Source organism: Lampetra planeri, chromosome 70, assembly GCF_965212315.1.
Source record: "Lampetra planeri chromosome 70, kcLamPlan1.2.h2, whole genome shotgun sequence".
In the NCBI taxonomy this organism is placed as follows: domain Eukaryota; kingdom Metazoa; phylum Chordata; class Hyperoartia; order Petromyzontiformes; family Petromyzontidae; genus Lampetra; species Lampetra planeri.
In genome coordinates, this window is record NC_136175.1 from 104,800 (window position 1) to 176,888 (window position 72,089).

Consider the following 72,089-nt stretch of genomic DNA (forward strand, 5'->3'; position numbering starts at 1 on the left):
GCACCCCGAATGGAGGGTCGAACACGTCCGCCATCTCCTTGTTGACACCCTGCAGGGTTCCTCTTTTTGCAGCCAAAATCCGGTCGAACACCACCAGCGCGGGGTCGTCCAACACAGTGGGCAGCATCGTCAAGGCTTGCTCCTCCATCCACCTCATTGCCCGGGCGGCCGTCTCGAACTGGCGGACAAAAGTGCGCCATTCTCCCGATCTGGACGCAAACTTCTGTATCGCGCCCAGCTGGCGGCTCCATCCTGGTCCTTCCTCCGCAGGCTGCCTCGGCTGAGGTTCCGGCTTACTCTCGCCTCCGGTTGCCGCTGCTGTCAGAGGATCTCGGGAGGACAGACTTGAGTGTTCCGGCTGGATCTCGCCCCCAGTTGCCACTGCTGTCGGAGGATCTCGGGAGGACAGACTTGAGTGTTCTCCCAGGTCCCGCGCGGGACGCACGGTCGGCGGCGTCGCTGATGCTGCTCCATCCCCAGAGAGATGCTGCAGAGTGCCTGGTCAGGAAGGCTGACCATGGTCCCAGTCTCCTCACTGGGGAGGTGTTGCGGCTGAGGTTCCCCCCGCTCGTTCGAGCTCAGAACCCAGCCGGCTAAGCAGCTTGGTGACTGCCTCCAGCAGCAGATCCATACTCCGATCCCTCGAGAATTATCTGCGGCGGCGGCGGTGCTGTGTCTGCAACGCCGGGTTGGTGGAAGAAGGTGGCCACACGGGATGAGCAGCTGCAACGGATCTTGTCGATGAGCCGGGAGACGAATCCCGACTCGTCGGTTCCGTTTCGGAGCAAATCTCGTCCTGGGCACCTAGAGTGTATTCTTGCTGTGTTTTCCCCCTTGGGTTTTTGGTTGGTTGAGGCGAGACATCCCATCGCTGCCACCAGATGAAGAGGAGTCAGAGAATGGTTAAAGTACTTCTTTAATTCACCAACGCACAGCAACAACGGTTCCAAGACCAACCTCGAACACGTCCCACAACCCCTTTTAACCCCTCTATCTCCGCCCTCGCTCCCAATACACATGCACGGTGGGCGCACCTGGTCCGGGTGACGTCACTGCCCTTTAACCCCTGACCCCCGTCTCGCGCATTCACGAGCGTGTGATTGGTGCGTGTTATCGTGAGAGCGGAGATGTCGTGTCTGCGTGGTGCGTGTGCGTAAGGGTGGCTCGCAGATCCCTTACACTTGTGTAATGTTCTTGAAGGAGACTTCTTAGAGGCCACACGCTTTTATTCAACAGTTACCACCTCTTAACACACTGGGGAATGGCCAGTTACCCACAGCCTAGGGAGGTACAGCCTCCGGGCTATTCTAACCACACTCCCTACTTAAGCCCTCTGGCTCTTTAGCCTAGGGGAGGCTAACCCACCGCTGGCACCCCACTCAGCCCCGGTCTGTCGACTGGCATCGGCGGCTTGGGGTCCAGGGTCTTCGGGCGGCTTCTTGCTTCAGCTTGAGATGGACTAACTCCCGCTCTCTGGGAGCCATCTTGTATAGTCCCTCTCTGAGGGGTGGGGGTTCTGGGGGCCCCAACTCTCGCCAGCCCCCTCCCCTCAGAGCGGTTCCAACCGCCTTTTGCCCGACCGGTTCGGACCGGTTCAGACCGGTACCTACCCCTCCCTTAGGTTGTGGCGCGTGTGTCAATCCTGACCACCACACTTGTACCGAAAATACCTCAGGTTCCTAAGGAGGGCCGCTGGGACGGCTGTTGTTGTTTATTGAACCCACGGCACTTATGCCAGCGCCAATACTCTTTCTATTTAAAGCTTTCGTGACTGCAGGGATTCATCTTCTTGATTATTTCGATAAAGTCACGTAGAAGGGAAGTAATAAAATAATAAAAATAAAACATAATAAAATAATTCTCACGACGTTTCGGCCACAACGCAAGCAGCCGTCCTCAAGTGAAGAACAGGTCTGTCAAAAAGACAGCGTCTGAATGAACACCACCAGGCTTGGCAGCGTATATTTAAGCTGGGTTGGAATGGGAAGAGCACACCCGACAAAGGAATTCGCATATCAAGAGGAATCTAGCATACCCATGGGAAATGCAGGTATGCGACCAGTACCACTTATGCCCGTGCATTATGCAGGAATAGCAGCATCAAAGGGAGGGGATATGGGAAATGCAGGTATGTGATTAGTACTACTTATGCCCGTGCATTATGCAGGATTAGCAGCATCAAAGGGAGGGAATATGGGAAATGTAGGTATGTGATTAGTACTACTTTTGCCCGTACATTATGCAGGATTAGCAGCATCAAAGGGAGGGGATAGGGGTACCATTAATAAAGGGAAGGAGTGTTAATAGTGTAGTGGTGATAACTACTCGCTGTTCACAAGCTGTGAGAGAGCAGTTAGTTAATAAACAAGGTGTTCCCGCTCAATCAAACGGTTAGGGTCAAATGGGGTGAGGTAGGATCCAAACGCCAGCTTGGGAAGGACCAATCGGAGGGGTCCACGAGGTGGCTGGGGATTGGTCAACCCGGCCACGAACAGGTATAAAAGCCGGAGCACTGAGAGCTCTTGGTTGGTTCTGCTACACGAAGACCCAAGTCAGCTGAAGACAGCTAGGACCCTGGACCAAGCCTTCCAGCCCTTGTCAGGGCTGGGGCTCAGTGTAACCAGTGGTCAGGGGAGATAGGTCCTGGATAGGACCCTGGCTCCCAGCCTTCCCGCCCTTGTGAGGGTGAAGGTTTTGAGCGACCAGAGGTCGGGGACCCGCCGGGCCAGCGGCGGGTCAGTGTGCCTTCCCTAGGTCCCAGCCGGAGGACGCTAGGCTAATGGGGAGATCAGATAGCCGACAAGTCTGGAGGCTGTAGCTCCTTAGAATAGGAGCGAAGTGTGAGTGTGAGCTGTGCAGGGTCGGAGGCTATACCTCCTCAGGTTAATGGGTAAGGGGACCGTATACCCCTTGTGTGTTAGGGACTGTGTAATTAAGACAATAAACTGTGTGGGCCATAAAGAAGTTATTAGTCCGTCCTTTACAACACTACAACTGGCGTCAGAAGATGGAAACAAGACGAACGAACCGCACGCGAAGTCCCGACAACGCAAGCTCCGACTCACCTGTGGGGGCTGAGGGCGGCGCTGAAGACGTTGGCGTGCCGACAGCCGCCCCACCACCAGCGGTTCAGCCAATCACCGCGAGCAGGGGCATCCAGGCTGCTCACGCCCATCTCGCCCAGCTACTGCATGCTGCAGCAGCCATCCTTGAAGAAATTACCTTGGGGGCTGCGGGCGGAGTGGAGCGGCCGACGGCGGACATTCCCGCCATCACAAACCCGGAAGAAGTCGACTTTCCTGCCGATGGGTCACGTGGTTCCGCCGGAAGCAGAAGCCACGTGCATGCTGGGAACTCCGGCGACCAATCACGGCACACCGCGTCATCAGAGCGCGAAGCTGCCTCTGCAGGACGCTCCAGCAATGCACGTCATCACGGCTGAGACGCCGTACAGTAAATATCGTGGATCAAGTGATCGCCGCGTTCGGGACCGAGTCCGACCTGGACGAAGAGGACGACACAGCTGCTCTACTGCAACGCCTGCCCGTCTCCCGGGAATTCTCGTCCACAGGGGGCGACTGGGCGGCATTTGAGCGTCGCTTCCTCAGCCACCAGGAGATGGTGGGCTGGTCAGATGCACAGGCTCTTCGTGCACTACCAGCCACCTTGGACAACGGCTCTCTCGCTGCTCTTATCTCCATTCCCAAGCGACAAAGAGCAACACTACAAGCGGCACTTCGGCGGCTGTACTATGTCTACGGACCTCCCTCTACCACATGCCACCAGTTTTACGAGAGACGGTGCAAGCCAAGAGAATCGCCATTGGCGTTCCGCACCACGCTACTCGCCATGGCAAGAGCGGCTTACCCCCGCATGGACGATGAGGCCATCGACGCTCTCGTCCTACAGAAACTGGTGGAGATGGCACGGGGACTGCGCTTTGTCATCCAAGCCGTGGATGATGAAGATATGTGCTCGCTGCGAGCTGCCCGGAGCATCCATGCCCACTTGATGCTCGATCAGGACGAGCCCATCACCGCTTCGGCTACGACATCGGGGCCTGCCAGCAGGGACGACGATCGCTCTCCAGATCGGGTCTTCTCCACGTCCAGGGCGACAGGCCGGTGATCACCGGATCGCACCAGACGCCGCGACGACCAGGAGCGGGGACAGGCCTTCCCCCACAACGATGTGACGTGCTTCAACTGTGACCGCCGAGGCCACGTCTCTTCCGAATGCCGTGCACCTCGTCGGCGCTCCTCCGGATCCCGAGAACGGGACCACAGGGCTCCCAGCGCACCGCGGCATAAACAGGCGAGTCGCGGCACCCCTCACGCTCGGCCCTCACTCACACCTTACACACCACAACACACCGTTGACTTCGCTCGGAATTCGGCATATGACGAGCGGTGTTCAGTCAACTCTTCACGGTCACTCTGACTTGGGCAGTGGTCGGAGCTGGCCCATAGAGTGGTCGCAGCAACAGCGGATTCCTCCGTGGTTGTTGGTTCCATCGAGGGTATAGAGATTCGTGTGCTTGTCGATACCGGTGCATCTGCCACTATCATTTCCGATTTGATTTATAACATACTGCCGGTGTGATGTCGACCATTTCAAAAGGTCTCTGTTCCGTGTTTTGCCGCAAATGGAAGTTCTCTGGGAATTATAGGGCAAATTCGGGCGCAAATTACAATTGGTGATATTAAATTGGCGGGTTCTGTTTTGGTCTCTTCTTTCCTCGTGGTGCCGTGCCTCCTGGGAACTGATTTTCTTGCCAAAATGCCCATTAAAATCCTTATCGACCAGGGATGTATTGAACTACCGTCGGGCCGCCGGATGGCATTTTTGCCCACAACAACGCATTCACGGACGGCCAATGCCTCCGTGCAGGCTTTTGCGGCCTGCGCTGTATGCATTCCGGCAGGGGCACAAATGCTTGCACCCTTGCAGTTAAAGAAACCGCTCACTTCCACCACCTCGGGAAACGGTATTTTGTTGGGGCCCTCCAACACAGCAGTTAAGGGCCTATCATTGGTGGCCGCACAGACTCTCGTAGCGGCCGACAGGGAGCCATTTCTGCAGGTTTTGAATGTTGGTCTGTCCGAAACCGTCGTTCCACAGGGGACAGTGCTCGCTCATGCAACGGTGGCGCCCCTGGGGACCGGGGTTGTGGGACACATATCTAACAGTCAGCAGCCTCGCCCTCCTCCTGAGTTAGATGAGGGATGGATAGACGCTCTCTGCGCTGACGCCGGTGATTTATCCGGGTCACAGCAGATTAAATTGCGGGCTCTTTTGCGGGAATTCTCGGATGTGTTCAGCAAATCAAAATTTTATATTGGCTGCACCAAGCTGCTGCATCACCACATTGATACTGGTGACGCTGCCCCTATCCGTGAAAACCCATTTCGGTTCAGCCCGGCGGAGAAACAGCATGTCAAATGGGCAGTTGACGACATGCTGGCGGCTGATATAATTTCTCCTTCAACCAGCCCCTCGGGTGCTCCGATAGTGCTGGTCAAAAAGCACAATGGCAGTCTTCGATTCTGTGTCGATTTTCAGCGCCTAAATAAAATTTCTGTGGCTGATGCCTATCCTCTTCCACGTATGGATGAGTCATTGGATGTTCTGGCAGGGGTGTGTTATTTTTCCACGTTAGACCTTCTGTCGGGGTTTTGGCAACTTCCCCTCGACGAAGTGTCAAAACAAAAGACTGCTTTTCGGACACCACAGGGCCTTTTCGAGTTTAATAGGTTGCCCATGGTTCTCCACTCGGCCCCAGCGACGTTCCAGAGGCTCATGGAGCTGGTCCTCGCTGGGCTTCAGTGGGACTCATGTCTCATCTATATTGACGACGTCATCGTCTTTGGCCGCACGTTCAACGAACACATTCAACGGTTGCGTGCTGTTTTCGAAAAGATGCGAGCTGCTAACCTGACATTCAAGCCGCAGAAATGCCACCTTCTGCGTGAGTCTGTGTGCTATCTGGGCCACATAGTCAGCCGCTCGGGAATTTCCACAGACCCTGAAAAGACAAAATGTGTCAGCCAATGGCCTACCCCCACCTCTGCAGGGGATGTTCGCAGCTTTATCGGGTTCGCGTCGTATTACCGACGGTTTGTGGCTGGTTTCGCTACAATCGCCAAGCCACTGCATGCTCTTACGGCAAAAGGGGTCAAATTTCATTGGGGAGACGCTGAACAGGCCGCATTTGACTCCTTGCGGAACGCTCTCATAAGCAGCACCGCCCCTGGCTTACCCCGATTTTGCGAAACCATTTATTCTGGACACCGATGCCAGCAACACCGGAATCGGCGGGGTACTATCCCAAACCATAAATGGCGTTGAGAGGGTCCTTGCCTATGGGAGCAGGGTCTTATCCCCTGCAGAGCAACGCTATTGCGTGACCCAACACGAGCTGCTGGCCATTGTTTATTTCATATAGCAATACAGGCCATACCTGTACGGTCAACGGTTTACCGTTCGCTCCGATCACTCTGCGTTGCAATACGCTTTGCGCATTGACCAACCATCTGGCCAGCTCTCCCGATGGCTTGAAGTCCTCCAGGATTACAATTGTATGGTCATTTACCGCAAGGGTACACAGCACAATAATGTTGACGCGCTGTCTCGTCTTCCGCCAGAAAAAAAATGCGCGTGCTTTACGGGTTCTGGGCGGTGCAAGCCGCAAATGGCACAGCCAGTTGCACCTCCTAAAACATTTTCTGCCGCGTTTCCCTCCGATTCTGTGCCGGAGGCGGACCACGAAAGTCCGCCAGCAAGTGACGACTTGCTGGGGATAACGCTGGACGAATGGTGTCAGCACCAAATGAACGACGCGTCATTGTTGTCTCTGCGTCGTCGCGCATGTGATACGGCCTCACGTTCTGGTAAATTGAACTCTTTCGTTCTGTGGCGGGGTCTGCTCATGCATTGGGACGCGGATTCCTGCCATTACATAATTGTAGTGCCTTCGGCTTTGCGATGTACAGCCGTGTGCGCGGCACACGAGCGATTGTCGCACCTGGGTGTGCACAAGACCATGGGTTTGCTAAGATTGCAATTTTACTGGCCAGGCATGCTTCGCGACGTGACTGATATTTTAATGGGCTGCACCCAATGTGCGCAACGAAAACCGCCAGCGAAGCCGGCATGCCCACCACAGCAGCCCATCTCGGTATCCCGTGTAAACGAGCTGGTTGCTCTTGACATTTTGGGGCCTTTTCCTATTATGCCTCGTGGTAACAAGTACCTTCAGGTTGGGGTTGAGTATTTTACACGGTGGCCTATGGCCTGGTCGCTCCAGAATGGCTGCTGACCGATCAGGGAAGACATTTTTCGAGTACCCTGTTGAGCGAGGTATGCCGCCTGTTGGGTACTAAGAAGGTGCGCACTTTGCCCTATCACCCCCAAACAGATGGCATGGTAGAGCTGCTGCATAGAACCCTCACCTCTATGCTATGCCATCAGGTTGATGAATCCCACATAGACTGGGACTTGCAGATCCCAGGGGTCCTCGCTGCTTACTGCATGGCGCCACATGCAGCAACAGGGTTCTCCCCGTTTTTTCTAATGTATGGCAGGGAGGCCATTCCCCCCGCTGACGTTCGGCTTGGGATAGAGCTGCTTCCACGGTCATCGAAGCTCGCTGATCATTTACACTTCAATCTCCGGAAGCTGTCTGAGGCACGTGATGCGGCGATTGAAAATTCCGCCTCCCGCCAGTGGGCCAATTCGAGGTTGCAAGCCCCTCGCACGTCCGTGCATCAGTGGGCTCCAGGTGATAAGGCATGGCTTCATTGCCCCCAGGTGCCGGTGTCTACATCGGCAAAGCTCCTTAAACCATGGCGAGGTCCGGTTGAGGTGGTCTAGATTGTGCGACCACAATTTATCAAAATCCGTTGGGGACGGCGTCGCTGGTTTGTACACCCTTCTCGCCTGAAGCCATTTGTTGCTCCACGCGGCTCTGCGTCAAACTCACAACACGAGGGCCGAGCGTGTGTTGTGTCCGACGAGCCGGATGTCGCCCCGTTGATACCTAATCCACGGCGCAGACGTGTCATTCCTCCCGCAGATGACGCGGGACTGATAGAGTCGTGCGAGCCACGTTCTGCCGCTGGGAACCAGGGGGCGCCACGAGTCTCTGCAGAGAGGCCTCTGGGCCCACCCAACATTTTTGTCAGGATGCCTGACCCGCCCGACATTTTTGCCAGGCTGCCTCACCCGCCTGCGCCTAGTCTCCGCAAAGAGACCTCCTAACCCACCCAACATGTTTGCCAGGCTGCCTGACCCGTCTGCACCAAGAGGCTCCGCAGAGAGGCCTCCTGACCCACCCAACATGTTTGCCAGGCTGCCTGACCCGTCTGCACCAAGAGTCTCCGCAGAGAGGCCTCCTGTCCCTACCGACATTTTTGCCAGGCTGCCTGACCAGCCTGCAACCCGGATGAGGACACCCGTCCCCTACGATGGGCCCGCGAAAAATACGCGGGCTAAATCGCGTCGGTTTTCATGATTGGCCATCGTTTTTTTCTGCAGCGGAACGCTGCATGGTTTGTTGCGTCGCGAATGTGGTTATTGGTGATTGTCTCTCACCGTGTACATATGTTGCGTTATTGGGGGGGGGGTATTTATATTGGGTGTTCTTGTTCTTGTTGTTCTTGTAGTTCTTGTTGTTTTTGGCACACACATCGGTTCATTGATGGGGTGTTTTTCTGTTTGTAACAGCCGAGACGGCTGAGGCTTCCGAAAGGGGGGAGGTGATGTAGTGGTGATAACTACTTGCTGTTCGCAAGCTGGAAGAGAGTAGTTAGTAAACAAGGTTTTCCCGCTCAATCAAACGGTTAGGGTCAAATGGGGTGAGGTAGGATCCAAACGCCAGATTGGGAAGGACCAATCGGAGGGGTCCACGAGGTGGCCGGGGATTGGTCAACCTGGCCACGAACAGGTATAAAAGCTGGAGCGCTGAGAGCTCTAGGTTAGTTCTGCTACACGAACACCCAAGTCAGCTGAAGACAGCTAGGACCCTGGACCAAGCCTTCCAGCCCTTGTCAGGGCTGGGGCTCAGTGTAACCAGTGGTCAGGGGAGATAGGTCCTGGGTAGGACCCTGGCTCCCAGCCTTCCCGCCCTTGTGAGGGTGAAGGTCTTGAGCGACCAGAGGTCGGGGACCCGACTTACCAGCGGCGGGTCAGCGTGCCTCCCCTAGGTCCCAGCCGGAAGACGCTAGGCTAAAGGGGAGATCAGATAGCCGGCTAGTCCGGAGGCTGTAGCTCCTTAGAATAGGAGCGAAGTGTGAGTGTGAGCTGTGCAGGGTCGGAGGCTTTCCCTCATCACGTTAACGGGTAAGGGGACCGTATACCCCTTGTGTGTTAGGGACTGTGTAATTAAGACAATAAACTGTGTGGGCCATAAAGAAGTTATTAGTCCGTCCTTTACAACACTACAATAGTATGTAGCTGCAGTAACTAAAACCACCACGTAAACAACTAAAGTATACACTACATAGTATAAGAGCCAAGCTAGTTCTAGACAGAATTCGTTTAGCATTAGAAGAAGTTACAGCAGCAGATGTTAGTGTAAATGCGTTTGGTATTACCTTAGAGTCGCGGCATTTCTTCAGAAACGTGAGATACTCGATTAGCTGAGCCTTCTTATCCCGGGGAGGGATTCCACATAACTTTGAGATCCTTCAACAAGCTTTCAATTGCCCCTAATTTATTCCAGTTTTACAATTTTAATTCTGCAGCAATTAACCTGCGGGGGGGGGGGGGATTCCTTTGGCCTTTTCTTGAAGTCAGTTTGGAATGTCCCGCAGCCGCAGAATTTCATTAGCTCCCCCTTTGCACTGGGTTTTTTTTATATTACATTTTTATGACCTCCTCCAGCTGTCCCTTGTGTGCTGAGGCGAGAGGCAGCGGGGTGTGAGGGGTGAGGTGATAACCCCCTCCGCACCCCAGCGCTACACCTAGATCAGACTTATTTTAAAAAAATTATCAGAATCATTCTTAATATAAATTTTGAAGAAGGCATATATACAACAGATGGTAACACAACAATACACCTCATGTTCTTATTAGTCCATAACCTGTACAAGGTGCAGTTAAATGGCGAGTGAGTGTAAAGTTCCGTCTTCTTTCTTCCAGAAAAAAGATCTCCAGGCCCATCACAATGTGTAAAAAACGACAGGCTTGGTTCACAGCTGGAGTGCGCTTGTGGTCACGCTGCTCACTGCTCGTTTGCAGTATTATCTATGCATCATGCTCGATCCACAGATGAAGTGCGCTCTTGGCCACGCTGCTCACTGCTCATTTGTGTTGTTGTCTGTGCATCATGTGTGGTTTGCACAAAACGAAATGCTGCTTAAACCAGAAAAATCAGAGGTTCTGTTGGTTGGCACTTGGGCTCAGGCAAAACATATTGTGGGAGGATCGGGTACTGTAAACCCAGACTCTATGATTCAGTTTTCTACTCATCTAAAGAGTATTGGCACCATACTCGACTAAATAAAATATTTAAAAATACTTCTTAAAAAAACACGCTTTAATGAAACGTACCGTCCGAGCTGCCCCTCCCCTTGCCCCCTTCCCCCATCGCTCCTCCCCTCCTTCCACATCCCCCGAGGCTTGCCGTAACGTAAGGGACCGTGGTGATTTACAGCCAACGTGACTTGAGCGTCGACAATTAGACCCGTAAAAATAGTTTCAAAATATGTATTTTTAATGTTTAATGATAGAATAGTATTGTCATCAGTATGACATACCTATACCAAGTTTGCAGTCGATACGACATTGGGAAGACGGTTAAAATTGAGTTACAAGATTTGAGGATACAACAGACAAAGTGAGTTAAATAAAAGCGTGTAATTAAAATGTCGTTTGCTCACCACGTGCAAAATAAGTCAGGTCTTGCAATTTACATATCAGGGCTCTACAACACATTCGACCACTATTGAGTCGTGACATAGCCAACATGGTGGCGTGCAGCATATCGACAAGGCTAGATTATTGCAACTCACGTCTCTACAGGACATCTGCCAAAAATATTACCAAGCTCTAGTATTTACTAAATTCTTTGGCACGTGTCTTGAAGGGTACTGCAAAATTCGACAATGAACGTCCCGTGCTTACAGAGCTGCATTGACTGAACTGCTGAACGAATACATTATAAAGGTTGCACCAATTACACGCAAAGTGCTTGTCACAAATAAACCACAATACCTTGCTGATCTCGTTAAGGAACATAAACCATCATGTGAACTCCAGACATCCTCGCAGCGGCTTTTAGCTAGTTATTGAACGGTCACTATATCACGCACTTCCAGATGCGCTTCTGCGACCATCTGGATTGCTCTTTCTTCTGATATTAGAAAGCTACTGGAGCGATGCACTTTTAAATCTAGATTGAAAACGAATTTGTTTAACACGTAGGCGTTCGCGACCAATATCCAGAACAGGGTTTTTGGGTTAGATCGCATATATGTCGTTAAACCCGCCACCACCTGACAAAGCCAATTCGTAAGATTTGTCATGTAAACAAAACATGCCAATTCGTTATTAGTACAGCACACCGGTGTGTTGGAGAGCCAAGTCACAACATTTACAATCGGAGTACGACGTTTCTCCAGTAATTACAACTAGCTTCATCAGGCGACAGCTAGATTTGGAAAATACCACCTGTTTCGTTCCTGAAATAGAAGCGTGGATGTGATGACAACACTTGTGCACTCTTCTTGCGTGAAATGGGGGCGGGGGATTACTGAATCAACGTTGCATTATGCATGCGCATTATGCGTATTATGGGTATTATGGATAAACAATTATTTCTTTAAAACTTATTTTTGTCTTCTTGGTTCTTTCGGTAAAGTCACGTAGAAGGAAAATAATAATAAAATAATAAAAATAAAACAATCAAATAATTCTCACGACGTTTCGGCGACAACGCAAGCAGCCATCCTCAGGTGAAGAATGAAACACCACCAAGCTTGGAGCGTATATTTAAGCTGGGTTGGAGGGGGAAGAAGAGCACCTTGACAAAATAATTTGCATATCAAGAGGGATTTAGCATATTTATGAGAAATGCGTAGGAGGTGGGCGGGAGGTTTCAAAGTCATATTATGCCCATGCATTATGCAGGATTAGCAGCATCAAAGGGGGGGGGGGTAGCATTAACAAAGGGAGGGAATGTTAATAGTATATAGAAGCAACGAAACATATCTATGGGAGAGCGGTGACAGGAGACCCGCAGAGGAGCAAATAATCCATTCCCTGTGAAGAACACGAGATACACAGTCAATACCAGTGAGTGGACTACGGTCTGAAAGTCACCGTAAACGTGAACACAATCAGTTAAGATCCGAAATGGTTTATTACGTCCTTCCAATGATTGCTGAGCCAGAATCCATCTTCTCGGTTGAAATTGTCTCTGTGTTTGTATATATGGATCGCCTCATGAACAAATCTCTCATGGTAGCCAGATGGCTTGTGGTTTCCTTATTCACCAAAGTTCCTGTACCTGACACCGTCGCAATCATTGAAGACTTGGTTCATCAAGGACTGAATACTGGGGTACCCCTCCTGGTGAGACACTGCTTAACCAATACATACTTCAATGAGCCACTCTGTCTACAAGAAAGCCACCCATACGGATGCTTACCTAAAACCGGATTCCCACCACCATCCATCCCAGAAGAACTCCCTCATCAAGACTCTATAACATAGAGCCCAATGCATCTCCGACCAGGAACACATTGCCAGTGAACTCAAACACGTACGCCAAGCTCTTAAGGCTAATGGTTACGCCGACTACACAATCCGCAAAGCCATCACTCCAACCATCAAGAAGGATCCTGTTGATGAGCCTTTCAAAACCATCACCTTACCCTACATTGCTGGGGTCACAAAAAATATCTCCAAAATCCTAATTAAACACAAGATCCAGGTCCGATTCAACACAGTACATAAAATCCGTGATCTGGTCCCGTCTGTAAAAGATGTGGTTCCAGACATACAGTACCCTGGCGTCTATAAACTAAGTTGCCTCTGTGGTAGCAGTTACATTGGAGAAACCAAACGACATGTCTCGGACCGCATCCGTGAACATAAAGCAGACCTGAAACACGGTAGGACAAACACCTCAGCCGTGGCAGATCACTGTTACAATTCAGTGGGCTCACATGACATTGACTTCTCCAAGACAGATGTTCTCTGCAAGCCATGTGGCTATGTTGTGTATATGCCCCCCTTTTTAATATTTAAAATTAAATTTTTTTAAGAATTATTCTGCCAACATAGATAATATCATTTTTTTTAATAGACGCGGCAACGTGGGAACGAACACGCCCCCACACTCCCACAGAGGCCCCCACACACTAACACAGATGTGCGCACACCTCATTTCAAAGGAAAGAGGGCATGAAAGAAGGGTAATCAAGATCATAAAAACTCCCCGAATTTCACACAGGAGGAACAAGGGAGGGGAGAATGGCAGGCGGGGGGACACCCTCTCGGAAACAGCCTTGCAGGGCCGGGCACCACGGAGGAATATATAATTATATTCTTAACAAAGGAAATTAACACGCTCTCGGAAATAAATAAATGAGCGCATGCGCCGGGTGCTTCCACCGTGGAAACAACCGTCTTTGTCTTCCCACAACACGGACAGCAAAAATTGCACACGCAAGGAATAACATCTCCATGAGAGATCGGGTCACGATGAAACATCGGGAACACGGTTTCGGCATAACTGGGGCATAATGGAATAAGTCGCATTTCAACTTCCAAACCAAAACAACTTAAGCTGTGTGAGACAAAAGATATGATCCCCGAGCGAGGGCGGAAATAATTAAGCTCGCTTAACGCGTAGGTTGTCGCGACAAATATTATTCAGTAACAAAAACATGGATTCGAATATCTCTTTTATATATATAGAACTCGACGCGAATCATCGGTCTGGTTAATGGATATCTTCGTTGGCGCCGTCACGAGCCCCCCCCCCTTTCAGAACGACACACAGCTGTGTCTTCAAAGCTAATAAACACACGGACAAACACGCACGCGAAACACACGGACGGACACACACACACACACGGATGCAGATGGCCCCACCCACAAGAAGGTTTTATGACAGACTTTGAACAACTCGGGAAACTGAGTGGATATTCTCGATAGAAGCCAAAAAAAAATCCATTCAGAACAGATCGTCAGGGCCTCTGGCCCCAATACAGATCGTCAGGGCCTCTGGCCCCATCACACATCGTCAGGGCCTCTGGCCCCATCACTTCGTCCGGGCCACGGGCCCCACCAAACAGATCCTCACCGGGGCTCCGGCCTCCATCTCTCTCACCGGGGCTCAGGCCCCCCATCTCATCTCGTCGCCAACAACGAAGGAGCTCTCCCGTCATCCAGAATGACGATGTTCGCGGGGTAGCGACGTGCAGTGACAAGCTGAGGTCTGCACCACCTAAGAAGAATTACTACACTGAGCCGCCGAGCTGCGAGTGAAACGGACGGAGATTCCAGCTATCACTCTCGAGCCAACAACTTCAACCCAACGTCAATACCAGCAACGAACGAAAGCATCGTTCATCGCCAGAGCGACAACCAACGAGAACCGACTCGTCATCCAGCAGTGGAGAGAAAGAGCGAGCCACCGGGCCGTCAGCTACAAGAGCGCGCCACCGCGCCGTCAGCTACCGAGATCGCGCCACCGCACCGTCAGCTACAAGAGCGTGCCACTGCGCCGTCAGCTACCGATAGCGCGCCACCGCGCCGTCAGCTACGAGAGCGCGCCACCGCGCCGTCAGCTACCGAGAGCGCGCCACCGCGCCGTCAGCTACAAGAGCGCGCCACCGCGCCATCAGCTACCGAGATCGCGCAACCGCACCGTCAGCTACAAGAGCGTGCCACCGCGCCGTCAGCTACCAGGAGCGTGCCACCGCGCCGTCAGCTACCGAGATCGCGCAACCGCACCGTCAGCTACAAGAGCGTGCCACTGCGCCGTCAGCTACCGATAGCGCGCCACCGCGCCGTCAGCTACGAGAGCGCGCCACCGCGCCGTCAGCTACAAGAGCGTGCCACCGCGCCGTCAGCTACCGATAGCGCGCCACCGCGCCGTCAGCTACGAGAGCGCGCCACCGCGCCGTCAGCTACCGAGAGCGCGCCACCGCGCCGTCAGCTACAAGAGCGCGCCACCGCGCCGTCAGCTACCGAGAGCGCGACACCGCGCCGTCAGCTACCGAGAGCGCGACACCGCGCCGTCAGCTACAAAGAACGCGCCACCGCGCCGTCAGCTACCGAGGGCCGCCAAGCGCCGCCAAGCGCCGCCGCTCACCTCCCTGCGGAGAAAGTCGCGGCTGCAACCCGCACGGGCGAGAGGAATCTGCGAACCAGGGTCGTATCACCTCCCCCACTCACAACCTCCAGGAAGCACATACACACACACGCACACACCTACTTCCCGCGGGGCATGCAAGAATTTATCCAAGAGACAATCCACCTCTCTCACAATGGGACCAACCCTAGACAATCATCAGAAGACTAATTATAAAGTTTGAACACCAGCTGGCCGTAAGGAATCGTGGCCCTCTGAGTAATTAAGAATCCGTCGGTTATAAGAGGGTGAAGTTTTTGTTTTTTTTGTTTCTCTTATCGCATAAACGACCAATAGATTCGTCGATGCAAACTAAAACCCTCGAAATCCTCATTGCGAATCGACCGTGCACAAAGAGAGAAAATCTTGTCAAACCAGTTTTCTTTGTCTTAGAGTCTCGCGGAAGAATTAATTAAAACCGAGCCAAATTCGCTCTCCCGCAACACGCCTCACCCACCATTGACTCCAACCTTCCGTTAAAAGGATTTCACACTTGCCGATGAATCTATTGACATATACTTTCGCCTCTTGGGTATAATAAGTGATTTTTATTACCGCAAAATGAAGTGTGTCATGCTTGGTTTCAAACTCGGCCAGTCGCCGATTGTGATCGATACCAAAATGAACTAATGAGATGCCTGGTTGTTAGGAGGGTTTTTAGTCATTCAGTTCGTTAAATGCATAAGAGTTTTGAGTTGTTCTCGCAAATGCATAAGTGTTTATTCATTCATTTTAGTCAAATGCATAGTCTCGTAATTGCATAAGGATTTTAGTTATTCATATTAATCGAACGCATGATATCGCAAATGCATAAGAGTTTGGTTATTCATGAATTATTGACGCATGTTCGACCTGCATGATAGAATGTCACATGCTTGTTAGAATAAAATTGCTTAACACCAACTGTTCGAGTGCTTCTTTCCAAGTCCATGCAAAACCATCTTATTCTTGATAACTGTATCCTGTGATGAGATATGAAAATGGAGACCTAAATATCATAACACACGCTAGGATAATCGGTAAACGTTTAATCATTGATCATCGTGTTATCCTGATTGACATAACTCTGGATAAACGAAGCTGAGCCTAATTACCACAACTGCTCACATTAACATCATCGCAAGCATCCGCATAAATTACTACGATTATCTCCGCGATTATCATAATTTATGCATACAATTACTCACACCATCATAATTTATGCATATCATTACACGCATCATCATAATGTATGCATGTTAATACACACATTAACATAATTAATGCGATTTGCGCATTTTTCGGAAAATTATTAATTTTTATTATTTTCATCAAAATTTCATAACTCCGACACATACAACATAATGGGTGGCGTCGTCCGGGATCTCTCACAGACAGTGTTTTGCATGGATGAAGGAATGAATCACTTCGTGTTAACCAGAATATCGTGACCAAACATTGCATTGTGATTGTAAACGGGCGTAAAACAAAAAAAACGCCCTCTAAGGTTAAAACCCAGAATAGCAGGTTGAAACAGAGACAGTGGAATTAAGATAATATCGTATCAAACCGATTGCATCCTGTGATAAATGGTGTTAGAGGTACGCACTCTGAATCGGAAAATAACAATAGCTCGAGTCAAACTGACTACACTCTGTGAGATAATTGTTTTATATGCACTCTAAAAGGAATTGTCAAAGTAACTCTTGCCATACCTAAGATGCTAGGATTAAGAATAATTTTTGAATGGGTTACGGGATACGGGGAGCTCGTATTAAAACGTACCGACCAATCTGTTACAAAGCAGTACAGTCAGAGAGACATATGGGAAGGGAGCTGTATCGATAACACGAACACACCTCGGGGGAAACTAATTGACTGGATAAAATGTAACAAAGGCGAACACGACGCAAAAGCTGCAGAGAAGGCAGGACAGGACTCATTCCTTTTCACACAGGCATACAGACAGGGATTGTGGAATGAAGGAAAATTCGGACAGGAAACAGGAGAGAAATCGTCTCTAATAAACGAGGAAAAATGTCCTCACACCATCGTAAGGCAGGAGAAATCAGTGCTCGCGACACCAGCGAAACTCACAGACGTTGACCCACAGAATAAATATGGAAGTAACAGTAAATCACACTCGTGGGTACGTGGACAGAGTCCAGGGACTGATCGCAAAAAAATTATGGATATCGAACAAAAAGTCCTTGACAAAGGGAAACCCTCACAATTCGAGAGAAGGGAGGGAGAGATACATATGCAAACAAAAACATGTGAGACTGACAACTTCACAGATAGAGGGAAGCAAAATGTTAAAGTAAAGTCGACAGGACGTGCTCCCCACTAAGGGCAGAGGCAAAAACTGAAGGGAAATGGCAACACGAGCGACACGGCACTGGGCGCGCACACAGAAAATGCACACCGCTTAATCACGCCCCACACAGAACAGATAAAAGTGACAGATTGCCTGATGATAACTTGTTTGATGATCACGCTGACGGCGATCAACTTTCGGAATACTTATTCAACAGTAAAACCCTTAAATTGATGGACAAGGCTCTAGTCAGAATTCCCGATTTTGACCCCCACAATAAGACTATGGATATCCACACACATATCGCAACAGTAGAAGAGGAGGCAATGATTAGAGGGCTGAGGAGACGGGATGAAAAAGCGAGTTTGTTGAAACGGACCTTACATAAAGATTCTATCCCATGGGTAAAGTCACTACCACACAAGGTTAGAACTGATTTTAAACAACTGAGCCTGGCAGTGATTCGGAAGTTTGGAGAATATTCGACACTCACTGAGGGGTTTTATGCTGTAAAATCGATGACCCAGGGCATGGACCAAGATCCACGTGACTACCTCATACAATTTAAAAGAGCGTATTACGCAGGCGATGTGAATCAATACCACGAAGGAGATAAAATGTTCAAAATTATGTTTTTTGAATCCTTGAGCCCAGAGATTACAGAAAGGGTGACAATGGTTTTGAATCCAGAAACCGCATCCTTACGCCGCATAGAGGGCAAGGCGTACATGGCATGGTTATACAGAGCTAAGAATCAGAATTCGGATCCAGAACACAGGGAGAGGGATAAGGAACCCAGCCTCTCAGAGAGGAATAAAAATCACCGAACAGTCCCACAATGCCTAGAAGAGCAAACACACACGTACCTGTGGCAAAATAAACCAGAGAGAGGTTGGCACGAGAATGAGAGCGGCACAAAGCCGAACATTCAGAGGAATCGCAGGAGGGGGAGGTTCAGAACAGAACCATACCAACACCCCATGCCACGACACACACAAGGTCAAAATTACCCACAGAGATGGCGAAGTAACAATCCAAAAAGAATTTGGCACCCAAATGGGAAAAACACTGGGCCAAAAATGTACGAGAATCGTAGGAGGGAGAGGTTCAGAACAGAACCATATCAACACCCCATCCCACGACACACACAAGGTTCAAATTACGCACAGAGATGGCAAGATAACCACCTAGCGGGAAGGTGTTACACAAACCGCGGAGGTATGGATGCGAACATGCAGAAGAATCGTAGGATGGGAGGTCAAACACAATCGATCCAATTCCGACCAATTCCTCCACCGGCTATACCAGGAGGGAATAGAGGAATAACACAGAATGCGGTCCAAATACATGATAAACAACCCACAGTGAGCGCGAGCGAGCGGCCAACACGCGCCCCACCCGCCGAGGTATTAAACCCGGAGCTCAATGAGAAATACAGGCAGGCTGCAAGTGACAGGGCGGGCAAAAACGCGGACAGTGCTCCCGTAAATGACGCGCGGATCGAATACAAGGACAGGGTTGCATTGAAGCGTGATCGGACAGTACAAAGAGAGAACACAGAGACACGCCCTGAGGAGCGCAGGCGTGAGCCTTTGAATGGAAAATATCCAAGGGAAACCAAAATGTATGTGGATCGGAGTGCTAAAATGGAGACGAATGTTCATGACATATCGGGAATGGTGTTAAAATCTAACACACTCGTAAAAACAAAGAGGGCAACATTACGAGGGACAGAATTAAATCGACACACAAACTCGGCAAATGTGCATGTAATCGCAGAGAGAGCGAATGCCACGAACCAAGTGTCAACGTGGGTTGTGTGCGCGAATTCTGATTATGTACAGCACAATTTTTCACCACACACTCCCACGATGCGAGAGAGTGAGAGAGGAAATTACAAAAACGAACCCGAAAACCGTGATCGAATTATCAAAGTGATAATTGGTAAACCAGGCAACATGAGGAAGGTAACGCATAAATGCGTTCGAAACCGCTACCTAGCGTTTCCCAGGATTTAACAAAAACAAAGATGAAATTCGTCGGAATTATGATGTATGAGAACCATGTAACTGATGATATCGATGTTTAAACGTGTTGTTATTTTCCTTGCTTAATTCAAATGTAACCAGGTTAAGATTGTAATACGTGCACGCGCGTTGTAAGAAATAACCGCCGAGAGTAAGGGCGGCTGATGGGATGCATGACATAAAAATGGTGCATTACTTTGTTTGAAAATTCGCCAGTGGCCAAATCGACCCCTGATAATTTTCAAAAGGGCGGACTGTTGTGTATATGCCCCCCTTTTTAATATTTAAAATTATTTTTTTTAAAGAATTATTCTGCCAACATAGATAATATCATTTTTTTTAAATAGACGCGGCAACGTGGGAACGAACACGCCCCCACACTCCCACAGAGGCCCCCACACACTAACACAGATGTGCGCACACCTCATTTCAAAGGAAAGAGGGCATGAAAGAAGGGTAATCAAGATCATAAAAACTCCCCGAATTTCACACAGGAGGAACAAGGGAGGGGGGAATGGCAGGCGGGGGGACACCCTCTCGGAAACAGCCTTGCAGGGCCGGGCACCACGGAGGAATATATAATTATATTCTTAACAAAGGAAATTAACACGCTCTCGGAAATAAATAAATGAGCGCATGCGCCGGGTGCTTCCACCGTGGAAACAACCGTCTTTGTCTTCCCACAACACGGACAGCAAAAATTGCACACGCAAGGAATAACATCTCCATGAGAGATCGGGTCACGATGAAACATCGGGAACACGGTTTCGGCATAACTGGGGCATAATGGAATAAGTCGCATTTCAACTTCCAAACCAAAACAACTTAAGCTGTGTGAGACAAAAGATATGATCCCCGAGCGAGGGCGGAAATAATTAAGCTCGCTTAACGCGTAGGTTGTCGCGACAAATATTATTCAGTAACAAAAACATGGATTCGAATATCTCTTATATATATATAGAACTCGACGCGAATCATCGGTCTGGCTAATGGATATCTTCGTTGGAGCCGTCACGAGCCCCCCCCCCCTTTCAGAACGACACACAGCTGTGTCTTCAAAGCTAATAAACACACGGACAAACACGCACGCGAAACACACGGACGGACACACACACACACGGATGCAGATGGCCCCACCCACAAGAAGGTTTTATGACAGACTTTGAACAACTCGGGAAACTGAGTGGATATTCTCGATAGAAGCCAAAAAAAAATCCATTCAGAACAGATCGTCAGGGCCTCTGGCCCCAATACAGATCGTCAGGGCCTCTGGCCCCATCACACATCGTCAGGGCCTCTGGCCCCATCACTTCGTCCGGGCCACGGGCCCCACCAAACAGATCCTCACCGGGGCTCCGGCCTCCATCTCTCTCACCGGGGCTCAGGCCCCCCATCTCATCTCGTCGCCAACAACGAAGGAGCTCTCCCGTCATCCAGAATGACGATGTTCGCGGGGTAGCGACGTGCAGTGACAAGCTGAGGTCTGCACCACCTAAGAAGAATTACTACACTGAGCCGCCGAGCTGCGAGTGAAACGGACGGAGATTCCAGCTATCACTCTCGAGCCAACAACTTCAACCCAACGTCAATACCAGCAACGAACGAAAGCATCGTTCATCGCCAGAGCGACAACCAACGAGAACCGACTCGTCATCCAGCAGTGGAGAGAAAGAGCGAGCCACCGCGCCGTCAGCTACAAGAGCGCGCCACCGCGCCGTCAGCTACCGAGATCGCGCCACCGCACCGTCAGCTACAAGAGCGTGCCACCGCGCCGTCAACTACCGATAGCGTGCCACCGCGCCGTCAGCTACGAGAGCGCGCCACCGCGCCGTCAGCTACCGAGAGCGCGCCACCGCGCCGTCAGCTACAAGAGCGCGCCACCGCGCCGTCAGCTACCGAGATCGCGCAACCGCACCGTCAGCTACAAGAGCGTGCCACCGCGCCGTCAGCTACCAAGAGCGCGCCACCGCGCCGTCAGCTACCGAGATCGCGCAACCGCACCGTCAGCTACAAGAGCGTGCCACCGCGCCGTCAGCTACCGATAGCGCGCCACCGCGCCGTCAGCTACGAGAGCGCGCCACCGCGCCGTCAGCTACCGAGAGCGCGCCACCGCGCTGTCAGCTACAAGAGCGCGCCACCGCGCCGTCAGCTACCGAGATCGCGCAACCGCACCGTCAGCTACAAGAGCGTGCCACCGCGCCGTCAGCTACCAGGAGCGCACCACCGCGCCGTCAGCTACCGAGATCGCGCAACCGCACCGTCAGCTACAAGAGCGTGCCACTGCGCCGTCAGCTACCGATAGCGCGCCACCGCGCCGTCAGCTACGAGAGCGCGCCACCGCGCCGTCAGCTACCGAGAGCGCGCCACCGCGCCGTCAGCTACAAGAGCGCGCCACCGCGCCGTCAGCTACCGAGGGCCGCCAAGCGCCGCCAAGCGCCGCCGCTCACCTCCCTGCGGAGAAAGTCGCGGCTGCAACCCGCACGGGCGAGAGGAATCTGCGAACCAGGGTCGTATCACCTCCCCCACTCACAACCTCCAGGAAGCCCATACACACACACGCACACACCTACTTCCCGCGGGGCATGCAAGAATTTATCCAAGAGACAATCCACCTCTCTCACAATGGGACCAACCCTAGACAATCATCAGAAGACTAATTATAAAGTTTGAACACCAGCTGGCCGTAAGGAATCGTGGCCCTCTGAGTAATTAAGAATCCGTTGGTTATAAGAGGGTGAAGTTTTTGTTTTTTTTGTTTCTCTTATCGCATAAACGACCAATAGATTCGTCGATGCAAACTAAAACCCTCGAAATCCTCATTGCGAATCGACCGTGCACAAAGAGAGAAAATCTTGTCAAACCAGTTTTCTTTGTCTTAGAGTCTCGCGGAAGAATTAATTAAAACCGAGCCAAATTCGCTCTCCCGCAACACGCCTCACCCACCATTGACTCCAACCTTCCGTTAAAAGGATTTCACACTTGCCGATGAATCTATTGACATATACTTTCGCCTCTTGGGTATAATAAGTGATTTTTATTACCGCAAAATGAAGTGTGTCATGCTTGGTTTCAAACTCGGCCAGTCGCCGATTGTGATCGATACCAAAACGAACTAATGAGATGCCTGGTTGTTAGGAGGGTTTTTAGTCATTCAGTTCGTTAAATGCATAAGAGTTTTGAGTTGTTCTCGCAAATGCATAAGTGTTTATTCATTCATTTTAGTCAAATGCATAGTCTCGTAATTGCATAAGGATTTTAGTTATTCATATTAATCGAACGCATGATATCGCAAATGCATAAGAGTTTGGTTATTCATGAATTATTGACGCATGCTCGACCTGCATGATAGAATGTCACATGCTTGTTAGAATAAAATTGCTTAACACCAACTGTTCGAGTGCTTCTTTCCAAGTCCATGCAAAACCATCTTATTCTTGATAACTGTATCCTGTGATGAGATATGAAAATGGAGACCTAAATATCATAACACACACTAGGATAATCGGTAAACGTTTAATAATTGATCATCGTGTTATCCTGATTGACATAACTCTGGATAAACGAAGCTGAGCCTAATTACCACAACTGCTCACATTAACATCATCGCAAGCATCCGCATAAATTACTACGATTATCTCCGCGATTATCATAATTTATGTATACAATTACTCACACCATCATAATGTATGCATATCATTACACGCATTATCATAATTTATGCATGTTAATACACACATTAACATAATTAATGCGATTTGCGCATTTTTCGGGAAATTATTAAATATTATTATTTTCATCAAAATTTCATAACTCCAAGACATACAACAGCTACCATGAGAGATTCGTTCATGAGGCGATCCACATATACAAACACAGACAATTTCAACCGAGAAGATGGATTCTGGCTCAGCAATCATTGGAAGGATGTAATAAACCATTTCGGATCTTAACTGATTGTGTTCACGTTTACGGTGACTTTCAGACCAAAGTCCACTCACTGGCATTGACTGTGTATCTTGTGTTCTCCACAGGGAATGAATTATTTGCTCCGCTTCGGGTCTCCGTTCACCGCTCTCCCATTGATATGTTTCGTTGCTTCTACATACATTGATATGTTTCGTTGCTTCTACATACTATTAACATTCCCTCCCTTTGTTAATGCTACCCCCTCCCTTTCATGCTGTTAATCCTACATAATGCATGGGCATAATACGACTTTGAAACCCCCCGCCCACCTCCTACGCATTTCTCATAAATATGCTAAATCCCTCTTGATATGCAAATTATTTTGTCAAGGCGCTCTTCTTCCCCCTCCAACCCAGCTTAAATATACGCTCCAAGCTTGGTGGTGTTTCATTCTTCACCTGAGGACGGCTGCTTGCGTTGTCGCCGAAACGTCGTGAGAATTATTTAATTGGTTTATTTTTATTATTTTATTATTTTCCTTCTACGTGACTTTACCGAAAGAACCAAGAAGATGAATCCCTGCAGTCACGAAAGCTTTAAATCGAAACTTATTTTTGTGTTTAGTTAGTCCTTCGCACGCACCTCCGATTAGCACGGTTGGCTAAATATAGTGCGAAATAAGTTCAACATACACACAGTGTACAGACATACAATAATGTTCACGTTGTTGCTGCCAAGCTCAAGCACCCAAGGGCTCTCTGTACACGCGAGGGAGCAATGTAAAAGGAATCTAAATTAACTTGCTCAAAAACTTAATTCTAGATTTGAAGCTTTCGTGACTGCAGGGATTCATATTCTTAGGTTTTTTCGGTAAAGTCACGTAGGTAAACATTTTTAAATTAATAAAAGTAAAATAAAACAAATTAAAAAATTCACGTTTCGGAAACAACACAAGCCTCCGTCTTCAGGTGGAACCGTCACAGCTCAAAAACCACTCCTGCTCTCTGACGTCACTACTCCACGTATGTCATCGGCGCGAGACGCCAGAGGGAGGTGTACCCCGCTCGTGATGGAATGTCACCAAGGAACTCGCCCACCCTCCACAGGGCTCCTGCGCGTGACGTCACGTCTACCGCTTTTCAGTTAAATCCTTATTTGGGCAAAGTCACGCCCAATCACTGGCGGTTCATTAACATAATGTTTTCATAAAGTCCGTCGCGAGTTCAATGCGTTCTGTTCAGCATCAACGCCCATCACTCCTGGATCATTAACATAATTTATTTAGTTACCGCCTCTCCTTGAGGGGGGAAGCGGTCTCTCGCTCCTGACGTCATGTCATCTCCTCGCCGCGCGATTTAATCGTCACGTCACGATATACCAAGACGTTACCGCTCTGCTCGCCACTCACTGAGATCCGAGGTGAGAAGTTCAAATCGTGGTTGTTGTTGTTTACCCCGGTAGAGTCTCGCTCCTCCGCCTCTCTCTCGCAGGGACATCAATTGGGTAGCGGCGAGTATGGAATCGATGTGCAGGTTGGAACATTACAACCCGGGGCCTAGCCATGCGGCGCCTTGCCTCCTGACTTCGCCTGATTGTTTTTGGTTTATTTCTGTTTAAGTTTAATTTGTCTTCACCTGGCTCACTACTTTGAAACAATTATTGTAATTAACTTTTTTTGTTTCATCAGGCAAAAAGGCCACTGATCTATGTAGCTCTTTTTCAGAAGCGACCTGCCCACAACGAAGTGGCTTGTGTGGAAACGTATAGCAGCCAATAATAATCTAAACGCGTGGTGATGTTGAATCTAAATGTGGAGGTAAAAATCGGAGGGCCCGGAGAAAATTACATGCGACCACGGGGAAAGAGACAGGCGTCAGGGTCGGGATCGAACTCACGACCTCCTGTATACCAGGCGAGAGTAGTTAACATCTTGCCATCAAGGTGCCCACTCGAGTATTTTTTAAGGATGATACCAGTACAGAAGTTAACTCGGACTAAGTGTGTTTCACGACTGAAGTCCATTAAGCTAAGAGTAGCTTATTTTCAAGGACGACTGCCTGCAGACAGAATTCCACAATCGCACTCGACACCACCCATGCGCTCGCCCACCCAAGCAGCCGCGAATGTCTTTGTGTGCTGGGTAGCTCACGCACGTGTTTTTGTATTTGAATTTCCGTGTTTATGTCTGCAGTCGATCATCGATTTTTCCGGTGGCTTCGCGGGGGAAGAGGATGACAGATACTTGGGGGCTTTGGGTTTAAAATATTAGTTTGTTTTTGTTTTCCTCCAAAACCTTTTATAAGCATGGAAACAGGCTGTTAACACAGCACATACGCAGCTGAAGTTGCATCTGTTCAGCCGAGCTTTCAAGTAAATCTGAGCCTGGCTTCACAACTCTTAGTTGCAATTGAAGATACATGTATACATGTCTGCATAATACCAGGTGGGCCATCAGGGCCAGCAAGGCCTTCTCTGCTGGCCTAGAGATTGTCAGAATCAGAAAATTATATTTTATAATTGAATATATATTTTCATAAATGCTATATGTATTTTACAAAGTTCGTTCCCATTAGTCTTTTAACGTCATTTCATTGCTACTCTCTCCCTCGGTGGCGCTGCTTCCAGTGCAGCTCATAAATTTGAGCTTTTATCCAATCAGATTTTCCACCTGTGATGTCTCCGGGTGAAACATCTACCCTGAGGCCTTCAGAATTTCGAGTGAATCCCCTCTGTTGTTGAAGCAAATAGGGACACTGTTGTTGATTGTCAGTATTTAACCAGTCAGATTGAGTTTGCCATGTTGGGCATTTTCTTTGACACGCAAGAGCCTTCTGGCTTGCCTAGCCACCTACGTTAGCATTTTTAGTGGGGCGTGATCGGAGGGCCAGTTCGCTAACTGAAGTAAAACTCTTTGGTTCTTTCGGTAAAGTCACGTGGAAAGAAAATAAATTAAATACATGACTTTTGACTTTACCGTGACTACGTGACTTTACCGAAAGAACCAGAGTAATTTCTGCAGTCACGAAAGCTTCAAATCAAGTTTGAAGTAAAACTAGCTAGCTGTTAGCACATAACGTAGCATCGTTTAAGATTGATTTAAACTTTCTTTCGCGACGTTTGAGATTTTTAGATGTAGTGCTTTAGATTTTTTATTTAGATTTTACTTAGCCCTGTTTTAAACGCTGAAGGAGGAGAAGAAATCAATTTGGTGGTGGATTTACTGGCAAATCATTTTCGAGAAGGACCTTTCAAGAAAAGCTGGAATGTGTGAGGAAGGGTCGACCAACGCCGCAGCTAGCAGCCCTGTCCCAGCCAGGGAAAGGATTTGTGCAGCACTTTCAATCGACCAACTACGAAAGGTACACCTGGCTTACAGCGTTGAAGGAACATTGCAAATGGTATTGCTGGGAATGCCTGTTTATTTTCAACCAATCGAAATGGTGTTTGGAGCCACGCTGAGTTTGCAAACCTGAATTACCTAACCAAGGCAGCAACGAGACACCAAAGTAATTTATTATTATTGCTTGCTTTAGATCGTTGCTGCTGGTGTGAATGATATTCAGATTCAGTGGTCTGGCTGTGCCTTTGAGTGCGCGGTGGCATGTGCATTTAGGCCCAGCAGCTTGGCTGGAATGTTTGGGGAAGCCTGTTGAATCCTGATTGTATTATTTGTGTTTTACGGCATTTTTGCTTGCTTGGTGGTCTATGAGTAAATGTGACTGGTTGTTGTGAGTTTGTTCTTGTTTCTTTGGTAATGACATTGATTTGGGCTATACGATGTCTATTTGTGATGCAACATCCTGTCATACTGCGTAATAGTGGTATATCTTGGATGGTTTTGGTGACCCTGTATTTCATGTCTCTACAATTAGTGTATTTTAACTCTCATAGGTGTTGAGCCTCGTGTTAAATCACTTTATTCCACTCGATAAAGATGACTCACTGAATATGGGGTGGTTACGTCAAATGACAATAGCCTATAGCCCTAGTGTCATGGTGAGGTTATTCGAAGACGGTTTAATTGCGAGAGGATAGCACTGAAGGCCTAGGGTGTAAATTACATGGCCCACCACTGCATAATACAAAGTATTATTTTCAACACCCTTTGCTATGTTATCTGAATTTAGTTTAAATATTCCTTTCGTAACCAGATAACCAAAAGTGTGTCCATGGAGTTATAGGTGAACATTCATCTTGAAGATACTTAGGCTTCCAGACATTTCTGACCACTTGCCCTCCCATTGTGTGCCTTGGCAGCCTGTGCGAGGAATTGAGGAAGCTTTTTCACTATATCATGAATATATGAATACGTATTGACGTGCAAGTCATGTGTGACTGTATATATATGCATTCCTCTTTTTCCTCTGCTGAGGTAGATGGTGTGGATATTGATGTTTTCCTGTCTGCAGCTGACACTTCCTCTGCCACTTTGCTCTGCAGAATTGGTCTAATGGAGCAAAGGCACTCACAGCTGAGTACAAAAATACACCAGTGCGACCAGTGTCCTTACAGCACGGATCAAACTGGAAACTTGAAGCAACACCAGAGAAGACACACAGGAGAGAAACCTTTCAAGTGCACTGTGTGTGAGAAGGCATTTGCATACTTATCAGTTGTTCAAAACCACCAGAGAACACACACAGGAGAGAAACCCTTCAAGTGCACTTTGTGCAGGAAGGCATTTTCACAGTTATCACACCTTCAAAACCACCATAAAACACACATGGGTGACAAGCCATTCAAGTGCACTGTGTGCAGGAAGACATTTGCTCATTTACCAACTCTTCAGAACCACCAGAGAACTCACACAGGCGAGAAACCATTCAAATGTACTGTGTGTGAGAAGGCATTTGGACAGCCATCACATCTTCAGAGCCACCGGAGAACACATACAGGAGAGAAGCCCTTCAAGTGCACTGTGTGCGGGAAGGCATTTGCACAGTTATCACACCTTAAAAACCACCATAAAACACACGTAGGTGACAAGCCATTCAAGTGCACTGTGTGCAGGAAGACATTTGCTCATTTACCAACTCTTCAGAACCACCAGATAACTCGCACAGGTGATAAACCATTCAAGTGTATGGTATGTGAGAAGGGTTTTCAACAGTTATCACATCTAAACAGGCATCAAAAGATGCACAAGGAAATTAATCTGCAATCGGTTTGTGAAAGTCAAAGTGCTGCAATGTGCCCATCCCTCGTGAAAAAGAACCAAAAGAAAAACCAAGTTTAGACACTTTGAAAGGAATCAAGGTGAAATATAAAGAGGTGAAGGTGAAATGTGAAGTGATGGTGAAGAGCGAAGTAGTGAGGGTAAAATGTGAAGATGAAGATTCAACTCCAAAATCGGACCTTCACATTGATAGAGACAACGTAAAGCAGGAGAATTCTGACTCGGAGGCAGATCGAGACAACTCCCAGCAGTTTGTGGATGTGGAGGTGTGGGTGGACTTCGTAGACAATACAGAGTCACATGGAGTCTCAGTAGAAGTGTAAGCTTGAGACGATGAAGCTCCATTGCTTTTGTTCCAGGCCTTTGTTGTATCTTTTTCTTATATATAAAAGTCTCCGCGCGCTTGCGAGAGTTTTGGCTCTGGAACGGTGGGTTGACGTCGAAAAAAAATTGCCAGCCGGCACGCCCTAAGCCCCGCGGTGGGAATAGGCTATTCCTTTTTCACATCCGTCACCTTTTAAATAATAAAAATGAGCGGTTTTGTCAATTTTGCATTATTTATTTATCTCCAGGCCCCGCCCAAGCTGCACGGGGGTTACCCCTAGCAACGCACGCGCATCATTGGTGGAGGGTGGGATTTCTCCTTCGCGTTCAGAATGCAACAAAAATACTCACAACCCTGACGGTAAATTCATGAAAGTGTCATGTCCTCTTCTCTCCCCCCCCACCCTAATGTGTGCGCTTACTAATATAGCTTCCGTACATGCCAATATTATAGCCCTTACATAGTATTATTGTTCATAATCAACGTTTTTGGGTTAGATCGCGTTATTTATAAATGTGTCGTAACCCTCCACCACCCGACACAGCCAATCAGCAAAAAAGTGTCACGTTGACTAAAGACAAATAGTTCACTACTTTATCCCACCGGTGTGTTGAAGCGTGAAACCACAACATTTACAATTTCTGAGTACGACGTTTCGCTGGTAATTGCATCCAGCATCATCGGGCAATTTGCCAGAATGGTGAGGCTCTGCTCTTGCTCCCGGTCTTAAATGGAGCAGCAGCAGGGTGACGTCATCATTTAACTCATCAGGTGCAACGATTTGAGGCAGAGGGGGGGGGGGGTTATTGTAATAATATACTAGATTAGTAATCAGGCAATTGTTACATGTGAGTTGTAGATTAGTAATCAGTTGTAATGCGTGTTATTGTAATTATATGCTACGTTAGTAATCAGTTAATTAGTATTTGTTTCCCCTATAAGGAATTGTAATATTTATTATTAAGAAATATTAAACTATCTCAACACAACGGTCGGCAGTGGCAGAACATGCTTGCCAACAGAGACACTCAATTGATTTTGATAACGTTCAAGTGTTGTGTAAAATTAATTACTACTGGCAAAGACTAATTAGAGAATCCATTGAAATTGAGAGAAACAGAAATAACTTTAATTGCTCAGACAGCTACAGGCTTAGTGCGGCCTGGAAGCGTATTATTAAATAATACATATTACAATTCCTTATAGGGGAAACAAATACTAATTAACTGATTACTAACGTAGCATATAATTACAATAACACACATTACAACTGATTACTAATCTACAACTCACATCATAACAATTGCCTGATTACTAATCTAGTATATAATAACAATAACCCCCCCCACTCCGCCTTAAATCGTTGCACCTGATGAGTTAAATGATGATGGCACCCTGCTGCTGCTCTATTTAAGACCGGCAGCAAGAGCAGAGCCTCACCATTCTGGCGAATTGCCCGATGATGCTGGATGCAAATACCAGCGAAACGTCGTACTCAGAAATTGTAAATGTTGTGGTTTCACGCTTCAACACCGGTGGGCTAAAGTAGTGAACTATTTGTCTTTTGTCAACGTGAAACTTTGTTGCTGACTGGCCGTGTGGGGTGGTGGAGGGTTACGACACATTTATAAATAACGCGATATAACCCAAAAATGTTGATTATGAATAATATTGGTCGCGAAAGCCTATGTGTTAAGCAGTATTATTGTTGTATATTGTAGCTCGCCCGGGGGGGATGGGGGGGGGACCGGGGTTGCGGCCCAGCCCCCAGCCTGGCAATGTCTCACCTCCTCCAGCTGCCCAATCTAGGCGAGACCGCAGCCTCTACGCGGGACTAGGCCTCACCACGGCAATGTAAAGTACAATTGTATTGAATCTTTCGCTAAGAACTCAGATTTATTGTTCACTATTATTAGACAAATTAGTTATAAATTGTTATTAAGATAATCGTTGTGTGCAGATAACTCTGGTTCATTGTTTACTATTATGAAAGTTATAAGTTGGCAAATATTAAAATAATAATGTTTGTGTGCAGAAAACTTAATTTTACATTATTAGCTTGCTAAATATTTCCATTTTAGGTGCGTCTTTATGATACTGCGACGCTGTACTGCCAGTCTGTGCTGTGGACTGCTGCTTGCTGATTAATTAACGTCAGTGCACTGCCACTATTATCTACAATGTTAATTTTGCTTTTGCCCATTATTAGTGTATGCTAGTCTATAATATGTTGCCTGCTTATTTACCTCACTCAGTGAACTGCCAGCCTTTAATGTCGACTTTATCCTGCTTTTTCAGCTGCTGCCGCCTGTATTGCCAGCTTTTTATGTCCACTGTAGCAATGCTTATGTCATTGAGTCGGCGTACTGGCAGTCTATAATCTACACTGTAGCCTGTTTCTCATCTTACCTGTGTGTACTGCTGCTATTTTATGTACACTTATTTCAGCTTGTTTCTTCTATGCATTTCTATTGTTTTGATTGCTCACGTCCTGCTATTTACTGATACGTAGTGCTGCAATGCTGATAGCTGTGCCATCATCGCGGATTGCTGTGCACGTCGATGTGTGTGAGTCGATGTGCGTGTTTGAGTCCCATATGTGTGTGCGTATACAGTGAGGGAAAAAGTATTTGATCCCCTGCTGATTTTGTATGTTTGCCCACTGACAAAGAAATGATCAGTCTATAATTTTAATGGTAGGTTTATTTGAACAGTGAGAGACAGAATAACAACAACAAAATACAGAAAAACGCATGTCAAAAATGTTATAAATTGATTTGCATTTTAATGAGGGAAATATGTATTTGACCCCTCTGCAAAACATGACTTAGTAATTGGTGGCAAAACCCTTGTTGGCAATCACAGAGGTCAGACGTTTCTTGTAGTTGGCCACCAGGTTTGCACACATCTCAGGAGGGATTTTGTCCCACTCCTCTTTGCAGATCTTCTCCAAGTCATTAAGGATTCGAGGCTGACGTTTGGAAACTCGAACCTTCAGCTCCCTCCACAGATTTTCTATGGGATTAAGGTCTGGAGACTGGCTAGGCCACTCCAGGACCTTAATGTGCTTCTTCTTGAGCCACTCCTTTGTTGCCTTGGCCGTGTGTTTTGGGTCATTGTCATGCTGGAATACCCATCCACGACCCATTTTCAATGCCCTGGCTGAGGGAAGGAGGTTCTCACCCAAGATTTGACGGTACATGGCCCCGTCCATCATCCCTTTGATGGGTTGAAGTTGTCCTGTCCCCTTAGCAGAAAAACGCCCCCAAAGTATAATGTTTCCACCTCCATGTTTGATGGTGGGGATGGTGTTCTTGGGGTCATAGGCAGCATTCCTCCTCCAAACACGGCGAGTTGAGTTGATGCCAAAGAAGCTCCATTTTGGTTTCATCTGACCACACCACTTTCACCCAGTTGTTCTCTGAATCATTCAGATTTTCATTGGCAAACTTCAGACAGGCATGTTTATGAGCTTTCTGGAGCAGGGGGACCTTGCGGGCGCTACATGATTTCAGTCCTTCACGGCGTAGTGTGTTACCAACTGTTTTCTTGGTGACTATGGTCCCAGTTGCCTTGAGACCATTGACAAGATCCTCCCGTGTAGTTCTGGGCTGATTCCTCACCGTTCTCATGATCATTGCAACTCCACGAGGCGAGATCTTGCATGGAGCCCCAGGCTGAGGGAGATTGACAGTTCTTTTGTTTTTCTTACATTTGCGAATAATCGCACCAACTGTTGTCACCTTCTCACCAAGCTGCTTGGCGATGGTCTTGTAGCCCATTCCAGTCTTGTGTAGGTCTACAATCTTGTCCCTGACATCCTTGGAGAGCTCTTTGGTCTTGGCCATGGTGGAGAGTTTGGAATCTGATTGATTGCTTGCTTCTGTGAACAGGTGTCTTTTATACAGGTAGCAAGCTGAGATTAGGAGCACTCCCTTTAAGAGTGTGCTCATAATCTCAGCTTGTTACCTGTATAAAAGACACCTGGGAGCCAGAAATCTTTCTGATTGAGAGGGGTTAAATACTTATTTCCCTCATTAAAATGCAAATCAATTTATAACATTTTTGACATGCGTTTTTCTGGATTTTGTTGTTATTCTGTCTCTCACTGTTCAAATAAACCTACCATTAAAATTATAGACTTATCATTTCTTTGTCAGTGGGCAAACGCACAAAATCAGCAGGGAATTAAATATTTTTTTTCTCACTATGTATGCTGATGCTCTGGTGATTGCTTTTCACTCAGGGGAGGAGTTGGAGGCACTGCTGCTGAACCTGGAGCTTGCCACTAAGAGGTGGGGCCTTACCATTAGCCCCACCAAAACTAAGCACCTGCCTGGGTATTTTGTACCATCGGACAATCCACCCCCACTACTCACAGTTGGTGATGCGGCAGTTGTGGAGACATTGGAGACATTTCCATACCTGTGTAGGGGTGTTAGAGAGAGAGCCCGTTATGCATGGCAGCCTATGGTAAACAAACACAGTAGGCGGGGCTACATGTGTGCACAAGCAGGTGCCCTCTGCGACGTCCGCGCCAGACACCCTGGGGGGTCGATTCGGTCGTTATGATCCCCCGGGGCCCCACCCCTCAGGGAGGGGTTGGGTATAAAAGGGGAATGTATCGAAGGGCTCGGGAGTGATGTTTAGCTAAAGAAGAGGAGGCGGAAGACGTCTGAGATAGAGCCCTGGACTCCCCCTGGTACGCCGTCCTTATCAGGACCGCGCAGGCTCGAGCCAGTGGCGTGGTACCAGAGCCAGAGCCAGTGCTGGTCTGGACTCTGGGTACCGGGCCCGACTGACCAGTGTCGGGCCAAGATAGCCTCCCCTAGCCCATTAGTGGAGGACTCAGAGGCAGGCTAGGGTTAGCTAGAGAGGTGTGTCCTCAGATAGACGGGTGAGGGGGCCGATACCCCCTCAAATGTGTATGTCACAACGTTGGTGTTAAATAAACAAGTGTGCCTCCAACTCCGGTGTGAACGAGTCGTGAGCGTTACTACATCTGGCGTCAGAAGTGAAACAAAGTACGAACATGGATACACGCCGGACGACTCGAGTCGGGGTACCAGAGGCAGAAGACACCACTGCAGTCGGAGGGCCCGAGACGGCTGAAGATGCCATCGACCAGCCGGGGCTGGGCGCATCCACGCCACAGCAGCTGGAGGAAGGGGAGCCGTCGATGGAGGGGCTGAGGGAGGCGCACGCGAAGCTGACCGAGCTGCTGTACGCCGCAGCCGCCATGCTCGACACCATCACGCAGCTGGGGGCTGCGGGACCGCCACGGGGCAACGGCAGCCGACGATCACAGCGCCTTCCCGCCATTTCCACGGAGCAACATTTTGAAACTCCCGCCATCGCTGCAGCTGCTGTTGAGGGCGTGGCCGCTCTAAGCATCGCGTCCAACGGCGGGAGTACAGTACCTGCCGCGTCACCACCAACGGGCGGAACGTCACCACGGGTGCGACCGGCGATGCCATCGCTGGTTCGTGCCGACGCTGAGTTGAGTGAGGCGGACGAGGGAGTGCGTTCTTCCTCTGCAGCCGCTGCCTTACATCAGCGGCTACCTCCACTCAAGGAATTTGTGGGCGAGGATGGCGACTGGGGCGGCTTCCAGCGGCGCTTCCTCGCTCACCAGGAGATGGCACAGTGGACAGACGCCGAGGCTCTCCGCGCGCTGCCAGCACTTCTCGACAGCGACGCCCTCGCCACTCTAACATCGGCTTCGAAGGAGAGGCGCTCCACGCTGCGGAAGGCAATGCAGGTGCTGTCGGCGGTATATGGTCCACCATCGGACTGTCGCCAACTCTTTTACGATCGCCAGCGGGGGACGAAGGAGTCGCCCCTGGCGTACCGCACAAGCCTCCTGGCACTGGCGAAGGAGGCCTTTCCACGAATGGATGACGAGGGTGTCGACGCCATGGTGACAGAGAAGATACTTTTGCTGGCGGACGACTTAGACATCGTCATTGTCGCACAGGACGATGCAGAGATGTGCTCCCTCCAAGCGGCCCGTCTTCTCCACGCAAACCTGTCCTCTCAACGACGGAAGGCCAGCAAGGCGGCGAGCGGGCGTGCCGTCGCTGCAGACACCCTCCCGGCGGAAGAGGTTTGCGCCATCGACCATCAACGGCAGCATGGAGCGGGAGTACGGGAGGACCGGGCCGGTTCAAGCCGTCTACAACATCCATCGTCGTCACCAGCGCTTCCACGCTGTTACAACTGCGGCATCCGGGGCCACGTCGCCTCGGGGTGCCGCTCTCCTGGGCAGCGCAGGACGACACCTCAACGGGACGCCGGCCCTCGTCACAAGCTCCACCATCATAATCCGGCGAGTCGCGGCACCCCTCACGTTTGGCCCACGCACACGCCCGTCGCACACTTAAACACCGCAGCGAAGGGGGGGCCAATATCGCGTACCATGGCACCAACACGCACCGCTCTGGGTACTCAGATTGAACCCAGCCAGTGGTCCGTGTTGGCCCATCGGGTTGTAGCCGCGTCGTCAGGGTCGTCGGCCGTTGTGGGTCACATCGATGGGGTCGAGGTGCGCATCCTGGTCGATACAGGAGCATCGGCGACCATTATTTCGGAGTTGATTTATAACATTCTCCCTGCCCAAAGCCGTCCTTTGATGCCTGTTAACGTGCCATTCTTTGCTGCTAACGGGGGTTCACTTGGCATCATCGGACAAATTCGAGCCCAAATTTGTGTCGGGGATATTAAATTATCTGGGCCGATTTTTGTTTCCTCCTCGCTGGCGGTTCCGTGCCTGCTGGGGACGGATTTCCTGGCCAAAATGCCGATTAGGATATTAATCGACCAGGGATGCATTGAGCTCCCATCGGGCCGACGCATGGCGTTTTTGCCATCCCCCGCTACGAGCCGGACGGCGTTCGCGACGGTGCCGGCGTTCGTAGATAGAACGGTGCGCGTTCCTCCGGGGGCGCAAATGTTAATTCCTTTGAGACTTCGGCGGCCCTTCGCTAAGGGCATTGGGGCTCAAGGGGTTTTGCTGGGACCGTCTAGGGCCGGGGTCAGTGGACCTAATTTACTCCCGGCCCAGACCATAGTGAGAGGGGATGGAGAACCCTTCATCGCGGTCCTCAATGTGGGCTCGCAGACGGTGGTGGTCCCACAGGGGACCGTGCTTGCTCACGCAACGCCGGTGCCCTGTGAGGAACCCGTCGCGAGTCATGTCGGCGCTGCCCCTGCACCGCGACCACATTCAGACAGCGATGAAGGGTGGCTCGAGGCGCTTTGCGCGGGATCGACGGACCTGTCAAATTTAGAGCGCCAACGTCTTAAGACACTACTGAGGGAATTTTCCGACGTTTTCAGTCGGGATAAATACGATTTGGGCTGCACTCATCTGCTGCGTCACCATATTGATACGGGTGACAGCGCGCCAATACGCCTAAATCCTTTTCGGTTGAGTCCCGCCGAAAAGGACCATGTCAAATCGGCTGTTGATGACATGCTAGCCGCCGACATAATTTCTCCCTCCAACAGCCCTTGGGGAGCGCCGATCGTCCTGGTTAAGAAGCAGGACGGTTCGTTGCGGTTTTGCGTTGACTTTCGGCGCCTTAATAAAATTACGGTTGCCGACGCATACCCGCTCCCACGGATGGACGAATCGCTTGACGCCTTGGCGGGAGCGCGATTCTTCTCCACATTGGACTTACTTTCGGGATTCTGGCAGCTTCCTCTGGACGATGATTCAAAGCCTAAAACTGCTTTCCGTACTCCGCACGGCCTGTTTCAATTCAACCGGTTGCCGATGGGCTTACACTCAGCGCCGGCAACTTTCCAGCGGTTGATGGAATTGGTTTTGGCTGGATTGCAATGGGAGTCGTGCCTGATTTATTTGGATGACGTCATTGTCTTTGGCAAAACTTTTGAGGAACATCTCCAGAGGTTGCGGGCGGTTTTCCTAAAGATGCGGGCTGCTAATTTGAAATTTAAGCCCCAAAAATGCCATTTGTTACGCGAGTCGGTGCGTTATTTGGGGCACATCGTGGGGCGCTCAGGTATTTCTACCGATCCCGCCAAAACGCAGTGTGTAAGCTCCTGGCCGACTCCCACCTCAGTGGGAGAGGTTAGGAGTTTTATTGGGTTTGCGTCGTATTATAGACGCTTCGTCGCTAATTTTGCGACTATCGCCAAACCCCTACATGCTTTAACATCTAAAGGGGTTCGGTTTTGCTGGGGTCAGGAGGAGGAGGCTGCTTTTTGCTCCCTTCGGGATGCTTTGGTAAACGCTCCTCCCCTGATTTACCCTGATTTTTCAAAACCGTTCTTGCTCGACACCGATGCGAGCAACACGGGTATTGGGGGCGTGCTCTCCCAGGTGGTTGACGGCGTGGAACATGTGGTTGCGTACGGCAGTCGGGTGTTGTCTCCAGCGGAGCAACGATATTGTGTCACCCGTAGGGAACTGTTGGCAATTGTCCATTTCATCCAACAGTATCGCCCATATCTGTACGGTCGGCGTTTCACCGTCCGCACAGATCATGCGGCACTGCAGTACGCCCTGAGGGTTCAACAGCCATCGGGACAATTGTCCCGATGGTTGGAGGTCCTCCAGGATTACGATTTCCAAACCACATACCGTAAGGGCGTTCGCCACACCAACGCGGACGCTCTGTCACGCTTGCCAACCGCCTCCGAGTGTGCATGCCTCCTGGGGTCTGGACGTTGCAGGCCTCCAGGGGACACATCGCTACCTGTCTTGGCGGCCGCCAACGACGACGATGCAGTGGTTCCTAATTCGATCGAACAACAGGGCAAAGATTCCCTGTTGGGGTTGCCCGTCATTGAATGGGGGCGCCTCCAGATGGAGGATGTCTCCCTCCTCGGGTGGCGACGTCGCGTTGGCGGTGCGGCGGGGGGAAAAAGAGGTGGTTCCGACGCATGGGAAATGTGCCAAGGTCTGCTGATGCATTGGGACGGGAAGTCACGCCGACATCGGCTGGTGGTCCCTACTGGGTTGCGGGGTAGGGTGGTATGGGCCGCTCATGAGCGCCTCCTACACCTGGGGACCCAAAAGACTCTCGCCTTGTTGCAACTTGATTTTTATTGGCCTGGCATGACGAGGGATGTTGGGGATTTGTTGGGATCATGCCCTCAATGTGCACAACGCAAACCGCCGGCACGGGAGTCTAACCCGCCTTTGCAATCGATCAAAGTGTCCAGGATAAACGAGCTGGTCGCTCTGGACATTTTGGGACCATTCCCCGCCACCCCCAGGGGGAATAGATATTTGTTGACTGGTGTCGAGTATTTTACACGCTGGCCTATGGCCTGGCCTCTGGCCAACCAGTCGGCAGCAGCCATCGTGGAGGCCTTTGTTCAGGGTTATGTCCTGGACAAAGGTGCTCCGGAGAGGTTGCTGACCGACCAGGGCAGAAATTTTTCCGGTAAACTACTCAGACAAGTCTGCGATCTCCTGGGCACAAAGAAAATTCGGACCTCCCCATATCACCCACAAACTGACGGGATGGTCGAACGTTTGCATCGCACCATCTCGTCCATGTTATCACAACAAGTTTCGGACTCGCAAACGGATTGGGACCTACAAATTCAGGGGGTCTTGGCGGCGTACCGGATGGCACCCCATGCAGCTACGGGGTTTTCTCCCTTTTACCTCATGTACGGCCGAGAACCAGACCCGCCTGTTCGTGCCCAGTTGCGGATCCCCGTGCCGCAGGCAAAAACTAATCTGGCTGACCATGTTAAATTTAATCTGGACAAATTGACCGAGGCACGGGATGCTGCAATGCAAAACTCTGACCTCCGTCAGAAGGCGAATGAGCGCCTCAGATTGAGTCGAGCGCACATACTGCAGTGGAAGCCGGGGGACAAGGCATGGTTGCACTGCCCCCAGGTGCCACTGGCAACCTCCTCTAAACTGGTGCGGCCGTGGCGGGGCCCTGTGGAAGTGGTGGAGGTGTTACGTCCGCAGTGCGTGCGCATAAAGTGGGGGAAGCGGAGATGGTTCGTGCACCCCTCTAGGTTGAAACCCTTCGCAGCGGTACACAATCCCACTTCACACGCGCGTGGCCAAACGTGTGGGGGGTCGGCCGACTCGCTGGGTCCGTCTCCGTCGCTCTCACCTAATGCCTTGCCGGCTGTGCCACCTTCAGGAGCATCGGGAGTGACGGGCTCACGCCCGATCACCCCTCCTGCGGATACCGAGGGTCACGCGGAGTCGGATGAATGCTCACCCCAAGACGGACAGTCGCCACCTGATGGTCCGCCACGCGGGGTTACCCCGTGCGAGGGGCCCGCTGCAAGGACGCGCGCTAAAATGCGCAAACTGTTGTGAGGCCGGAAAATGTGTACATAGCTGTTGTGTTTATTGGGTGTTGTGTGGGTGGTGTGTTCCCCGCTCCTCGGATGTACGTATGTTGGGTTCACCGTGTGTTGTGTGTGCGTGGTGGGTTCCCTGCTGATTGTATATAGGCTGTTTTTTTTTACGGAATTCGTATTTATTCGGGGGGGGGGTGCGTCGGGTTGTTTCTCATCTTGTTGTTGCGTTCTTGTTCTGGTTCCTGTTATTGTTCAAAAATAGTGAGGCACACGCGCGGTCAGGGGGTGAAGGCACCTTTATTGTCAAATTTTTGTATGTTGGCAGCCGGGACGGCTGCATGCTATGCGGGGGGGAGTGATGTAGGGGTGTTAGAGAGAGAGCCCGTTATGCATGGCAGCCTATGGTAAACAAACACAGTAGGCGGGGCTACATGTGTGCACAAGCAGGTGCCCTCTGCGACGTCCGCGCCAGACACCCTGGGGGGTCGATTCGGTCGTTATGATCCCCCGGGGCCCCACCCCTCAGGGAGGGGTTGGGTATAAAAGGGGAATGTATCGAAGGGCTCGGGAGTGATGTTTAGCTAAAGAAGAGGAGGCGGAAGACGTCTGAGATAGAGCCCTGGACTCCCCCTGGTACGCCGTCCTTATCAGGACCGCGCAGGCTCGAGCCAGTGGCGTGGTACCAGAGCCAGAGCCAGTGCTGGTCTGGACTCTGGGTACCGGGCCCGACTGACCAGTGTCGGGCCAAGATAGCCTCCCCTAGCCCATTAGTGGAGGACTCAGAGGCAGGCTAGGGTTAGCTAGAGAGGTGTGTCCTCAGATAGACGGGTGAGGGGGCCGATACCCCCTCAAATGTGTATGTCACAACGTTGGTGTTAAATAAACAAGTGTGCCTCCAACTCCGGTGTGAACGAGTCGTGAGCGTTACTACACCTGGCCAGTGTGCTCATGACCGGCTCCGGTTTAACGGCAGAGGTCTCACTGCAAATCAGTCGGGCGCCATTATCTTTTCATCGGTTGCGTTATGCTGTGTGGAAGCTACCTGGTCTCTTGCTCCGCATGAAGCTCTAGGTCTTCTCGGCCACGGTAATTCCCTCCCTTTTACGCTTGCGAAACGTGCACCCCCCTAATGGAACATCTTCGCTGGTTATAAACATTTTGGCTGGCCTACTAACGATCCATCCTGGGTTTAACCATATGTGTGTGTGTGTGTGTGCGTGCGTTTAAGTTCATGTGTTTCTACGTGTGTGGGTCGATGTCTGTGTGTAAGTGCACGTGTGTGTCTGCCTTTTTCGCCCGGGCAACGCCGGGTACTTACCGCTAGTATCTAATAAGCGAGCGCCATCGCCTGCATAATTGAGGGGTTACACTTTATATACTGTCAGACAGTCCATGCCTTATCAGTGGTGGGGTTCTATCTGGGGGAAAGGTTAAATGGGCGGAGCTAGCATAAAAGCCTCTGGAACATTCTTGAAGGTTTCTAGAGGGGCGTGGCCAGAGGCGGGACTTAACCTCGGAAAAGGGACTATAAGCAAGGGGTAGCGGAAGGTTCGGGGTCGGTGGTTGAAGATCGAAGAGGAGCTCCCCGTCGCTGTTGCCCCGCCATCTCCACCAGCCACTTGGCGGCTTGACCTCCAGTCACTCAGCCGCTTCCCAGTGTGCCGCCAGCCAGCGGTGCGCTGGAGAGCGGGGTGAGCGCCACGTGGCACGGGGCAGCGTAGTCACGCCAAAAAAGGAACGACGGCATCCGCGTAACGAGAGGAGTCGTGGTTGTGAAGAACCTTTAATAAATAAAGTTCTGCCGTGTCGGAGCCACTTATTACATATATATGCATTTTACCAAAAAATTATATTAAGTGTGATATTGTCTATTTTGAATATAGCTCGTTGTAGACTACAGTTCCCTGCATACTGACATTTGAAAACCAGATGACAAAGCGAAGTAGAAAACAATACTAGATGTTTTGATCAGATGGGCGTGAAAAGAATCCGAGCTGAGATTAGTCTTGTGAAGCCGTAGTCTATTTTTCCTCCCAGGAATTGACCCAATTCATGTAGTAGAGTGGGGACACCTTAATGGCAGGTCAAAGAGTAAATAACCCTTGCACGTGTAGTAGGTTCCAGGAGATTTGGACGACGTAGTTGGAGGCACACTTATTTATTAACCACAATGTACATAACAGGCTGATGTACAACACTCGAAGGGGTATCGGCCCCTTCACCCGTCTAACTGGGGGATCGCACAACTATGTCACGCTAGCCTACTCCTAGGTCCTCCACTACAGGGCTAGGGGAGGCTAGCTAACCCAGCTCTGGTTAAGCTGGGATTACGGCACCCTGAGTCCCCAGACCGGCTCTTACAAGAGCATCGGCTCTGGGCTCTTGGGGCCACGCCACTGGCTTGCCCTGGTCGGTCCTGAGAAGGACAGCGATCCAGGGGAGTCCCAGGGCCTATATAGCCGGTCTTCTTGCTTCGCTGGTCAAGGCTGAACACTGAACCCCGAGCCCTCTGGCTCACCACCTTATATAGCAACTCCCCCACTGAGGGGTGGGGCCGTGGGGGATCCCAGCGCCGTGTTAGCCCCCCAGACTAAACGGTGCGGACGTGGATGTAAGCACCTCTCGGCGTACGGGCATAACCACGCCCAGTGTGTTTGTTTGCCCTCCGTAACACCTCTACACACGGACAAGGAGTTATCCAGGGAAATTTCTGAGAAATTTACGAGAGAAAGTTCTGGACGGGGTCTGGCATCAGCACCTCCAAAGGACAGCAGAACAGGCTGCGAAAGAGAGGACCCATAGCAAAACATAAACCCCTGCCCACCCGAGGGCAAAAAGACAAGAATGCACCTTGTTTCAACCTACCAGAGGGCAAAGTAAAAAATGTCCCTTGCCGTTTTGACTGTCTGAATTAACAAAGCCTGGTGTTTGGAAAATTGAAAGGTTCAAAAAGACAACCACCACATGAATAATCTTAAACATTGTGGTACTACATGGTATTACAGGGAGGAACAATGTTCCACACTGCCCACCAGGGATTATTTGGCTGTCTGTCTGACTGTCTGTCGTGCATAAATAAATATATAATACACACAGCTCTTTGATTGGTGGAGACCTTACAAACAGCTCTTTGATTGGTGGAGACCTACTGCCGGGTACGGAGAGGGGAGGTGCCTAAGGGAGGAGGGTCAGGGGAGGGGCCTAAGTAAGGGGGGAGTCAGGTAAACAGCTCTTTGATTGGTGGAGACCTACTGCCGGGTACGGAGAGGGGAGGGGCCTAAGGAAGGGGGGAGTCAGGAGAGGGGCCTGAGGGGGGGGGGGTTAAGGGGAGGGGCCTGAGGGGGGGGTCAGCGGAGGGGCCTGAGGGAGGGAGGGTCAGGGGAGGGGCCTAAGGATATGGGGGGGGGGGGTGCTCAGGGGAGGGGCCTAACAGAAGGGGGGGTTAGGGGAGGGGCCTAAGGGAAGGGGGGTCAGGGGAGGAGCCTGAGGATATGGGGGGTGGGTGATCAGGGGAGGGGCCTAAGGGAAAGGGGGTCAGGAGAGGGGCCTAAGGGAGGGGGGGGGGGCGATAGTTAAGGGGGCTGTCTGCCTGGCTACCTAAAGTCAAGTTATCTTTTATACATACAGGTAGGAACAACAGGTTCCACACTGCCCACCAGGGATTATTTGTCTGTCGTGCACGAATGCGCTGTCCAACCAAGTTCCTACCTGCCCACTCCGAAGGAACGTGTTCTAATAATAGGATATATTGTTACATTCCAACAGCAGGTTTTGAATATGCATCATTTGCATGTCCTTTTTCATAATCACTTATGACAGTCTGGGTTAAGCATGTGAAATTTGACAATAATAGAATTATGGAAGACCATGTTTAAGTATTGAACCACCACTGTGTTGATTGTGAGTGGGAACTCGATCTCGGCTAACTAGATTCAATAGGTCAAACCAATTAAAACATGGTTACAGAAACACCACATCTAGAGGTCAATGTTCATGAGTTGACAAACATCACACGGGGGAAATTAAGTGGGTCTGTGTTCACATACATTTTTGGATGACCTGGAGGAAGAGCGTATGATACGGGTTATGACATCAGGTGAAAGGATGTCTCCACAGCCAAAACCAGGGATGAACTAAGGCTGACCAAATGGATGCACCACATGTGCAATGGTGGGAGGAGCTTCGGCCATTAATGTGAAACCAGGTGTTATACCTTAACTACAAAAGGAAGAAACATGCAAAAAGTTCTTCATCCTGGACAGGGCCACGTGAAATAGTTGCAAAGATTCCGCAGTCGTCTACCAATTAAAACCGGTGCTTAGGTTGACAGTGGAGGAGTTACCAGCCCCTCACACCCATCCAGAGCCCCCTTTGGCCACTGTGCTGGTGTAATAAACGACTGGACCACGATGTCTGGCTCAGTGTCCTTTATTCGGTTCGTGCTGTACACCCACACGGCTGTCTTTACTCTGTAGCTTCTCCACGGTGCTGACTCCAATGTCGGCCCGATCCACAACAGCAGCTCCGCTGCTGTTTCTCTCACACAGCTCCCCTTGGCTGTACTCGCTGCAACTCTTCTCCCTCCGCACTCTGACAGCCTCTTGCTGTCTCTCTCTCTCTCTCCGCAGCTCCTCCTGGCAGCCACACCGCTGCCTCTAACATGCAGCCCTCTCTCTCTCTCTCTCCGCAGCTCCTCCTGGCAGCCACACCGCTGCCTCTAACACGCAGCCCTTCTGGCTGTCTCCTCTGCAGCTGCACACCACTCCGCAGCTTCCTCTTATCTTCGGGGTTGGCTCCCGATGGCCGTCGGCGCCCCCCCTCTCCACACTCGCCCGCGTGGCCTCACTCTTTTCCGCTCACACCCCGACTGCCTTCCCCTTCCGGTTTACCCGCTTAAGGACCCGAACCTTCCCCCCACGTCACATGACTCCACCCCCCGTGACGTCACATCCGGAAGGTCGCTTACGCCCGCATTACACCACCCTCCCCCGTAGAAAAATCCCAGCCGACCTCGGCTGACCAATAGCAAATCGTAATGCGGCGAACCGAGCTTCCCCCCCTAAAGGACACTAAGCATACAATGTAACAGCAAGAACAACAACAACAACGCAATTAACATCAACGAACGTACAAAAAGCATGCAATAAATACAACTGTAAGAAAAAAATAACAAGACAACAACAATCAACGAAACGTAAGCGATTTGGAACGTGTGCGGGTCGCCGGCCCGTCCCGGACGGTCGGCGGCCCACTCGCAGAACGGGAACGCGATGAAAGTCGAGGAATGACAGGGGGTAATCCCCCTGTCGCAGCTGGAAGTCCACCGCCGTCCCGTGTCTCTAAAGAGTTAGTCTTGGGCTTGTCCTGTGACCGTGCCCGCAGCTGGGTCGGAAGGGCTGCAGGGCTCGAAGGTCCCGCAGACCTGGCAGGCGTCCTCCGAGCAGGGCCCCTCGTCCCCCGCAATGTCACGGCCGGCCTGTCTGGAACAGGTACGACAGGCGCTCTAGCAAGATCAATGGACGCAGGCAGGGGAGAGTCAGCAGCAACAGACCCCGGCACAAATCTTCGGTAATACGAGGCAAATCCCAAAAACCGCCGAACATCCCCCACGGTGGCCGGAGTCGGCCAATCCCGGACGCACGCCGTCTTTTCCGGATCCGTGGACACTCCCTCAGCGCTCACAATGTGCCCCAAATAGCGGACGGACCGTTGCAGTAGGTGACATTTCTTTGGTTTGAATTTCAATTTGGCAGAACGCATCCTCGTGAACACTGTCTCCAGCCGCGTCAAATGTTCATCGAATGTGCGGCTGAAGACAATGATATCGTCCAAATATATAAGACATGTCTCCCACTGCAACCCCGTCAAAACGAGCTCCATCAATCTTTGAAATGTAGCAGGGGCCGCATTCAATCCCATCGGGAGACAGTTGAATTGAAATAACCCCTGCGGCGTACGGAATGCGGTTTTCTCCCGTGAGGACTCGTCAAGGGGAAGCTGCCAAAATCCCGAAGAGAGGTCCAGTGTGGAAAAGAACTTAGCCCCCGACAATGCGTCGAGGGAGTCATCCATACGCGGCAGGGGGTACGCATCTGCCACCGATATCTTATTCAATTTGCGGAAATCAACACAAAATCGCAATTTGCCATCCTTCTTCTTAACCAAGACGACTGGAGCGCCCCATGGGCTGTTAGATGGCGATATAATGTCCGCAGCCAACATGTCTTCCACTGCCCCCCGTACGTGTTCTCGCTCCGCAGGACTCATCCGATGCGAATTTAATCGAATAGGGGCAGCATCGCCCGTCTCAATGTGATGGTAAAGCAACGAAGTGCGGCCCAAATCCAAATCATCGGAGCTGAACACATCGGAATATGTCAACAACAATTTACGCAGCGCACCACGTTGCTCCATGGACAGGGAAGAATTTTCGTCACATAAATGAGCAACCCAACGATCATCCGAACTCCTTGGCTCGGAAACCCCAGCAACAACTCCCCGGCTATGTGGACAATCATGGGTCGCAAACGCCGTAGTGGCATGTGCCACAACCGTACCGGCCGGGACACGGACGTTTTCTCCCCCCGCATTAAGCACCTGTAAAAACGGTAATTGATCCGGCCGGACGATGGTCTGTGCCCCCACTAACGCCAACCCGGTTGTTATCGTGGCGGACGGTGACAACAAGACCCCTACTGCTCCTAGCCGATCAGGCAGGGGCTTCCGATACCGCAAGGGTATAAGCATCTGTGTACCAGGTGGGATGTCCACAGATGCGACGGACAGCGCCTGCACTTGTACGGCCGAAGCAGGTCGCCCCCAGGGCGACGGCAGAAACGAGATTTGACGGCCCCCCGGCAGTTCAATACAATTCTCATTGATTTTGATCAAAATGGGCATCTTAGCCAAAAAATCGGTGCCTAACAAACAAGGAACCGCCAAAGATCTCGATATCAACACAACACCCGAGGCCGACACATCCCCAATAGATATCTTAGCATCCACCTGACCCACGATACCCATGCTACCCCCGTTCGCAGCGACGCACGACCCATAAACCGGACGCACAGCCCCCGGCGGAATGCCCAACAGATGGAAAATGACATCCGATATAATAGTCGCAGACGCCCCCGAGTCGACCAAAATGCGCACGTCCACACCTTGTATGGACCCCGGTACAGTGGACGAACCCGTAGCGGCCGCGACAACTCTCCGTGCCAATTTGCGCCACTGCGTAACTGAATGACAAGGCCCCGTCGATGGCCTTTCTTTAACAACAACAATAGGATCGCGCAACACAGGTGGTGGGTGAGGTGGAAAGCCTTGCCGAGTGTCTGGTGCGTGCCGACATGCCTGTTTGGGAGGATCTTTAGCCGACTTGACCGGTGCCGAGGCCTCCTGCTGCGGCGGAGCCGGGAAGCGGGCCCAGCAGTCTCTGGCGTAGTGGCCCCTACGCCCGCAGCGGAAACATTCGGCCTCGTTGCGCCGAAGCGCAGGCCTCGCCTCCTGACGGCCCGTTCTGGTAGCGCCGCGCGCGGTCTCGGCCCGCCGCGTCCCGTCCATGGAGCGGAGGCGGCCGTCAGTTGTTGAGGGCCCCGGTCATCCGGAACATAGACAGCCTGCGCAGGGTTCCACCCCAGCGCATCCTCTTCTTTGACGGGCCCCCCCGTCCACGCCGTCACTTGTTTCCAGCGACGGAGGTTGAATTGCGCATCGAGACACTTAGCAGCCGTCCGGGAAGTTAGCTTCTCATGCCCACACACAGGCATGGGGATCCCTAGATCCCGAGACAGCTCCAACATTTTCCCTAATATGAGAGGCTCGAGCAGGTCCTGTGGCGTCTCAGGATAAGCTGCCATGGCCAGCTCCAGCACCGCACCCCTGAACGCCACGGGCGACTCCTCTGGTGCTCGTTGTCGTTGAGCGAATCGCCGATGCGCATCATCTGGTGGCTCATAAGCATCGGCCATTTCTTGAAAAACACCACATAAAGTTGCCTTCTTATCGGTCGTTATGGAACGGAAGAATCGGACAGATTCGTCGTCCAGGAGAGTCGGCAACACCTCCAAAGCCTCCGCATCAGTCCATCTTGCTGTGCGTACCGCCGCCAAGAAGCGGCAGGCGAACGCGCTCCAGTCCCCACCGACGGAAAATTCTTTAACCGTTGTAAGGTGGCGACTCCGACTCCTCTTCCCGCCGTCTTCCAATGGTGGTGGTTGTGATGGCAAATTCAAAATGGCGTCGGCCCGCGGCGTGGCCAAGATGGCGGTTTGGCGCCACGGAGCGCGCAAAATGGCGGCCTCTTGCCTCGTGGGCAATGGCGGCGGCAGGACTGGCAACATGGCGGCCCGCGGAGCACCACTTGCATCATCCATCGTCCCTGGCGCGACGAGATGGCATAGATGCGCCAGGACGTCCTTAAGTGCCTCCAGTTGTACCGCCATCGCTTGCCATCGTTGATCCGCGTCTGATGATGTCGACGGACCCGCCACCGCGCCAACATCCTCCACTCCCGTTCCCGTGGTCGCCTCAGCCGGGCTCTCCTCCACCACCCCAACAGGATCCGTGGTTGGAGGGAGTTCGTCGTCGTCGGACGAAGAAGCCGATGCAGGCGCCGGATTAACTTTCTTCCTCACTTGTTTCGACATGCCGTTGCACTTCCGACACCAGTGTAATAAACGACTGGACCACGATGTCTGGCTCAGTGTCCTTTATTCGGTTCGTGCTGTACACCCACACGGCTGTCTTTACTCTGTAGCTTCTCCACGGTGCTGACTCCAATGTCGGCCCGATCCACAACAGCAGCTCCGCTGCTGTTTCTCTCACACAGCTCCCCTTGGCTGTACTCGCTGCAACTCTTCTCCCTCCGCACTCTGACAGCCTCTTGCTGTCTCTCTCTCTCTCTCCGCAGCTCCTCCTGGCAGCCACACCGCTGCCTCTAACATGCAGCCCTCTCTCTCTCTCTCTCCGCAGCTCCTCCTGGCAGCCACACCGCTGCCTCTAACACGCAGCCCTTCTGGCTGTCTCCTCTGCAGCTGCACACCACTCCGCAGCTTCCTCTTATCTTCGGGGTTGGCTCCCGATGGCCGTCGGCGCCCCCCCTCTCCACACTCGCCCGCGTGGCCTCACTCTTTTCCGCTCACACCCCGACTGCCTTCCCCTTCCGGTTTACCCGCTTAAGGACCCGAACCTTCCCCCCACGTCACATGACTCCACCCCCCGTGACGTCACATCCGGAAGGTCGCTTACGCCCGCATTACACTGGTTACAAATGCCATGAGGGGAATGGCCAATTGAAATTGGTCCTCCCACCAAGGCATTGCTCATCAAAGTGTTATCGTCCGGCACCAAGGAGGGGAGGTAGGGGGGGTTCATATTATTTGGTTCTTTCGGTAAAGTCACGTCGATAGAAAAATAAGAATAAAAATAAATGAATACAAATTAAAATGATAAAATAAAAATTATAAAAAACAACCATTAATGTAAACTGTAGCCTGGTTCTTCATCGGAGTGAGTGTACTGGCAGTCTATAATGTTGACTGTAGCCTGGTTATTAAGTTTTGTGAGTACTGGTAGTCTATAGTGTAGACTGTAGTAATGGTTATTAAGCTGGGTGAGTGTACTGGCAGTCTATAATGTAGACTGTAGCCTGGTTCTTAACCTGAGTGAGCGTACTGGGAGTCTATAATGTAGACTTATTCTTGGTTAGTTTAACACATAGGTTTTGGCGACCAATATTAGTCATAATAAACGCTTTTGGGTTAGATCATGTTATTTCTAAATGTGTCGTAACCCTCCACCACCCGACACGGCCAATCAGCAAAAAAGTCACGTTGACAAAAGACAAATAGTTCACCACCTTAACCCACCGGTGTGTTAACGAGTGAATCCACAACATTTACAATTTTTGAGTACGACGTTTCACTGGTAATTACATCCACATCATCGGGCAATTCGCCAGAATGGTGAAGCCCTCACTTGCTCCCGGCCTTAAATCGAGCAGCAGGGTGACGTCATCATTTAACTCCTTCACGTGTGGTGATTTGAGGCGGGGGGGGGGGGGTATTGTAATTATATAATAGATTGGTAATCAGTCAATTGCTATGATTAGTAATGGGTTGTAGATTAGTAATTAGTTGTAATGTGTTATATTGTACTTATATTCTACGTAGTAATCGGTTAATTAATGTGTTTCCCCTATAAGGAATTGTAATATGTATTATTTAATAATACGCTTCCAGGCCGCACAAAGCCTGTAGTCAGAGCGATTAAAGTTATTTCTTTTTCTCTCAATTTCAATGGATTCTCTAATTAGTCTTTGCCAGTAATAATGTAATGTTAGGATATATCCGGGTTGCTGATGGATCACACCTCGTTACGATGATTGGCTCTACCGGTCCTGTTCCATAGCCAATGGGGGGAAGTCTAGGGGCGTGGCCCTGACGTAATGAGAACGTGACATCTGTAAGTAGAGGATTGGATCTGCAGGCTTTAGCCACAGCCAATGGGGGGACGAGTCAGGGGCGCGGTCCTGGGAACGTACGATGGAGTCTAGAAGATTCCATAGAGGTTAACCAGGATTGGTGGAAATGTACCACGTGACCCAGGTATTAAAAGGGGTGGAGACGGACAACACGTGGTCAGATCTGGAACGAACGGAGGGTGAGGCCACGCTGGAGCAGGGTCCAGGCTGCCACGTGGCCACGCGTGTCTCTTTCTCTCACGCTGACTGTCAGCAGCGTGAAGGAGTGTTGTGAACGAAAGACAAATAAAGACCGGTTTCCAGAAGTCGCTTCCACGACCTTTATTACAATAATTAGTTTTGCACAACACTTCAACGTTATCAAAATCTTCTTGGTTCTTTCGGTAAAGTCACGTAGAATGGAATGAATGACTCTGTCTTCTCGACAGACCTGTTCTTCACCTGAGGACGGTTGCTTGCATTTAGGCCGAAACGTCGTGAGAATTATTATGTTTTATTTTATTATTTCCATTCTACGTGACTTTACCGAAAGAACCAAGAAGATGAATCCCTGCAGTCACGAAAGCTTTAAATCGAAAGCTATCAGAATCAGTTGAGTGTCCTTGTTGGCAAGCATGTTCTGCCACTGCTGACAGTTGTTTGAGATAATTTATTATTTTTTTGGTGTTCTTTTAGTCTTATGCTGAAGTTACGTCCCGTCTGTCCAATATAGCATCTGCCACATAAACAATCCGATATACACCTTCTGTTGATAATTTAGGTAATTCGTCTTTAGTGCAAGATACTAGTTTTTGAATTTTGTGTACTGTACCAAATCTTATCGTAATGTTTTGCTTTTGCAAAACACGGGCTCATTTGTCAGTTACTCCTGAGATATATGGAATTTTTTTTATTGTTTTAACAATCTGATCGCTCTTCTTGGTTCTTTCGGTAAAGTTACGTAGAATAGAAATAATAAAATAATAAAAATAAAACATAATAAAATAATTTTCACGACGTTTCAGCCACAACGCAAGCAGCCGTCCTCAGGTGGAGAACAGGTCTGTCGAGAAGAAGGGTCTGAATGGCACGCCCGGGCTTGGAGCGACTATTTAAGCTGGGATGGAGGGGCGAAGAGCGTCTTGACAAAATAATTTGCATATCAAGAGGAATTTAGCATATTTATGGGAAATGCAGATATGCGATTAGTACTACTTGTGAAATGCGTAGGAGGTTTGGCGAGTGGTTTAAAGTCATTATGCCCGTGCATTATGCAGGATTAGCAGCATCAAAGGGAGGGGATAGGGGTATCATTAATAAAGGGAAGGAATGTTAATAGTATGTAGCTGCAGTAACTAAACCACCACGTAAAACAACTAAAGTATAAACTACATAGTATCATCAGTATACTAAATATACTCTCCAATAAGCTGAGCTACTAACAGTAAGTAATACATTACAATTCTATGTCGCAAAAAATATAATATGCTTCCAGTTAAACTTTATTCTCTTATATCACATGAGTCTATACCGTACTATATACTGCCATAGACAAACCCAACATTAAATTATATACTGTATTGCTATAAACCATGATGAATCCCTGCAGTCACGAAAGCTTTAAATCGAAATTTGATCGCTTTCAGCAGTGTTGCTTTGCGATCGTGATTTGGCATTCAGTGCTCTGTTAGTTTGAGCATTATTATAGCCATTCTGTCGTAGTGCTTCTTTAACATGTTTACCATCTGACACTTTTAGCCCGATGAATGAGCATCTTGATAAGAAGATTTCTGAGCTGGGTGATGATGTGAATCTGCATTCAGATAGGTATCAGTGTGCATTCGCTTTCTGTAAACGCTGTGTGTTATTTTACCATTTAGGCCATGTCCAAGCAAAATATCAACCTCCATTTCCATGGTGAACTGGATGGCCGGTTTTTGTGCATTGAGATGATTTCGAAAATCAGTACGTGTGTAATAAAGGTCGTGTCTTTATTTTACAACTCTCCTTCACGCTGCTGACAGACAGCGTTAGAGGGATAGAGAGAGAGATGCGCGGCCACGTGGCAGCCTGGACCCTGCTCCAGCGTGGCCTCACCCTCCGTTCGTTTCAGATCTGACCACGTGTTGTTCGTCTCCACCCCTTTTTAATACCCGGGTCACGTGGTACCTTTCCACCAAACCTGGTTAACCTCTATGGAATCTTCTAGACTCCATCATACGTTCCCAGGACCGCGCCCCTGACTCGTCCCCCCATTGGCTGTGGCTAAAGCCAGCAGAACCAATCCTCTACTGACAGATGTCACCTTCCCATTACGTCAGGGCCACGCCCCTAGACTTTCCCCCCATTGGCTATGGGCCAGGACCGGCAGAGCCAATCATCGTAACGAGGTGTGATCCATCAGCAACCCGGATATATCCTCACATTACATCATCCCCCCCCCCCCCCCCCCGTGTAAAAAGTCAGCCGTCTCGGCTGGGAAAAGAGTGACAGCCTGAATCCCTTTGAATAACATCTTAGGGCGTCCATGACGCATTAACAAGGTAAGGGGGAGTAGGCGTCAACGCGCAGAGAAATTAAAACATTAAAACAACAGACATACATTAGGGCACCCCTGTAGCGTAGCAACACCAGGGTGACAGACCGCAAGGATAACAGTATTAGCGAAATGGGAGAGACTTCGACCGCGTATGCGACGCCAAACCCTCTCCTCGCCTCGCGCGTGGTTGCATCGCCGACTGTTCAGCAGGAGTTGGTTGCCGTGGAGAAGAATAATTTTTGGTTTCCGTTGTATCTGGGACAGGCCCCATTGGAGATGGAACGTCCGGGGTCTCTTCGTCCTTCAAAACCTGTGCGTCTGCGGGGGGTAGAACACAGCCCCGCTGGGGATCAATTGGCGAGGCAAGTGGCACATTCGGCATGCCAGACCCCGGCAGGTCAACAAGTGGCGATGAAGGGCCAGCACGCGGGTCAATATAGGGCTTGAGCCGCGACGAATGGACATACCAACGACGTTGGCCGTACTGGATGCGAACACTCTGGGGATTCTGAATGTCCACCAGCCTCACAGGTCCCCGCCAAGGCTTGTTAAGTTTAGGGGACTTACCCACTGGCACCTGAGGGCAATGGAGCCATGCCATATCGCCCACCAACCAAGACATGTCAGTTCGCGATCGACGCGCATACCTCTCGTTCCTTGCCTGCGTACGGGCCGTCGCACATCTGGCGGCCTCTCGCGCCTCCATAACCCGTTTAAGCGAGTCCCGCACGTGGTCAGGCAAGGAAGGGGACGGTTGTTTCCCCGCTGCACCAAGTTGCACATCAATCGGGGGTACATTCTCACAGCTTAACAACCCTTCATACACTTGTCATTGCATATCAAGGAGCACCGTATGTTCAATTAGTGTAGGAAATTCATTCGTTTTATTAATTAGAGTGAAGTAATGTGCAAGTTAAATGTTTTTGCCTTTGCTAGAGCACACTGGTTAAGATTCTCCTCATCTTTTGCGGAATGCTTCTCATAATCCCCGCTAGGATCCAAATATTTTGTTCTCGGCTTTCATAAACTTTGCATTCAATTGTTAATTTCAGAAGTTACAATACGCATATCTAGCAACATACCTCAGCTAATCTGGCCGTCGTACTTAAGCCTCATTGCATAATTGTACGCTTCCGTTGGAATATCTCCCTGCATAATTCCGTTAATTGCGTTAATTCGCACATTTTCACCAAGTAATAACATTATACTGGTGATTTCAGGTTTTCCTTGGATGTATAGTTATATTCGATCAATTAAAATGATTGCATTTGCTGTCATGAACTTAGAATAATCATCTGAATGGTTTAGCTTGTAAGCATTACAACATATTGCAATAAATGCAACCATCAGTTTTCAGTCTATAGCAGACTTTATCCCTGGTGTGTATGTACACTGCTGTGTGTATCTACACTGCTGTGCATAGTACAATGCTGTAAACTCATTTGTGTATGTACACTCGAATAATTTTGATTATGTTGAAGTTCTGTGGCAAGATAATCTGTCGAAATTGAGAGAAATAAAAATAATGTTAACCTTTCGGATAGCTACAGGCTTAGTGCTGCTTGGAAGCGAGTCAACAAAAAATATGCCCTTTAAATACATGCCTATACAGGTCACCATTCGCCAATTGGGAATAGCTGTGAGCAGACAAAAACAGGTACTATTTAAGTGCACGCAAACGGCAGAAGGTACAAAAAGCATGGGCATACACAATGTACATGCATAATGTGCATGCATAATGTACATGTAAAATGTTTATGCTTGATGTGCACGCAAAAAATGTACGTTTAATTGTATATGAATACCTCGATTGGTGATGGATACCCAATGTGCCCCCTCCGACCTTCGCTCGTGAAGGGCTCACAAGTGACGCCATCACATCTATCCCTCCATTTAACTGACAAAACAGGATTTCTCAACATATCAGGCTGTCGCATGATGTTGCTAGTTGTAATTATTGGAGAAACGTCGTACTCAGATTGTAAATATTGTAGATTTACTCTCCAACACACCGGTATGTCAAACTATTAACGAATTGGCATGTTCTATTTGGGTGACATACCTTAATCATTGCCTGTTAAGTGATCTAACCCAAAAAAGCTGTATAATGGATTTTGTTCGCGAGAGCCTATGTGTTAAAAATTTACACGCGCGTTTGTATATGCATTCGTGTGTACGTTCAAGTATGTTTGAATATGTATTAAAATCGTGTTAATTCGCACATTCTTGCGTGTGTTTGTGGAACGCAATCCTTGTGTACGTACACTGCCGGGTATTTACAATCGTGTGTGTATGTACACTACTGTGCATGTCTGTATGTTCAAGTTCATTTATTAGGTATAGCCCTGTGAGCCATTCGGCTCTTGAATCGGGCGCAACCGCAACAAACAAAAAACAAAAATATGAACAAAAACATCTTAAAGTGAATATGTGACTGAGTGCAAACAGAAAATCCAAGAAAAGACAGCAAAATATTGTAGACAAAACACCGTACACCAACGCTGTGTGCAAAAATCCCAGTGGGATGCAAGTCAACAACCAACAACAACCACAAGACAACTTAGATTAAGGCCATCAGTCTAACTCTGTACTACAACAAACAAACATGGCTAAACCAATACACTTTTCGAATTCAGCAAAATAAAGTCATGAAAGCAATGAAACAGTGATAATAGGAACTGTGACGGAATTTTGACAATAAATGGCATAAACAACGTACTACCAGAACCCTGCAGCCATAGCTGGCTGCATGAGTCACTCCACAACAGCACTGCTCTATATGTACACGCGTGTGTGTATATACACTGCTCTGTTTAAGCACATTCCTGTGTGTATGTGTAGTGGTTCAACTCGGAGGCAGTAATGCTTGGAGGCACTTCTTTTATTATACTGACAATCTCCCTCCACACACCATTCAGTCGCGCTTAGGCTATACACACCCTAGCCTATACACAACAGCTTCGAGATACGTGGTTGGACGTTTTAGTGACTGGGTACTTAGGCAGTAGTCGGCTAAAGGCACTTCTCGCAAAATATTCCCCAAGGAAGTGTGTATTTGCGCCGCGAATAGATACGGAGCATCGGTGTGGTGTCTGTAATTTGTGTATGCAGCGACTGCGTGGGGGAACGCGCTGCGAGAGTGGACGCCGAGCCGTGGCACAGGCGCGCGGTGAGGTCATCGCTCGCAGGTGGGGAGCGCGAGCGTGCTGCTGGAGGCTGCGTTAGCCACTTCCGTGCCCTGGTTTAGGAGGTCGCTCTCCTATCTTACAGTTACATGCTAATTTATCACTTTAACATCACTCGCCCCGACCACTTCTTTATAACCCTTGAGCTACACACATTTCAAACCTCTTAAAACATTCTGCCTCAGCAGCAGACCATGCTTTCCCACCAAATGATGGACGCTTGTGTTGCGCCCGAAACGTCGTGATTTATTTTATTTTATACCTACGTGACTTTATCGAAATAAACAAAGAGAATATATACAGCATAGGTGGGACAAAGTCATTGTTATGCAAGTCCAAGTCGAGTCGCAAGTCATCAAATTCATGACTCGAGTCTGACTCGAGTCCAAGTCACATGACTCGAGTCCACACCTCTGATATACAGTATATAATACAACATCTACCACACGAAACAAATCGTAACGCTAGAGGCTATTAATCGTTACAATTATATTAAATTATAACGTGTACATTACAGTTAGATTACGAAATATGTTACAATGATTATATCAGTGATTTTAAGTAAATCCCCTAGCTAGTGTAACTGAATCCCTCCACTGATGTTCACCTTCGGTGGATGCAAAGGCAACGACCATTTCTCGCCTCCATGCTCTCAATACCCCTTCAAATTTTTTTAGAAGAGCCCCTCCCTATCGTTTGGTATTTCCTTTCCACGAGTAAATTCCTATGAAAAAATACGGCATGGGCTCTTTATGTTCACTCTGAAGCAGACAACGAAACGTATTGTACGTTCATACACCTGCAGCAATAACCAGGATCAAACCGACAACCTCCTCAACACCCTGACGCCCGTGAAGGTTTATGTTTCTGAAAGTGCAAATGGCTTGAAGGGATTCTCGCGCGTGTATTTTCTTGTAACTATTAGCAAATTAACAGGATGCACGAAATTATGAAGAGAGATGCACATTTTTATTCAAACGGAAGCGTACAATTATGCAGTGAAATGTAAATACGTATTAATGTATAAGTGCAATGGCCAGATTAGGTAAGCTATGTTGCTAGATATGCGGATTGTAAATGTAAACATTTCAATTGAATGCAAAGTTCATGATAGGCCAAGTCGAGAACAAAGGATTTGGATGCAAGAGGGGAGTTATAAGGGGATTTAAATCAGACCTCAAGACCATTTGGAGAGGATTTTACTGCGGATAGACGCTTGACTCCTCGCTCTACAGATTAGCCTTCTCCTGCGAGACCCAGCCTGGCGAGCACGATTGCGTGACGACTGGTTGTCGACATTGATTCGGGAGAGTTCGTGGCGATCTCTTTAGACAGGTTACAGGGACATCGATAAGCTCTGCATCACCAAGTAAGTGTCTATGTTAGTGGATCAACTTGTAATCGCGTGTGTAGTCCGACTTAAGGGACGTTAATTTGTTTTGGTTAGAAGTGACTTCGTTTGGCGTTTGGGAAAACACATCACACACCGCCAGACATCCACGCAGCTGAGAGGACCCGCGACTTTTACTCTGCTCTGAAGAATCATGGAGCGACACGCACACACCGGCGAGAAGCCATTCAATTGCTCTGTGTGTGGGAAGGCATTATCACGGAAATCACATCTTCACCGTCACCAGAAAACACACACGGGCGAGAAGCCATTCAATTCCTCGGTTTGTGGGAAGGCATTTGCACGGAAATCAAGTCTTCACCGTCACCAGAAAACACATTCGAGCAAGAAGCCATTCAATTGCTCTGTGTGTGGTAAGACATTTGCACGGAAATCAAATCTTCACACTGTGTTTGTGAAAAACTAAGATTCGTCTGTGGATGCCATTGGGTTATTCTTCTTCACACACTGGTAACTCACGAAAAACTAGGGGTCGCTTGTGTTCGCATATTTCAGGATTATAACAATTGTATACTTCGATAGATCCTTGGTTTCGTCTGGTAGTTGGTTTATTGGGGCGGTGAAATGTGTGGTGTGTATGGTAGTAGTGTTGTCACGTTCTCAAAGCTACTAACGTGGGTGTTCTGTCTTGTTTAGGATTTGTGGTCCTATCGGATTACTTGTTGACGTGGTGTGATGCGCAGCGGTTGTGAGCTCACATTTTGACAAATTTTACTTGTGTTATTATTTAATAATAATAAACTACTTCAGATAACTTTTTTCAGGATGTATGTTGATGTCGTCTTCGTTTGTCCAACGTTTGATGGGTTGGATTTCCAGACGAATTGCCTCAATCAATAAGGAAGTCAATTTGGGAATCATAATTTATTGTTTCCGTATTGATTTTTTTACTGAAATCGCTGAAGTGAAAGGCTTTGCCTAGTAAGGAATTTTAATGCTGATATTCTTGCAGATCAATAAAGACCTGATTTTTTTTTTATGACTGATCGTTCATTGCTACAATGTTCATTACAAAAAATATGAGGAGCCGAGTTTCACGTGAAGCATCTCCTTCACACAAGTCTATCCTCACCTCTGTCCCCTCTCTGCCGATGTTTGCATTCAGTCAGCAGCTCGCGTGGGGAGTCTCTTCCCTGTAGGTCCCTCTTGTGCCACATCTTTTTCCACGTATCCCATTCATTTATTTCCATACGAGGCGATGTTGTATATGTCGGATTAAGAAATTTTGATAAAATTTTTTTTATGAATTTTCGAAAAATGCGTAAATCGCATAAATTACGTAAATGTGTGTAATTATATGCATAAATTATGATAATCACGGAGATAATCGTATTAATTTATGCGAATGCTTACGATTATGTTAATGTGTGCAGTTATGATAATTAGGCTTAGCTTCGTTATACAGAGTTGTATCAATCGGGATAAAACGATTATCTTTGCTTAAACATTTACTGATTATCTTAGTGTGTTTATGTTATGTTAGGTCTCCAAATTCATATCTCATCGCAGGATACAGTTCTCATGAATAAGAATGCATGGACTTGGAAAGAAACACTCGAGATACTTCTGTGCTAATAATTTTATTCTAAACAAACATATGACACTCTAACATGCAAAGGCAAAAGTATACGTCAATAGATTCATCAGCAAGATTATATGTTAACGAAATGTTTGACAATAGTAGGTGGGTGCGTGTGTTCATGGTAGAGCGTATCTGGCTCTGCTTTAATTAATTCTTCGGCGAGACTCTATGACAAAGAAACAGGTTTGACACGATATTCTCTCTCTGTAAACGTGTCGATTCGCAATGAGGATTTCGAGAGTTTTAGTTTGCATCGATGAATCTATTGGTCGTTTATGCGATAAGAGAAACGAAAATGAAAAGTCAAGAAAAACACTTCACACTCTTATAACCGACGGATTCTTAATTACTCAGAGGGCCACGATTCCTCACGGCCAGCTGGTGTTCCAACTTTATAATTAGTCTTCTGATGATTGTCTAGGGTGGGTCCCAGTGTGAGAGAGGTGGATTGTCTCTTGGATCAATTCTTGCATGCCCCGCGGGAAGTCGATGTGTGTGTGTGTGTATGTGCTTCCTTGAGGTTGCGAGTGGGGGAGGTGATACGACCGACTCGGAGATTTTCCTCTCGCCCGTGCGGGTTGCAGACACGACTTTCTCCGCTGGGAGATTATGAGCGGCGTCGGCCCGCTGCTGTTCGTGGAGAGACTTGCCCGCTGGGTGGTGCCCGGCGGCGCTTGGCGGCGCTTGGCGGCCCTCGGCGCAGGCACCCGTATTCTGTGACTCTGACGGCGCGGTGGCGCGCGCGTTCTCTGTAGCTCTGATGGCACGGCGACGCTCGTTCGGCAGGCTCTGACACTCTCTCTCCACTGCTGGATGACGAGTCGGTTCTCGTTGGTTCTGGTCGATCTGTGTGTGCGTATTGAACACACGGCGCATGCGCTGGCGCTGTCCTCTTCCTCACGTCCGTTCGATCAGGCTTTCTCCACTGCTTCGTGCTCTCTGCTTTGCTCGCTTGGTCGACGTTTGGCGATTTCCGCCCTTTCTCCAGGTTGCTCGCTGGTTGTCGCTCTGGCGATGAACGATGCTTCGTTCGTTGCTGGGTGGACGTTGGGTGTCTTTGTTGGCTCGAGAGTGATAACTGGAATCTCCGTCAGTTTCACTCGCAGCTCGGCGGCTCAGTGTAGCGATTCTTCTTAGGTGGTGCAGACCTCAGCTTGTCAATGCACGTCGCTACCCCGCGAACATCGTCATTTTGGATGACGAGAGAGCTCCTTCGTAGGCGGTGATGAGACGAGGTGGGGGCTGTGCCCCGGTGGTACCCCCGGTGGGATCTCCCCGATGGTATATCGTTGAAGAGATTTTGCCTCGGCTTATATCGGGAAAATCCACTCGGTTTTTTTTTTCAAAGGCCGGAACCATATAACTTTTTGTTTGTGTGTGTGGACACATCTGCGTCCGTGTGTGTCGTGTGTGTGTCCGTCCGTGTGTGTCATGTGTGTGTCCGTATGCGCGATTTATTGGAGGACTAAGGTTCTTCAAAGAAACAGCTGTCCGTAATAATTCTGGAAAGAGGGGTGGGGGTTTCCTCGCGAACTGGCGTTACATATGAGTCATCAAACTAAACCAGACTGACGATTCGCGTTCGCACCGAGGTTGCAATATCATAATCCACGTTTTGGGTTTTGATTATGAATAATATTGGTCGCGAAAGCCTACACGTTAAGCGAGTTCTATAATCCCTTCCCTCGCTCTGGGCGTTTATCCTTTGTTTCACACAGCTTTAAGTTATTCGTTTGGTTTGGAAGTTAAAAATGAGACTCACTTTGCTGCTTAGTATTATTGTGATTTGATTGTAAGTGATTCAAGGTATGTTGTAGCCGTGTTCACGGTATTTCCATCGTGGTTTGATTTCTTTATGGGGAGATGTTATTTGCTCGTGTGCGCAAATCTTGCTGTCCGTGCTGCGGGGAGACAAAGACGGTTGTGCTCCTTCATGGAGCACACTGCAGTCTTGCAGCCGTCTTGCGCGTGTGTTTTATTTTTTTATAGAGGTGTAATGTAGTAACTCGGCGGGAGACGACTTCACGGGTAACACACTCTTTATTTTATCCAACTTGGTTACAGGTGACTAACACCTACTTTGTATCTCGGGTGACAAACACCCACTTAGCTACTTGGCGACTAACGCCCACTGAGCTACTCGGATGACCAACGTCCACTTAGTACTTGGGTGACAAACACCCACTTAGCTACTTGGCGACTAACGCCCACTGAGCTACTCGGATGACCAACATCCACTTAGCTACTCGGCGACTAACGCCACTGGGCTACTCGGATGACCAACATCCACTTAGCTACTCGGCGACTAACGCCACTGAGCTACTCGGATGACCAACATCCACTTAGCTACTCGGCGACTAACGCCACTGAGCTACTCGGATGACCAACATCCACTTAGCTACTCGGCGACTAACGCCACTGACTAAGTCTTCAGCTCCGTCTTCGGGTCTTCAACTGGGTAACTCTCCCCGAGTACTCTCGCGCGTCCCCCTTTATACCCCACCTGCGGACGTCGCTGCGAGCACCCACTTATTCGACCAATCGCCGGGCGCTGGCTACGATCCTCTTTTCCCACATCTCATCGTGCCTCACCACTCACTCCGCGCCGCCCCGTCATCTGTCACTCCCGGCGCGCGCGTCCACACCACGCCCACAACGCGTGCCCAACCTCGCACCCCGCGCCGCCCCGTGATCCATCACTGTCACAGTCGGCGCACGTCAATACCACCACTACATCACCCCCTACCACATAGCTCGCAGCCGCCCCGGCTGCTATAAAAATATACAAACCCCCCCTGTGTGCCCCGTAACACAACACAACAACAAGAACAACAACTAAGCTAACAACACAACACGACGCGAACACTACCATCCGCAACCCTCAACCAATGCCACCCCGACAATAGAACAATATATACAAACCGGCGAGTGACAATAGCAATGTGTATGCAAAAAAAATAAATGGAATTTTTTTTTTTTTCTTTCGACTCGTGCAGTGTCCCCTTTTCTTCCGAGCGTCCCTACAACGGGACATTACCCCGGCTGAGGGGAACACCGGGCGAGCTCGGTGTAGAGCAAAAAAACCGCCTTCATGAAAATTGTTGAGACCTAGCCCGAGTCCGCCTTGCCGGTCCGTCGTACGGCACCAGACGCGGTTGAACGTCCGGTGGTGCCGGCGGTTCAGGAAGACATCGGCCAGGCATCGAGGACTCGTGCGTGCCCCGGGGTTCAGGCTCTCGACGGTCAGCAGCCGTCAAGCCCGAGGCACCGGGTTTTGTTGGGATGACTTGTGGCCCTGGTCGTCGTCCCGACGTGGTCCTGCGGTGCGCTGACGCGGGGCCCGGCACCCGGCTGCGACGTGACCCCGAAGGCCGCAGTTGTAGCAGACGACGGACGTCGTAGGTTTCTGTTGCTCCAGCTTGCGGGGCGAACGTGTGGGCGAACGACCTCCCGTTCTCCACTCCCCCGGACGCGATGCAGCGAAGGCCTGCTCCTGCACCGCAGCTGGCTGAGGTTCGGCGATCGTGGCGGCCAGTGCCGCGTTCCCCGGCCATTTGCAGACGACCCCCGGCTTGCGCTTGAGGACCTCGTACGCGTGAATGCTCGTGGCGATCGCCAGGGAGCAGATCTCCATCTCGTCTGCCACGTTGATGGGGACCCCCAACTCGTGGGCCAACACCAGCAGCTGCTCCGTCACCATGGCGTCCTTCCCCTCCTTATCCATGCGGGGAAAAGCTGCGTCCGCCAAGGCGAGTAGTGCCGTGCGGTAGGCTAGCGTCGTTTCCCCAGCCACCTTCCGCCGATCGTAGAACTGGTGGCGACACGTGGAGGGCGGCCCGAACACCTTCGCCATCAGGTGTAGTGCGGCCTGGAGCGTAGAGCGGGACGACCTTGCAGCAGATGTGAAGGCTGCAAGCGCGTCGTCGTCAAGCATCGCTGGCAACGCACGCAGGGCAGTGGTGTCGGACCACCCCGACATCTCCTGATGAGCGAGGAACCTTCGTTGGAAGGCTCCCCAGTCGCCCCCATCCGCCTTGAACGCCGACAGCGCGGGCAATCTTTGCTGGAGGACCCGATCGTCGTCGACGTCGGAGAGATTTTCCCGCGCTCCGCTGGAGTTGTGTAAAATGTCGGCTCGGTTGTCAGGCGCAAAATGGAGGGCTCCGGCGCGCGCTGATGACGTGGGCTGCGCTGCGCGGAGGTGTCCGGCCACGTGGCGTCCGTCTTTCCCGCCAATCGGTGGCGGCCCCCCAAAAACGGCGGCAACTTCCAGACTTTTGGCGCGAAGCGCCTTTTGGCGGGAATCCTCCAACGTCGCTTCCTCCACGACCCCCGCAGCCGTTTTTCCGCTCGCCGGAACGGAGATGTCGGCCAAGACAGCGGCGGCGGCGAGTAGCAACTCCGCCAACCGGGAGTGCGCGTCCTGGAGGCTGGTGTCGGAGGCAAGCGGAGCGTCGGCCATCACCGCGAAGTGCTGCATCGGCGGCAACTCCTCGTCCTCTACTCCCGAGGTCGGTGTCCCCGGTACGCCGTCGTCATCCCGACCTCGCTCGTGGGTACGGGTAGTCTTCCTTGTGTCCATACTTCTTGAAGACAGGTTTACTTCTGACGCCAGTTGTAATGTAGTAACTCGGCGGGAGACGACTTCACGGGTAACACACTCTTTATTTTATCCAACTTGGTTACAGGTGACTAACACCTACTTTGTATCTCGGGTGACAAACACCCACTTAGCTACTTGGCGACTAACGCCCACTGAGCTACTCGGATGACCAACATCCACTTAGCTACTCGGCGACTAACGCCACTGGGCTACTCGGATGACCAACATCCACTTAGCTACTCGGCGACTAACGCCACTGAGCTACTCGGATGACCAACATCCACTTAGCTACTCGGCGACTAACGCCACTGAGCTACTCGGATGACCAACATCCACTTAGCTACTCGGCGACTAACGCCACTGACTAAGTCTTCAGCTCCGTCTTCGGGTCTTCAACTGGGTAACTCTCCCCGAGTACTCTCGCGCGTCCCCCTTTATACCCCACCTGCGGACGTCACTGCGAGCACCCACTTATTCGACCAATCGCCGGGCGCTGGCTACGATCCTCTTTTCCCACATCTCATCGTGCCTCACCACTCACTCCGCGCCGCCCCGTCATCTGTCACTCCCGGCGCGCGCGTCCACACCACGCCCACAACGCGTGCCCAACCTCGCACCCCGCGCCGCCCCGTGATCCATCACTGTCACAGTCGGCGCACGTCAATACCACCACTACAGAGGCATCTGTTGAATTATTTTCTCGAGCCGTCGCCCGTGAAACTTTTTATGAGGGCCATTTCCCTGCTTTGTGGCCGTTCCTCTCGGGAAGACAAAGACGGCTGTGAGCCCCCTTCCCCTGGAGTGTTGCATGTTGTTTAATTATGATAGACTTCTCCGCCCGTAACTCTCCTAGGAGATCCACTCTAATTTCGTACTTATTATTTGACTTAGCCTGTTATTATTTTATCTGATATCCCGGGCTAGGGAATTTGTTTTTTTTGGCTTAGGAGCGACCCTGACTGCCATAATTATTATTTGATGCTTCGGTCAGGCCGTGTAGAAATTATTAAAGGTAAATAATGTCAGTATTGAATTAACAAATGAGGATTCACGACCCTGGTGCAGACTGTAGTCTGGTTTCCAATTGGAGCGAGGATAGATAATGTTTGCTTAATCTTCATGGCTAAGTTGGTAACTTGTATAACTAATATGGCTCGAAAACCCGTCTGTGCTTTCTTGTTGCCAATTCTATTTTTTTAGCCGTTAAGAATATAATTATATGTGTCTCGTGGTGCCTGTTTCTTGTATTGTGAGGGGGCCTTTTGAAGTGTGGGTGTTGTCCTAACACCTCTTGCAATCCCCCCCCTTTTTTCTCTTGTGTGAAATTCGGGGAGGTTTTATAACATTTGATGGCTGTCTCTTTCATGCTCTGTGGCATTTTGAAGCGATGTGTGGTGCATCTGTTATGGAAGTGGGGGAACGGGTTTTCACTCGTCTTTGTTTGCTACCAAGTTGCCACCGGTGGCTGTTAAAAAGAAATATAGTATAGGCATAATTATTCTTAATATTAATTTTTGAAAAAAAAGGGGTATAGATACAACAGCGACACTAAGAAAAGTAGTGTGTTCCACTAAAAATACACAAACGAGTACACACATACACTCGCATTTACATACACCCACACACCATTGAATATTGCAGTTTTCTTATTCTTAGGTTTTTTTCGGTAAAGTCACGTAGGTAAAAAAATTTAAATTAATAAAAGTAAAATAAAAATAAAAATATATTTTACTTTTATTAATTTACATTTTTATTTTTTACCTACGTGACTTTACCGAAAAAACCTAAGAATATGAATCCTTGCAGTCACGAAAGCTTCAAATCTAGAATTGCAGTTTTCTATCTGTTTTTTCACCTCTTTTCGCCCAGTCTCGCTTCCGTTCTTTATATTTTCCATTATTTTTAAATCCTTAATATTAAGTTTGCTTGCTTGCTTAGGACCGTGCAAATCTTTCGATCGTTTTATAACCCACTTCCCGTGATCCAATCGAGCTGACATTTTCCACACAGACTCGTTGTGCGTGACAATTAATGTTCGTGAAATATTTTTTCCAAAATGTTACACTTTTGATGACAAAAATATTATATTTAATTACCAATTGCTTAATGCTGCCATTCAATCATCTGACCCATGGGTGGCAGCCATCTCAAGCCAGAGGACGAGAGGACTCTAGCCGCCACGCATATAAAGGATTTATAGTGAAAAACTTTGTTTTTACGGGTTATACTTGTTTCTCTTCCACTGCCTCCACCACCTAGCGGTTTCTACTCCCGCCTCTCACCCATTCCCAGTACCACGATCCTATTCATCCTACAACCCTAATTCCTGACCCTGCTCCCACGTCTCGCATTCTATGTGCACCTAACTACATCTCTACCCCACCCTACGCTGTGCTCATTCAGCTCAACTCTCCGGCCACCACACGTCTGCCCATACCACCATTCACCTACCCTCAGCCATGCCCATTTTACCATTTTACACATGTGGCCACATATCCCACTACCTATCATTCACGTTGCACCCATCAGACTCACTCACCATCACATTCCACCTTGTTCCGCCTTCCCTATCCCAGCAACATCAACAGCTCCATTCCCAGTCAATGTCCCTCCATCCATTCCGTCACTTCCCTCACTGACAGCTCCTCCACCCAACCGTCCTAAGTAGGATAGGATATACAGCGGTGTTCAAATACACAAGCACGAGTGTACACAAACACGAGTGTACACACAAGTCTTGAGATGCACAAATGAGTGTAAATACATAGGGGTGTAGATACATACACAAGTGTAAGTACACACAGAAATGTTAATAAACATAAGTGCACATTTCCACCAGTGTGCATACACAGGGATGGCGTTCCACGACGCACATTAATGTGAGAACACGCACGATTGTACATACATACATATACACTCTTGTACGTACCCACAGAACGGCACGTACATACACGCGTGTACAAACCAACACGTGTCCATGAACGAGTGTAAATACACACACGAGTGAACATGCACACGAATGTACACATAGCAATACACACCCATGTACAAACACGGCAGCATAATAGGGTAGCGGGGTTTCGTGATTATTTTCACAGGTTAACCAGACGATCGAAATCGTAAATGCCCCACAAACTAAAGTACGTTTTGCATGGAATTACTAATAATATTGATAATATTTGGACTCCTCTTTTGCTGGGCCTCACGTTCAGCTTGAAAACCCTTGATACACTCGTTATTGAATAGTAAGAATTACCATATGTTCAATGAGTGTCGGAAATTCAGTAGTTTTATTAATGAGCATCAAGTCTTTTTCAAGTCTATCTTTTGCCTTTACCATAGCCAGAATACGATGTACCTCTCACTGCATAATTGTTTGCTTCCGTTTGAATATTTCCCTGCATAATTCTCCCTGCATAATTGCGTGGAGACTGGTTGGCGACTTTGATTCTGGAGATTTAGTGGCGATCTCTTCCGACAGGTTACAGGGACATCGATAAGCCCTGCATCACCAAGTAAGTATCGATGTTTGTGGATGAACTGGTAATCGCGTGTGTAGATGGCCCTACGGGAAGTTAATTTGTCTCGGTTAGAAGTGAGTGAGTTTTTTTGGCGATGTATAGGAAGGCATTTGCAGATAAATCAACTCTTAACAATCACCAGAAAACACACACGGGCGAGAAGCCAATCAATTGCTCTGTGTGTGGGAAGACATTGGCACGGAAATCAAATCTTCACACTGTGTTTGTGAAAAACCAAGAGTCGTCTGTGGATGCCACTGGGTTATTATTCTTCACACACTGGTAACTCACGACCCAGATGTATTCGCTTATTTCAGGATTACAACAATTTTATACTTAAATAGATCGTTGGCTTCTTCTGGTAGTTCGTTTATTGGGGCTGTCTAATGTGTGGTCTGTAATGTAGTAGTGTTGTCATGTTTTCAAAGCTAATAACTTGGGTGTGCTGTCTTGTTTTAGGATTTGTGGTCATATCGGATTACTTGTTGACGTGGTGTGATCCGCATATTATTGATTTTAGTATAGTGATCAAGTTGTCCTGTTGAGATAACATTATTAATTTTTTTTACTTTTTGTAGAAAAATTATAATAAAAAACTGTTTCAGATAATTGTTTTCACGATGTTTGTGGATGTTGCCTTCGTTTGTCAAAAGTTTGGTGGCTTGTATTTCTGGACGAATGGCTTCAATCGATCACGAAAGTCAATGTGGAATCATAATTTTATGTTTCCGTATTTATTTAGATTTTTTAACTGAATTCGTGGAAGTGAAAGGCTTTGCCTAGTAATGAATAAAGATTTCGATATTAATTTTAACGCTAATATTATTGCAAATCAATAAATAACTTATTTTGTTTTCAAGATGACTGATCGTCCGTTCTTGCTACAATGTTCATAACATAAAATTGCGGAGCCGAGTCTAATGTCAAGCACCTCCATCCTCACCTCTGTTCACTCTGTGCCGATGTTTGCATCCAGTCAGCACCACGAGTGGGGAGCCTCTTCTCTGTAGTTCCCTGTTGCGGTGCCGCATCCTTTACCATTTATCCCTTCCATTTCTTTTCATACGAGGCATATATGATAATAAGTAGTGCGTTCCACTACACATTCACACACGAGCACACACATACACTCGCATGTACATACACCCACACACAATTTAATATTCCCGTTTCCTATCTGTTCTTTCACCTCCTTTGGCACAGCCGCGCTTCCGTTCTTTATCTCTTCTTGCCCCGTTGCACCACGGAGCAAACTACCTCTCCACATTAGACTTTCACCCTCTCTTCCTCCTTTCCGTCTGCCCACAGGTTATTTCGCTTTTCCATTGATTCTTCTCTCCCACTGCCTCCACATCCTACCGGTTTCTTATCCTGCCTCTAACCCACTCCCAGTACCCCGATCTTCTCCATCCTGCAACCCTAATTCCTGACCCGGCTCCCACGTCTCGCATTCTATGTGCACCTAACTACATCTCTACCCCACCCTACACTGTGCTCCTCATTCAGCTCAACTCTCCGGCCACCACACGTCTGCCCCTACCACCCTTCATCTACCCTCAGCCGTGCCCATTTTACCACTTCACGCATGTGCCCCCATACACCATTACCTCTCACCCACGTTGCACCCATCAGACTCACTCACCATCACATTCCACCTTGATCCGCCTTCCCTACGCCGGCAACATCAGCAGCTTCATCCCCAGGCTCATGTCCCTCCATCCATTCCGTCACCTCCCTCACTGACAGCTCCTCCACCCAACCGTCCTAAGTAGAATAAAATACAAAGCGGTGTTCAAATACACACACACACGAGTGTACATACACGTATGGAGATGCACAAATTAGTGTAAATAAGTAGGGGTGTAGATACATACACAAGTGTAAGTACACATGGAAAAGTACATAAACATAAATGCACATATACACTCAAGGTGCATGCACATGGATTGCGTTCCACTACACACATAAATGTGAGAACACGCACGATTGTACATACATATACACACTTGTAAGTACACACAGAACTGCACGTACATACACGCGTGTACAGACCCACACGTGTCCATGAACGAGTCTAAATACATACACGATTGAACGAGCACACGAATGTGCACACACAGTAGTACACGCCCATGTACATACACACGGCAGCATAATAGGATAGCGGGTTTATGTGATTATTTTCACAGGTTTACCAGACGATCGAAAGTACGTTAAGCTTGGCCTCACGTTCAGCTTGATAACCCTTGGTACACTCGTCATTGAACATCAAGGAGGACCATATGTTCAATGAGTGTAGGAAATTCATTAGTTTTATTAATGAGAGTGAAGTAATTTGCAAGTAAAATGTTTTTGCCTTTGCCATAGCACACTAGTTTGGATTCTCCTCATCATTTGCGGAATGTTTCTCATAATTCCTGCTAGGATCCAAATCCTTTGTTCTCGGCTTTCATAAACTTTGCATTCAATTGTTAATTTCAGAAGTTACAATCCACATATCTAGCAACATACCTCAGCTAATCTGGCCATCGTGCTTAAGCCTGAATACTATGTACCTCACTGCATAATTGTACGCTTTCATTTGAATATATCCATGCATAATTCCGTTAATTAGCACATTTTCACCACGTAATAACATTATAATGGTGATTTCAGGTTTTCCTAGGAGGTATAGTTATATTCGATCAATTAAAATGATTACATTTGCTGTCCTGAACTTAGAAAAATCATTTGAATGGTTTAGCTTGTAAGCGTTGTTTATAACCTCGTAATGAAATAAATACAACCTGTATTTACAGACTTTCTCCCGTGTGTATGTACACTGCTGTATGTATCTACACTGCTGTGTATAGTATAGTATAATGCTGTACACTCGTTTGTGTATGTGTAGTGACGACAGGAACGGTCGAACACACTGTAAAAAATGCGACACATTGTTACTTAAAAAAATTATGGCAACAAAGTGACACGTGATATAATTGAGTAGATTTTAAGCACTACAACTTTGAATAAAAAGTATTGAATAAATTAACTAAAAAATAATATTAAAAATAAGTACATGGTAATAAAAGCAACAGTTAAAATGTGTTGGATTTAGTAATATGATTACAAATGATGAGTTATATAGCCTAAAAAATTGTGTAAATCCAAATCGATTTTACAAGGAAGTGATTTATATTTACTTAATATCTGAGCAATGGTAATTTAGATTTACTAAATATCTGGTGGAATCTGATTAATATGTATTAATAATCTGGGTGAAATTGATTTACATTTACTAATTGTCTGGGTGAAATTGATATAAGCTTACTAAATATCTGGATCAAAATGATTTGGATTTACTAAATAAAATACTTATATTGAAGGTCTGTTGCCATAACTTTTCTATTTCTAATCCACCCAATATCATGCCTTCGTGGTGCCACAATTCACTTACGTTAAGTCAACCGATCACCATGAAAAAGATAAGAACCATGAAAAGGAACAGCAGGTTAACATTTATTCGTGCAATTTTGTCTCAACATGTTTATCTAACATATTACAAGTACAAAACAAAAACAGAAATCATGTATGTGTACAATAGGGATACAATACTGGATGTATTTATAATTTGTCGGCATTACAGGCACAGATTACTTTTATGGATGTGATTCAAGGTTTAGTCTTGTTAGCACATTTAAATTACGACAATGTTTTAAATAAAATCTGTAAAAATACTTTCATTTTTTTTTTATATGCGCAAATTAAAATCCTAAGGGCCAATATGTTTTTCAAACAGCTAAAAGAGATTAAAACTTCACGTGAATTGACTTACATTCCCTGTACTTATACTAGTAGCCATAATCCACAATCCGGGTGGACCTATCTTTTTTAACATGCACAATTACAAGCATGGCTTCCTAACAAGTAAACTAGCACAGCCTACAGATGTTCTATGCATCTTACATCTATTCCTTTCGAACAAACACTTGCAATGGCCTAGAAATGTATTGTATATATTTGTCTGAAAGCTGCATCCTTCAAATACACAAAAGACAGTTTCGTGGCTCTTCAGATGATTTCCAATATGCTGAAAGTAGTCCTTCTCTATAGAACAACAAGCATTGCAAACTAAACACTTAAAAGCAGAGATGTTTCCTGACCGTAGACTTTCTTCATCTGAATGGTATCTGGACAAATGTGTGCGAAGGGCACTCTGCGTTTTAAATGTGCAAGGGCAACTGTCATATAGGCATGGCTGGGATTGCCCACGACCAAATGTTGCGTGTTGTCTGTAATGCTTGAGTAGATTTCCCTTAGTGGCAGACAAAGACTTGCAGATCTTACACTTCCATTCCATAAGCAAAAACCTGAGGCAGAAAAAGGTCCATGTATCAGATGCAAGGCCACCAGGTCTCTAAATCACATGAGGACAATAGAATCACATTTACAAGATAATTCTTTATTATTTTTAATATTAAAATTTTCATGCTCAAATTTAGCACATCAACTTCTTGTCACTCACATCATCTAGCTAGCTAGCAACTACACAACAAGCTAGCCACAACGTAAAGGTGACGCTAACTGACTGGTGGCAAGCTAGCTAACGTTAGCATACTGTACGTACATCAACACCAAGATATAATATACTGGAGGCGTAACGACAGGTACAGGACTTTTGGTTCGGTACACGCTGTGATCCGAATAAATATAGTCTAGTTTTAATCACGCACGTTACTTTTTCGTGTGCGGAACAAAAATAATAATCTCGTGCTTTTAGTCGAATCAGACTGACTTCCAAAGGCCTAACGTTGTGCTAGTTAATTTTGATATACGTTACAGCCAGTTAAATTGGCATGCTGGTAACATGCAGTAACATAAAACAATGTTCAACTGCTACCACACCTTTGTTAAAAAATTGTTCGCTAAAATAATAAAACATGTCTTACCTTTGGGAGAACGGCGGTCCCTGAAACGTGTCTGTGGAAGAAGATGGTTGACATGCACGTGGTGCGAAAAAATGCCTCGAGTTTGGGCGGGAGTGTAACGTTATTAAATTCAAAAACCTCCCGATTAGTAAAATTAATCAATTTTTTGCCTTTTTGACTTTCCTGATAAAATACAATTAAATTCTACTTAGTTATTGATGGCTGATTTTATTCGAACAAAACTGAGTAAAATACAATTAATAGCTAATAGAAATGTGTTGAATTCAGCTCAATGTGATTCCAAACTACACAGTCATTATTTTTATGTATAGGCTACTCTTATATATTTACTAAACATTAATTAACCCCAGTCTCGGTTTTTACAGTGCATGAGGCAACACTCGTTTATTAACTCTTACGTATATATATATATAAACTGAAGAGGTAGCGGCCTCTTCACCCATTTATTAACAGTAA

General features: G+C 48.7%; 2 long non-coding RNA genes across 4 annotated transcripts; both read left to right on the plus strand.

Moving 5' to 3' along the window:
- The first annotated feature begins 24,902 nt into the window (after positions 1-24,902).
- On the plus strand, positions 24,903-54,622 carry LOC144737492 (uncharacterized). 3 transcript variants are annotated; one of them, XR_013589000.1, is made up of 4 exons: positions 24,903-25,012; positions 29,342-29,454; positions 33,341-33,434; positions 52,668-54,622. It is a non-coding gene; the product is annotated as an uncharacterized LOC144737492 (long non-coding RNA). The 3 variants fall into 3 exon arrangements; XR_013588999.1 differs by having other exon boundaries at positions 33,341-33,389; XR_013588998.1 differs by lacking the exon at positions 52,668-54,622 and having other exon boundaries at positions 33,341-40,393.
- LOC144737493 (uncharacterized) lies at positions 25,021-29,316 on the plus strand. The gene is made up of 2 exons (XR_013589001.1): positions 25,021-26,952; positions 28,034-29,316. It is a non-coding gene; the product is annotated as an uncharacterized LOC144737493 (long non-coding RNA).
- Positions 54,623-72,089: the final 17,467 nt, after the last annotated feature.